Below are 72,089 nucleotides of genomic sequence, written 5' to 3'. Positions count from 1 at the left end.
GGATTACTCGTCATTTACTCTTACAATTTGTCAATTCTTGCATACTACCTATTATTCTTTACTGTTCTCCATTATTCTTTCCCGGGCTTTTGAGGAAAGACTTTGCTGTATTGCGGAGAGTGCTGAAAGCAGTTAGCAAGATATGTGGTGAATCTTTCGAGGTCATAATTAACATGGTTGTGTATAGACATCTAAAGTCATGCCAACTCCTGGCAGGTGTTATTTTATCAGATACTAACCACCCCCTTCACTTATATCTTTCTCCTTGTATATCTTCTGATAGAACGAGACGTAGTTACATTAAAATCCATGCACTCAAGCAAAAGTATAAAAGTTCTATAATACCTTACCTAGGAAATATACTCTGTGACGAACAGGTTGTTAGAGTTAACCTAGTCAATAACCTGCATTCGTAACATGTCTCTAATTTAAAAAGTTGTACAGTTTTTTTTCAGATTCTTTAAAATCGTTTCCTTTTTTGTCTTTGTTACTGTTTTTTTGCGCAAGTAACTTGTTGAAATACCCTGTGCTGAGAATTCTATATTGTACCAAAATATAATATTGAATAAAGCCATTAATAATAATAATAATGATAATAATAATAATAATATTTATATGCATATATGAAATTGTTAAGCCAATCAAGGTAGTTTATGAGTCAATGTTAACAATGAAAACGATTACATAATAAGTGAAAAGTGAAAAGTACAAATTGATGGTGTGATAACAGGTGCATTAGTTGTGATAAGAATAATAAAGGCTCAAATCAATGTTACATAATCGGAAATAGGTCAATGATCAGAATAATATAGACAGTGAGATAACATTTATAAAATTATGAGATGATGTAATAAGGAATGTTCAAATAATTGGACTGTGAAACGTATATTTGAGAGAAAATAAAATAAAATGGTAGGAGGGGGTGAAGAAAAATAATAAACGAAGAGAAAGTTTGAAAAATTAATAAACAAATTCATTTATTAAGACCAAGGGAGAGATAAGGGTGTTACAAATTTCTTATGAATACTCGGATTGTTGGCTCGAATTCCTATAGCTTCTGCTATGTGTAGGAGACGAGATGGAACACCATAAGGGAAACTAGTGGGAATACGATAAATAACTTTAAATGACTTGTTTCTGTCCACCACATGACAGCTATCGATCAAGTGTGGTAGAACCGCGCTGCATATTGTCTTGACGTTACCTTTTCCAAACCACGAAGGGAGGTGTTCACTAACTCTTTGGTTCAGTTGCCTGGTAGTGCGCCCAATATAGCTTTCTCCACAGGAGCAGCTGAATTCGTAGATACACATAGAAGTGGCATAACCAGGTAACTTATCCTTCAGTTGTGGAATCACCATAGATCGGGTCGAATACGATAGACAGAAGTTGGCAGCATTAAACGTTCTCTTTACTGCTCTAGTCAGTCTATCACGCAATACATCACCCTTGAATTGCGGCTTCAAGAAAAGAGATTTCTTATTAGCCGTCAGTGTCAATATTTTCTTACTTGTTACACGCAAGTGTTTCTTCAGGAAACCCTGTGGATATCCCAATTCAACCAACATATTATGAATATGCTCTAGCTTCTTATCAATTGTGTCGACTGAACATATCTTAATCGCTCTACTTGCCAGACATTTGACTATGTTTCCTTTATAATGAAGAGGCACAAAGCTTTAAAAATGTGTGTATTGGCTTGGAGAAGGACTTTTTCTATACATACCTCTGCTGATAGAACCATTTTCTTTTCTATTTAACAAAACGTCAAGGAAATGGAGTTTATTATCTATTTCCTCTTCATATGTAAATTTAATTGCAAGATGTTCGTTATTAAATAGTTCTAGTAGTTGTTCTTTTCTAATGTTCTGATCGGCAATGAAGAACGTGTCATCAACGTAACGACAGTAGAAATCAAGCTTATTGATAACCTTTTTGAGAGGTCCGTTTTCTAGTTTCGCCAGAAAAAAATCCGCAAGGATGGGACCTAGAGGCGAACCCATCGCTATACGATCAATTCGTCTATGATATGTGTTATTAAAGACAAAATGGACTTTCACTGTGCATTTCAAAAGTAATTCTTTAAAACTAACCTCAGGAATTCCAATATTGATTTGTTTTTCCTTTAGTCGTTTGCACACAAAATCAATAGTCTCCGTTAACGGTATATTGGTGAATAGGGAAGCAACATCTAAAGATATCATCCGTTTCCCATTTAAATTTATGAAATCGAACACGTCTTTCACGCTTCTATTGACGACTAATTTGTGTAAGGGGTTTAGGATACGAACTAGACACTTTGCAGTTTTATGATAAGGCGAATTATACATATCTAAAACTAGGCGATGAGGAAGACCTGTCTTGTGAACTTTAGGTAAACCATATAGTCGCGGTGTGTTCGATCCAGTAGGCTTACTTGAGTCATGTATATCAGAAGTAAGAATATCTTTGTTTTTAATTCCTTTGGTGAGTTAGTCAGCAATTTTTCTGCCTTCATATTTAAGTCCTTAACGTCGTTGAGTTTCTGAAATTTTGTCGGATCATTCAAAATCACGTTCATTTTATTAATGTAATCAGCTTTGTTCATAAGAACTAGCCCACCTCCTTTTCCGGCTTGCTTATGATTAGTGTTTTCTTTTCTAAGCAAATGTAAAGCATCTCGGTGATCTTCGGTAAGTGAAGTTTTCACTGTACATTTACTATTTTTGTATTGTTTGCAGATGTCCACCAACGTGGTCTTAAACCTAGTGACTTCATCGGGAGAAGTAGGCACCAAATCTGTTGTTTGTGTAAATAGATTTTCAAACTGTACATCTGTATCGAGTTGGTTTATTTTATTCCTATAGTCACAAAATCTAGGGCCGAGCGACAAAGCCTCTACTTGCACTGTATCTAACGTAACACTAGAGAAATTATGAATTTGACAATGTTATGTGTTAAAAATCGTGCACGTTTGCATCTGTTACGATATATATACTTCAAAATTGTATTACTCGCAAATTAGAAAGGTTGTTCAATAAAGGTCAGTATGATTTGTATTAGTGTTCAGTCACAATAAGTATAACAGTATTATAGCAAAAATGAAAATGCAAAAAATTGTGTGAATAAAATGCATATCAAAAGGGGTTTGTAGAGATTTTAGAAATTTCACAGATTGAAATCATGAGTCAGTTGAAGCTATACCACCGTGGAAAACCTGGAAGCACTGGATGACCGTTTCGTCCTAGTGTGGAACTCAGCGGCGCGCATCCACGATCCCGCACCCCGTGAGATCTGAACTCAGGACCTATCGTGGATTGGTTGAAGTTAGATGTTAACACCATTGGATGTCGGCTCAGTGGTCTAGTTGTTTAAGCGCTTGGTGCGGGATTGATAGGTCCTGGGTTCGAATATCGCGTGGGGTGGGATCGTGGATGCGCGCCGCTGAGGAGTCCCACACTAGGACGAAACGGTCATCCAGTGCTTCCAGGTTTTCCATGATGGTCTAGCTTCAATTGACTCATTTCAACTTTTGAAATTACTAAAATCTCCACAAAACCCCTACTGGAAAAAATGTGTGCTTGTATGGTGGTTGGTGTATTGTAAGTGACAAACTTTAAATCATAATTTATATATTTATCATCAGAAGATGGCGTATTTATCTTATTATTTTTCATACTGTGAATCACTTGTAAGTACTAATTCTTGATTTTTACAATTTTTGCTTGATTCATTGCTGCAAGCAACATTTTCCCATACATTTTACTTAGAAGTGAAAAATCAATTATCAGACCTTAGTGTATTTGATATGTGAATAACAGTTGAGTTTGAGACGTGGGTTTCGTCCTGTTCGGGATTCGTCAGCTCGAAATATCTACGTACCAGTGTTGGTGTTTACATTGTATGTTATATTACGCGCCTATTGCTTCAAGCATCAATAGTTTATCCAGTAAGCTTTCGAGTACCGTTAGACTCTGATCAATTACTGTCCTAAATAATAACGGTGAGAATTTATAGACCTAAAATTATATTGTAAGGGTTTACATTTTTTAATTGTAGATTACTTTTCATAGACATATGTACATATTGAGTGGATCACTCATACATTGCTATTCAGTGGCTATCTTTACCTGGTAAAGCCATTAATAATAATAATAATAATAATAACAATAATAATAATAATAATAATAGTAACTCAGTGGATTATACGTTGCCATTTGAATTGGAAGACACTGGGTACAGGTCTCATTGTGAACGTCTACTCCAGAACACACGTACATTGAGCTGAAATATTCTAAATAAATAAAAACACATAACCTAGTTCTCGCTGTTAGACACTATCCAACTTTAACAAAAACTTCATATGAGTTATCTAAATTTAGTTTATTGTTTTAAATAGCCTCAATATGTTTGCAATTATTTCATTCGCGTTTGTTAGTTCTTTAAGATAACTGATACTTATGTTAATACAGCAACAATATATCCATATAAATGATACGCCCAAATAAATACTCAGCCTGATGAACTTGTTGACGTATTTATGAATCGAGTAAATCCTAAATGTTCATTCTATTATTCGTCTTTAGTGAAGTTATTCGCAATAAACTCATCTGGGTCATCATGATCACATGTCACTTATTTCTATTGTATATGATTTGTTAGAAGAACGATAAACTGAGATTATTATTCATTTACTGAAATCTCATTTTAAATAAATGAACTGTAAAGCAGAACTGTTAGGGTGACCAAATTATGAGGGTGTAAATAGCTTTAATATTGTGACGGATATATTGAAACAACATATGATATATCAATGATTAAATAGACTATCAAAATCATGAGTTGTTGTCCACTAGCTGTATTATAAATTATTTTCCTCAGAGTCTCAAAGTCTTTAAAAGTCAGTGAATTTTTAGGACTACGATTTAGATCATGAGGTTAAGAGGTTTGTCAATGTTCAGGAGGACATTTTATTATCAACTTATATTGGAAAAAGTAATAATGAGTGTCAAACATTTTTATATTCCAACTTTATATATTACTGAATGATTCTTGAAAAAAACGTTTTACAATTTATGCTTTAAACTGAATCAGTATTTATGACGTCTTTACCAAACTAATATTTGTTTCATATTATACTATATTTTGTTTATTTTGAAAACATTGTAAGTGTTTTCAGCCAATTTTTTTAGTTTTCTATCGTAATGTAAAATGAAAGATTTTATTTAGGATTAATAATTTTATGAATACATTGTTCAATATTACATGGAAACAGTTGTGTTTGTCGTTATGGCAATGTTCTTCCTAATTTGAAACAATTCATGCTAATTATTATCAATATTATCACAACCACTGGTTTCATTAACAATGACAACACCTAAAGGTTAATGATATTTTTTGAAAATTCAATCATTCCTTACTAATCACAGAGACGTAGTGATTTCGTCAAGTAATAAACCAATTGTCATGTTGTATTTCAGTGTACAATACGTATGTACCTGTTAAATGTCATCCTATTCACTAATCAATACATTTTATCAATTTAATTTAATTAATTAATGTATAATTCCTTTAAATTATTCATGTTCTAGTGTGTACAGTCGATGAATGAACTTACTGTGAATAAAATAAACATTTGATTTAGCTCTGTGGATTTGAACATTAATTAATCTTAAATTATTAAAATAATGTTATTCCAAATACAAATTAGTAAATGTTAGAAGGTTGGAGATAGTCGACAAAAAACTATGAAACTAGGTTTCATGCTATTTGGTGATCGACGCAGAACATTCAAGCTAAAGGTCACAGTGCAACTTCATTAGTAGAATTCGATAAGTATTATAAGACTGAGCAAAAAATGACTTTAGCCACAACCCAGTTAGTCAGAAATATCTCAGTCTTGCAGTAAGTTATTTGCGGTCTAAATAGCTTAGAGGTAACCTCTCTGAATGTGAAGCTAGTTGACGCTAGGTCAAATCTCACTGGCAGCACCAGTTCTCTCAGAATTACAAGTAATGGTTACTTACAAGTAGTAAAAAACCTATGTCCAGAGTTTGCTGTCGAAAACGTTCAATCACCCAATATATTAGCATAGTGTACGTTATACAAAGTCACTTAGAGTGGTGGTCACATCGTAACTTGATCGATAGGATTGAATCAACACTGAAGGACTAGATAAAGAGGGCATTAATCGCTATTGTTTGACCTGTCAATTACTGTTCGGTCAATTTCATATGACTTCCTATACTTTTTTGTCTGATTTTTGAAACTGTCAAACCTATATTAGTCCCATTGGATAAATATTATTGTTAATAAGTTGATAGAAGAAACCACGGCATATTGTACTGGTTTATTTTTATTTTGACCAAGTTTTATAATGCAGGATATACGTAATCGCTCGAAAAAAATGTATATAAACTGACTGATATAACTGGTAAGTTAGAATTTAAGAAATTCGCCTTTGAACTATTAGGTTCCGGGCTAAAATCCTCTGTACCTACTTCGACCTAAGCGATCAAGTGGTATGCATCACCAAATATCAAAAAACTAAATTATGGTTAAGAACAGGGTTCATAATTCTACACCTGGTAGATGAGTTAAATACATAGGTCAATTCAATCCTTAACTATTTTTAGGCAGCTTGAATCTAAATTTTAAGATCAGTTTTAGCTATTAAAATAACGAATCGCTTACGAACATAAAAGAGTTGATGAAAGTTTTGGATATTTGAAGAGTGACTAAAGTCGGATATACTGCCGAGTCCTATGCCACAAGTAGCAACACATTTATGCAGTCAGTAATCTTAAATTCAATGATCTGATGTCTATCCAACTTACCAAGCAGTTTCAAAAGTATCTATTTACGTGATATATCAATCGAGATAACATGAATTGGTTTAGTTATTTTCTAAATATATAATTTTCTTAAATAAGAAACAAGTTTTCTGGAAAGATCACCATAACGAACATCAAAGAATCAATGTAGAAAGATGAATGGTTAAGCTGTCAGCAGGATTCTCTGTCAGATGAAATGAAAAGATCTACAAAAGTTAAAAAGATTTAGAAGTAAAAAAGAATAAGGTATACAAATAGACATAAAAAAGACATTTGGACTTATAATTTTCAATGCTTCATTGAAGTTATGAAATCTGTATATCTACCTTATTGAGACTAAATATTAGTTATTACTTTGCAAGAAATTAACATCCCACAATTAACTACTACAATTTATGGCGTCATATTCATACCAAAACGATCCATACTTTAATTTTGGAAGGGATTTTGATTATGAGTACTGTTTAGAACCTATAAAATGGTGTTGAAACAGGATATTCAAGTGAAACCATAAATATGTTGAACATTTCCTTCTGATTACATAGACCCCGTAAATTGACCTTGATGTTTAGCCTAACTGATTTTGTATGATTTTCGGTAGTCTACATAATTAAATGCCTTATTGAAGTAAAATAGTATTTTATCGGTAAATTTGGAGATTGAAATTGCACTCTAAATTCTGGTATTATTAAAATTCATGTACAGAGCCTATGATATGTAGTTTCAACGTAGAAATGTTACTTAAAGAAACACATTTGACTTAAAAGAAAAGGGACAATGTTTCAGCAATAAAATTATGTAAAGGGTGCACAAAGTGCAAACATTTGGTTGATGTTTAACGACTGCAAGTGTTGTAAGTGATTTACATGATCAATGTGCAAAATACTCGCTACAAGATTCATTTTAAACTTCCCTCACTTGAGTTGTTGATGATAATCAAATTATTTTAAAAAAAAATAAAACTGCGAAAACACTGGTGTCATATGTCTATCGTGATCATTTATATAATTTCTCTAAAGCATAATAAATATGCTAAATGATGCATTGAAGAGTTATCGAGTTTCTCTTTGCAATGATTGGTTATAATACATTTCCACCTTAATATGGAATAATTAAAATGCAGTTAGCGATGAGGTCTATGATCAGCGTTTCGTCTTATTCGAGACTTGTTAAAAACATGTATCTGAATCCCAGAGGTTCACTCAGGGATTCAAACGCAGTACCTTAAGCTTCAAACACCCGGAGCGTTATCCAATTGTTGATGAGTTCAAATACCCATTCACTTGTGTAACGGGTATGAATATTAATTTATTTAGGTCTCGTTCTGTCAGTCGATGGATGGAGGTCTTTAATAATAGTAATAATATCAGCAGATTTCCATCAAATTTAAAAGACAAAACTTATTGCTACTGGCTAAAAGCTGACAATAATAATTTGAGGGCTAAATGAGTCTTATGAACAGCTCACTTCACACTTCAGTGAGTTAATTTTCATTATAAGCCTAATCGAATGAAGGTTCATAAAATGTTTCCAAGTCATAACCTTTAGTTAGAAGGTTGGAATAAGTCAGTCTCAGCATTTATGTGTTTGTGAAGACTAAAAATCCCTTTTTCGTCGTTGAAAATTCCGAAGATATCTATTTTAGCATTACGGCGGCTGAGATAAACTTACTTATCTCATATTAGCGACCTACTTATGAAAAAAATAGGTGTGATGTAATGGAATGCATGTACTTTTAAATGAACAGCCTCAATACAATATCTGTTCATTTGGTGGTGTGAATGACATATGATATAGTCGACAGAGTTTAAACTCGTTACTGTTTGTATGACTGTAAGATTTAGAGCTATATAAGAATGATGAAAGCTATCATATGAGATCACACACCTACTGAGTACTTAGTCATTGGTTTTTAAGTTTTATAATTTACAAGTGAAGTGTACTACCATAGCTATATTGACATCTACATCATATTTGTGCTAAAGTTATGGTAGTGTGTTTAGTTTTTGAGTGACGGATTATTTACTGTTAGAGATCAGATCAGGTCAGTGAAAGTAGAACCTGAGAAAGACGTTCATTGGCATAAGTTATTTATTGTATTGCAATATCATTTTAACAGAATATTAGAGTTAAACAATTCAAAACGGATGAAACTTTTGATGAGATTATGGTAATATGAAATTGATGAAACAACTGTCAGATTAGTCAGGTTTAAAATTTATCTGATCGTTTCTAGTCTATATCAATTGATCACTGAGTAGGAATCCAAAGGTGTTACTGTCCAACGTTAATAAACACATGATATTGAGTGATTATTTTCCACTGTATTTGGTGGATAACTTCCTCACACCTACCACGGTCAAACGCCACGGCTCATGGTTTGGTGGCTTAACACTGACCGGTTCTTGAATTTAAGTCAATAATCTCCACAACCATATACTTACAATCTAGTAATCTGTTGCATGATGATTATACACATTCTGTAATATGGTTGGAATCGATCTTAGTTACACTTTTTGTTGGTGAAAATTGCACGCCAGTTCCTTCTACTCAGATGATATTGGTTCCCAAATGCTGAATCTTATGCAAAGCTTATTATTCCCAAAATCTCATAACACTGTCTCCATGCCGCTTAATTTTAGTACTCTTATGTTATTCTAACACTACTTATCAAACAGTATTGAGTACTTTCAAGACCAACGTCTAATTCATTGTAGGCACAGATAAAAATGGTGTACTCTGAAGTGCTGTAAAATATGATTATGCCTTTTACTTGCCTAAAATTGTCAAAATCTAATGTTTAATTACAATAATTAATGACTCGTCTTTTCAAATAATAAACAATTTTTCAGACTTTAGATTTCTATTCGTATCAACCTGATCATGACCTTGAATTTGTGTGGATTTCGTGTTTATTTTCAGTATATATATACCATATTATTGTTATTGAAGAGGGTTTATTTTAAAACATTCAGTTTAGTGGACATCCATAATTCGACAAGTCGGAGTTCTAGTGAGAAGCTGTGACCAGTGGAGCTAGTCCATTTCGGGTAGAGATAGGTACCCACCTCAGTACAATGGAATATGGTGGCGCAATTTCGTGGGTTGGTTGAGTTTAGACATTGGATGCCGGCTCAGTGATCTAGAGGTTAAGCATTCATGTGCGAGAGTGAAGGCCCTGAGTTCCAGTCCCGTAAGCGGGATCGTAGATTCGCAATGTTGGAGTCCCACAATAGGACGAAACGGCCGTCCAGTGCTTCCAGGTTACCCATGGTGGTCTAACATTGATCGGTTTATGATCTCAATCGAAAAAATGTCGACATTATTTCACAAATCATGTTAAGTTGGCTTTTCTATTAAACCGAAATAAAATTTCAAATTTTAACCGCCAAGGAATACCAAGTCTTAACTACAAACATTTACATTCATCCTATTAAATGTTCAACTACCTGATGCAGTCATGGTGATCGACCCATTTATTGCTTTCCCTCAGTTTTGTAAAATATTTAAAATTTGGTTTCATTGTTTAAATTAAAACATATACACACATTTATCATGTTTCTATCCAAGTCTCAGTGAAACACAATGATATTTTCATTGTTCATCTGAGTCAAGTGTTCGTTTCTAATTTATGTTTATTACATGTTATACATTAAGTTTTATTTCTAAAACATGTTTTCGTTGTACCAACCCGATTGTTTATATGTGATTTAAGGCACAAAAAATGAAGTGATTTCACTTTATTCCACTATGTTTATTGTTTTTCTTCACAATAAGTTATCTGTGGATAGAAAGGATGTACTAATGTTTACTCCGCTTATTTACTGTAGATACTGTGAAACTAATTTTATGAATTATCTTAATGTGTTTCTCATAGCAAACTATTTTTAAATATAAACAGACACTGTAGTAAACTAAAAGCAATCAACTGTTAAATCCAAATTAATTAGCTGATAGGTGAAAAAATTCAAATGATGCCTGTTAAGTATTCACGTGGACAGTTTATGAACACTTGTAGTGAGTTGAAGATCTTCGAATTTTTTTTAAAAGTAATACTCTATTTGTGGCATTGTAAGGTCGATAAGAACTTTGTATCTTGTATCGGCAAATGAGAAGTGGTCAGTTAAAGGATGTATTACTCAGTTTTAATGTCCTTGATTTTGAAAATTGATAACACAGCTTCGAATCCCATGAGAAGTATCCGTCATTTAAGATTTGTAAATATACACTGCTGATGAATGTTAAGTACCATGTAGATCCAAATGTTCATGTTAATTGGCCTCAGTGACTTGTAATTCAGTTTAAGTGTTTAAATTTTACTGTTCTTAGTGTTCAGGACTGTGATTGATCAGCTTCATTTGGTAGTTGTGCATTATAAGTGAAGTGCTTTATTATTACTATTAATCACAAGTATTTTTAAAGCGCAGATAGGTAATGACTAGAAGTGGAATCCAGGACATGTAATTCGTTCTGTATGTTGATGTTAAAGCCTGAACTCGATCATTCTTTTCGGTGTGAACAATAAACCATGGGATATAGGGACATCCGGCTGACAAGTCACAAATATAATCAAATATCTTAGATTCCATTGTTAACCCATATCCATCTATGCTTGGAAAAAACCCTGTGACTAATGGTAATACTGATACACTCCTTCTATGATTCACGTCAGCCAAATGAGATTGATGAATTTCAGTTCTTAATATCAAGAACAAAAAGGTTCGAACTCTTACAACCGAATTACATTTCATCCGTTTACGATGATTAATAACACTTAACATAAACAAAAAGTGAAATAAAGTTGTTGTTTTCTTAAAAAAATAAGTTTCTAACACTAAATTGATGATATACAATAAGGTAATGAAGATAATTAAAAAAATAAACATGTGACGTAATATAGTAATGTATCCTATGAAAACTGACCACCTATAAACTTGTCCAAATGTTTTATGTGAAAATGAAAAAAAATTCACTAATAATACAATAATTAAGAATAACAAGATCTATTTTTTTTAAAAAAAAACAACCCATTAGTGTTAAAACCATTTGTTTAAAAATACATAAAAGAAGATACTGGCGTCATTTTCAATCTAAATCCATTTTAATCAAACGACCGAATGTTACGTTGACAATTATTTAATAATACTAAATCACTTATATTAATATTTATGTTTAGCTCAGACCTGAATTCCTTTATTATTATTATTATTATTATTATTATTATTATTATTATTATTATGACCCCGATTATGACACAGTTCTTACAGTGTAAATTTAATAATTTGACATTTTCAAATGTTTTGAAAAGTTAATATGTAATAACCCTTTTCAAATCCATTCAGAATAGTAAATACATTGTGTGTTTCAATTACATTTGATCTGTTAATCATGGAATAATTATAAATATTCAAACTAACACATTTATTATATTCGTCGTGAAGTAAATTGTGTTTACTGAATTATTCTATACATTATTCATTTGATTTATCGATTAATTTTCCAGTGCATGATAAGTAAACATATAAATATTGGTACAAAGGAGCACCGAATACATATGCGCCATACAAATCACTTGATTTGTGTGTGGGTTGTGATACTGCCCGGATACTCAGACCGAAGCAGGTGATCTTCTTAGTGGGCCACACATGGAGCCCTTGACTTAAATGCCTAATCCACTTGGCAGTGGAGTAACATCAAGAGATGCGGTTCCATAGTAACCGGTGACCAACAATTGGTTCATACGACATTTTTTCTCTCAGGATCCTGGAGCCCGTGTGCACCATTGGTTTGGGACCAGGGATTTCCAACTCCTCTTGGTGGACTCTCCATGTCCACCAACCCAGTTAAAGCGCCGGACATACGCTTTTCGTCATCTTGATTTCGTAAACAACACCCCCGCCACGGGAAAGCAGTGATTGGGACTTCCCTGGCAGTGGCTGTATACGCGTAGTCATGTGAGAGCTGACTCTCCTTGCCCTCGGCCGCACCAGGACAGTTGGGGCAAAACTATATTTCAGTAGAAATTCAGTATATTAGTCATTTAGCTTTTTGAAAATGTGATTTGTATTGGATTCATTAGTATTGAGACACAAGTTTATAATGGTTTATGAGATTTTCCAGTTATCTTTTTTGTATTTTTGTGTTTAATCTTAAAATGAATAAATGATTTATTGTGCACTTTCAATGTATCATTATTAATTGTTCCCATCCGGCCTATTTTAGATTCTAATAATTCGTGTTTTGGTGTAAGTTTAATTTTGAAATTAAGAATTTTGAATGCAGTTCACGTATTGCACGAGGTGTTGAGGGAATTTGCAAATGTGAGTAACTCTTACAAGATGATTATTAATGGATTTCTGTTAATTTCTGCTTTATACTATCTGAAATGATTTAATTACCTACTTACTTATTTACGCCCGTTACTCCCAGTGAACAATAGGCCACCGAGAAATGATTTAATGCATAGTGTTTATTAAAAATTCTGGAAGACGATAAAATATTTATTAACGTGATCATTTTTTTTGTCTTTAGTTGATTAAGTAATGGAATTTGTTAAGTGGGATGAAAATAGAGACCATAAGTTGAACAATACTATTCACTTCTATCCATCAAATCACTTATATTTTCATGAACATGGTTACTACGATTTTGTAAATGTGAAAAGTTAATTGAATTGTTTAAACCTTGGTTTCAAGTTTATTAGGAATATATATTCAGACGTTTAGTGTTCAACAAACTGTTCAAACAAATTATTCATGGAAACTATATTTGAATTAATCTCAGTGACTGACGTTTAATTAATTCCAATGTTTCGTCCAATAAACTTGTTTGGACTTCTTCAGGATAATAATCAAAATAAAAACTATCAAAGAATATACAATATTTGATAATCTAGTCATATCTATGCAGTGCTTATCCAATCATATTCAGATGTTGACTTCGGTAAGTAGGATAACATGTCATGAGCTAATTATATGTGAATCATGTGAAAAGTTCACAATGTGATGATAAATAAATGGATGATTGTGTATGAGTTTGAGTTGTTAATAGGTCATGTTAGATTTTAATTTGTTTTTATAGAAAGTAAAATAAAAGTGCAAATTGAAAATGTTTTTTTGAACCTCGATGTACATGTAAAATGTGAACCATCCTTGGCATAAATGCATTGCTAAAATATTTGAGTTAATTTCTTCCAGAATAATGATACATGTAGAATAAACAGGTGTGATAGAGATAAGGTCCAATCACTTGGTAATGAACATTTGCCAGGTGGTAGCTAGTTAAATACCATCTTTTCTGTTCAGATTGTCCTTATTGCCCTATATAAGCAGCGCTTCAGATGTTAATCGTTATGTGTTCCAAACTCCTTCTGAAGTATTTCTGTCCTTTCGAAATTAATATGGTACCACATTTATAGTGCATTTAACTCTATTCCCGATCTATTTTCAAGTTTCTTCAGATCAACTGAGGATTTAGGAACATATCTCAAAAGAAATTTTGTGTTCCTTCAACCTCACATTCAATTGTCGAGATATTTATCACACATAAGCTGCATTGTAATCATGACAGTTGATCTCATAGATAACATTCTGTTGCTCTTCTTTTGGAAACCTATCCTTACCTTTCACTAATGATGATCTTATAGTGTCACTAGCCCGAAAACACACTTATATTATGTCTGCTCAAAAACCTAATTTCTTCCTATATCTTTACGATCACTATAGGCTTTCGTTCTTTCGGTATACACTAATTTAGTTTTTATTTCATTTTTAACTATCTTCTTCAAAAACTTTTTAGAATAATTTTCTATCCCAAGTGTAGACAACGTTCCCTTCAATTCACTCCGCTGGTCTTCCTTCCATGTAATAAGGTTATTGCTGCCGTTAATTGATTTTTTACAACTGTGACTTTTGTAAAACACCCATGAGCCGAACCATAATCTAAGTGTCTCTCGGAATGTGTTGATTTTCTGAATACATTAATACATTGACACATTAATTTTATCATCTGTTCTTCTTTCAATTAGACGATCGAGAAACATAAGTCAGTGGACTGCATTTCCTTAGTTAGCTTAATGATCTCTGACATGTTTACACTTGCAAACATTTCTTCTAAACCATTTTGTTTAATGACGATACAAACCTCATTTACCTACCGTAACGAGATTTTTGGTGAATTTACGCAATCTGTTATCGCACTGGTTTCTAAGGAATGCATGAATAAATTGCCTACAATCGGAGGAAGTGGTGAACCCATTGCTACACCTTTCTGCCTGTAGAGATCTAAGCGGAATAAAAACATCGTGAATCGTGAATAAAATTACAAACACTAAATAACCACAGAAGGATCAAACGGGCACCACAAATTCAAAATTGGGGCTGATGGTTACAGTAGTAAATATCGAAGAAATATTAAAACTAGCCATCATTTCATTTTCTTTCAAATGAATGGTATCGATATTATCCTTGAATTTAGTAGTTTTAATTCCATGATTAACCAATTTTTCATGTAGTTTGAGTACACCAGCTAAGTATTTCGCTAGTTCATATGTCGGTGAATTTGTGAAATCAAACACTGGTCTCAGTGACCGATTATTCTTGTGAATCTTTCGTAGTCTATGGAATCTACGAGGATTACGACATTCTGGATATAATGTGATCCATAATGACGGTCCTAGTTTTATTTTAATTGACTGTAAGATTTTACTAGTTTCAGCCCTAATTTTATTAATTATAGTCCAACATGTCGTTTATTTAATTATTTGAAAGGGCCATCTTGGGGATATTCTCTTACAATTTACTCGTAGTCATATTTGTTCATTATGACAGTCGTGTTTCCTATATCTGCTCTCGTAATGATTATTGTGTTATCGTCCCTCAGCAATTTTAATGCATTTAAAAACAAATATTTGTTCATTTTAAACCAAATGCAAACATCTATATTAGGAATCAACCAATACGTCACAACAGTAACCAATGGTTCGTTAATCACACAAATATATCTGTCACGCATTATATAACAGATTATTGTTCACTAATGTTATATGATGTTAAAACGTATATTGTGACAAATACTGGAGTATCATCATCAGTAATATCTCCAACGTTTTCACCGATTTGTTTGTGTTTTTCGTTATGGATACTACGATATTATTGTCATGATCACTTTTATAGGTAATAGAAACCTGACACTTGAAATATTGAAGCTTAATAAAATGTACTGTAAAAACTAATGTGAGATGGAAAACATATCCGTGCCTATGTACTCCTTAAAAAGCTAAATCATGTTGGGTTTGTAAATGTTTATGTGTTCTAAAGCATATCGCATTTAATGTTCAATCCGGTTATTTTAGTTATGAACGAAAAATGATACAGAATGGTATAGAAAAGAAACATTTGAAATATTTTCTAACATTTTATAACTAAAACAGCTTTACAAACTGCCATTGGATGCCCAGTAAATTAGCGATAACTGTTGAAGAAATATTGCTTATTTGAGAAACGTTAGACTCTCACAATTCAATCGGATTGAATTTCAACATGTTCTCAATGTTCATTATCATGACTATAACATCTCGATATACAGTAGTGAGTTCAACTCGATGGATTTACAAAATGTTCATTGGCCAATAGACTTATACTCATTCTGTGATCAAATGAATACGTTTCTCTTGAGTTTAAAGTGACTGATGATGAATTTGATCAGCGCCAATAATCAAATAACACATTTACCATTATTCTACTAAACTGCTAGTAAGCGAATGAGTAAACTGATGTACCGAATGACATAATTAACGCTTTGTATAACTGTGATAGTTGGACTGAACTCTCTGATAATGTGCTTTCCGGACATGTTGAGTAGGATATTCAAGTCACATATAGATGAAGATAAATATTCTCATGGAATAAATGGAAAAAATATATACATAAATATATGGGTAACTGAATGATAATTTAATGAGATCAGGTTAGAAATAAATATCTGAGTTTTAACAGGTAATGCAATATTCGCCAAAGCAATCTTGCACTAACGCGCAAATGTAACAATCACAATGGTATAAATATAACTTGAGTGGTTTTCGAGTAGATGGTCGGTATTTTGTCGAAATTCGATGTTCTGTTTGGACATAAATCATGAACTATATCGAAAGTATTTCATAATTGATGATATTGGTGATAGGTAGTGCATAGAAACCGTTCATTCTGTTGACAATTGCAACTCTACAAATTATTTGGTTTTATCTAGACTTCCACATTATCACGAAATGAAGTGATGTCGAGACAATCTGCACACGACACCGGTATATGGATAGAGGTTGACCAAATGTAGTTGTGAATACTAGTGATAGGAGGTCGTCAACTATTACACATATAACTTCAGATCGTTTGACATGTTTGTGGGTTGTTGAACTCATTGGTTCAATGAATAAGCAGTCGTTGTTTGCTGTGAGAGATACTGGTCAGTGCTTCTGTATGAATGTCAACACTAGGGTGTATATTGAACCAGTTGAGGGGTGCGTTCTAGGTTCCACTACTAATCACAATCGAACTTTCAAGACGATGCTCAATTGTGTGTTTGAATCTTTGATTTTTAACTAGTTGATTGGCTTTTTTATCTTGAAGTTGTTCAGACGTACAAATTAAGATGACTACCATTATTTTTATGTTGAATATTTCAGTGAATATGTTGATCGGCACTACATTTGTCTCGAATCTCTTCACCTAAAATCAACGGTTGGATATAGATTATTTCATCTGTCTAGTACATCTCGGAGAACAGTGTGTTCTGAATTCCATAATTCTACTTGATTCAATACGCATATTGAAATGTTTAATTTGAAAATTTTGTTTTCATTTTTATCTTGTTAGTTGATTTGGTGTACATACTAGAGAAAGTGCGGTCATATTTGCTATAAATATTTTCATGAGTTTTTTCATGGTGATTAACTTAGGGATCCTCATAGTTCTACATAATTGAGTGTGATGATGTATGACGTTTTAAGTTGAGCATAAATTTGTTTGTGTGGATCAATGTTACTGTTTTCTATCATCATGACGGCTTTCAATTTTTGACGCTTATATAGTGTATAAATGAAATAAATGGTGTCTACACCGATCGGATTTATTTTAGTAAGATGTGATTCAACGGTAAGCCTTTGCAAAGTGTAGAGTTTTTAAACTGATACACCATATTAAATTATCCGTTTTTCTGTCATGCAACTATACGAATAATTAGTTTCTGATGTTGCTAACAAAGGAATTATACAATACATATGAGTATAATAAATCGTTTTATGAGGTAACGAATCTTCACCAGCTTATGTAATTCGTATATATTTTATATACGATCAACCATCGCCTTTATTGATAGGCAATATTTGCTGGTCAAAATTTATGGACGAAACCAAGATTTGTTTTAAAATGCTCATACTTCTTGTTCGATGAGTTCACTTATTCTCACGAAACATTTTGTTTTTGTCCAGTTTCTTTTAATATTGTTATGGCTTCTACTACTCGACAATTTCATGTAGCTGTGTTAATACGGTGTAATAACGTGACCAGAAGCATAGTTTATTGGTGACTAGAAAGCACACAATTACAGGCTTTAATCTTGATAGTTACTGAGTTCATCAGTAATTTTCAGAGTCAATTACATTGTAAATTACCATACTAAAATGACCAAATAATAATAGTATACTTTTATAACTCTTGACAGACTAATGATTCTATGAACACAACTGGCGGCGATTTACATTTCTAATTTGTGGGAATGATAATCTCTTAAACTACAAACCCAAATAAATTAATCTTGAACCACACGCTTTATGAAATCGGAGACTTAAATCTAATATTTCTTCTTGTAAATACTAAATAAACTTTTAAATTTACTAAGGAAGAACACAAATTAGAGCATTCGTAACTCTATCAAAAGTCGAACTCACTCTAGATCTTGTCTCTATATGAATTACTTTACAAGTAAATTTCCGAGACTTTGAATTAGTTTGCCGAAATCTGCCTGTGAAATAAAATCCTTATCATCGTTTTATCGCTATATAGATAAGCACATACTCTTTGACACTGGTTTAAAGTTATATTCGATATCACTAGCGAAATTATAGGGACGTTAATTATTTGGTCATTGTTGCTACTGAATAAACGGCAGATCGACCACAACATCATGATGTATAATATGTATATTTGATTAAAAACATCAGTTATTTAATTATTCTGTCATTCATAAATCTAGTCAGATTGTTAGTTCAGGACAAAATTATTTCAGTGTTCAACCTTATTGATGTTGATATACATATGAACGAATGTGATGTTCATCATCAGATGCCGGATTATCTGAAAATGAGCATACAATTTTATTTTACCACAAAACTTCGAAAATTCTGTTTCCCCTCAAATGGGTTTATAACGATGCATTGTTGGAGATTTACAAACAAACAAACTAATTCATTCTCTCTAGTTGTTGATTATTTCAGTGTGACGATAACCATAAGTAAAAACGGATTGTTTATAGTTAATGTTCAAAGTTTTACTTTGATTTTTTAAAACTTTCGAATGGCGTTTCTAAAGTCATAGGTAGACAATTTTTTATTAAAAAGTTACTTAGTAAAAGTTAAGTATGTGTTATTTAGTAAGTGATAATCAGAACGCTTGAAGGAGACTAGATGTCATATCGCAAACTTCGGTCTAAATATTTTTTATCCATTTCAACTAATTAATTTTACGTCAACTAGCATTGGTCTATTCATTGTTTCTTGATTAAAACTCCTTAGAAATCCTCGAGCGAGATTGTGAGGTCCCGTATCGTAACAAGAAATATACAGCATATGTGAAAATTTCAAGCCGATGTTATTATCTTACTCATGCGATAGTAGGATATTCGGAAACTGAAAGAAATCTAGTGTTTTTTTGTTATATGTACACTTCATACCTGCAGTTTACTATTCAGTAACCCTATCAATGACTCACATTTTCCAGAAAATATCATCTATCTCTTTACTATAATTATTTATTAACAATAATAAAACATGCTATATCCAATGCTGTTCGCTTGACTACTATAAATGAAATCTCAGCATAAAATATTCAATGGTTCAACAAAATTCCCGTTTAATGAGCATTTAACTTTTGAATATTCTAAAATAAACGTAGGAACGCAATAAACAGTAATTAGCAGGTATTCACTCTTGTCTGTAAACGTTTATGATCAGTCCTGTTGCTCATATGACACTACTTTCCGACCCCTAATGCATTTGATGTATGAATTTTAAAGTTATTGTCAGTCGTTTCTCAAAGGATCAGAGAAGGAAGACGAAAATATACAAACCATTGAGTTGATACTCCTTAAGTTTTACAGGAATTAGATTTAGGTTACGTCATAAACGCTATACGTACAGTTATAAAACGCAATCTGTAAATTAAAATAAGTATGAAACTGAAAAACTTATGGTAATAACAGAAGTGTAAATAAACTAACAGTTATATCTTAAAACTAATAGATTTTATTTAAATTTAAAAAAAAGAATCATTCACTAAATGGGTTTTTTGTTTAATGTGAAATGCTATATCTAAATTTTACTATTCCATTATACGACATGATTATGGTACGGAATTTTCTATATTTATTTATTTCAGTCAGTCAGTCAGTAACAACGTAGAACTTCGTACGTAAGTACATCAGTTCGAGTTGCCATACCACATTAGCACAGAGATGCAGTTGTCGATTCGAATACCGTAGTGGTAGAGGTAGTAAGAGTATAAGCAGTAATCGGGAAGATTAGGGTTTGGAGATGTTATATAAAGAGTATAATCCAGTGAAATAAATTTGGGAATAGAAAAAAAAGACACAAGGAGGAATCCGGAGATTAAAATTTGGGAAAACACAAAGAGTGTATGCACCTGCGTCATTGCAAACGATTTTGAGCCATGTCATTCAAAGTCTCTAACCAACGGTTGCTATCATCTCGCAGTCCCCAACCAGGTAGTCTACACCTACCAATATGACTCAGTCCACTTGTCAGTGACTTCATGGACTTGTACCATGTTTTGGTCTGGCCGCCCCTAGCTTCCTTCCAACCTACTCCTATACCACTGAACATCGCACGTCGAGGCAGTCGGTCGTTGGGCATACGTAACACGTGTCCCAGCCATCTCAACTGATCAAGTTTCACTACTTCATCAATGGATTTGCCATCCTTACCTACTACCCGTTTCGTAACAACTGCGTTACTTACTCGATGGTCCCGATGGCACCGAATACATATGCGCCACACTAGTCACCTGAATTGTGTGTGGGGTTATACTCCCCGGGCCGAAGCAGGTGGTTTTATTAGAGGGCTACACCAGGAGCCTTCGATTTAAGGGTCTGATGGACAAGGCAATGGTAGTTGGTGACCAACAATAGGTTCACACGCCATTCGCTCCCCCAGGATCCTGGAGTTTGTGTACACCATCGGTTTGGAATCAGAGTTTTCCAACTCCCCTAAGTGGACTTTCCGTGTCCACCAATCCGGTATGGCATGGAAACATTTATTTGATAATCAACAATAATGTGTGATGGAAAATAGCTCGATATAGGTTTACAACTGATTGAAAATTGCCAAAGTTTCAATGTAAAAAAAGTCTAGGTAAATCTACATAGAGACAAACCCTTTTTGTTCATGTGTTAGCAAACTAACAGTAAATAAATGGATAGAAACAGGAATGCTTAATATTTTAAATCACTTTTGTTAACTAGATTGGTAATGTTGTGATTATTTTAACTAGTCAATGAAAGAAAAGTATAAATATTACTCTCGATTGCCAACATATTATTTGCTTTTATTACTCAAAAATAATAACTTGACAGTTTTAAAACTTTAAATAATAAAAATGTTGCTTAAGATTGAAAATAATTTTTTTCAACACACAAACAAAACTATATTCCGATTGAATTGATTTATCACTGATTAATTTTAATACCGAAAATAACGCTTACACTAATTAGGTAAATGAAAGCCACAGAAAACAATAAACTAATAGAAAAAACAGTTGTGTTTTTCATCAAGATAACAAGTACACAAAACAATTATACTAATATTAATCTAAGTAACAAAAAAACCGAGTATTTTCAAAGTTATATTAGTTGTCAAACTTCTCACATGTATGTAATAAAAGAATTACCCATTAATGATATTAATAATGATGCCTAAATGAGTCTACAAACTGTATTGGGTGAACGTATATATATATATATATATATATATATATATATATATATATATATATATATATATATATATATATATATATATATATATATATATATATATATATATATATATATATATATATATATATATGCATATATAAATATTAGTCAAATGATTTAAAAAAATACTGCTCATTTGTTTACATTCAAATACCATTTGTCAAGTAACTTCTATAACAACATTCCAGTGTATAAATAATATTATTTGTAATAATGATAATAATAATTATTATTATAAAACAACGGTATTATTAGTGTTATCTTATTGGCAGTAGTGACATTATTATTAATAATAACAATAGCAAAGATACAAATAAAAGATTTTTTAAAAAACAGTTGTAGAGAAAAGAAAGACAAAATAAGCATGAAAGTTCATAAAGAAAACAAAATACAGATAGCATTCATAGAGTAATAATAATCAATATATTCACAGTGAGCAAATTATATATATATATATATATATATATATATATATATATATATATATATATATATATATATATATATATGAAGTGATCTCTGTATGATCGAAGATAACCTAGTCAACAGAGAATAAACAGGAAATTAAAGAACGACTATTTGATGAACTGTTTCTAATATCAGTACTCAAAATAAATCACTACAATAACTAATCCCAATATTCTACTAAAGAATCTGAATGGACATTCATATGTTTAATAATAGTAATTTCAATGGTAATAAGAGCGACAAAGGTAACAACGGATTACAAGATAATACAAGAATGAATTGACTAGAAATTATATATATAATGTTTATGTGGTTATGTACTTATCTAGATGTTTATGCCTATTGCAATCAAAACGTAATAACAAAATGAACTTCTGATACACACACACACACACACAAAATACAGTTACTTTTTATTGATAATAAAAAAATATAAGTGAAACGTTAGTGAACAAGATTGATCATTATGATTTTTAAAGTAGAACTGATAAATTATCCAATAGCGTTTTTTTGTTTTTCTTTGTCTCTAAATTAAAATAGGAAACAATTAATTAATTGATGGAAAAATGGGAGAAAAAGATAGTGAGGATAGATTTCAGACTGCATAATAATCAATTTGAAGTAAACAAAAAGTATAATTTTAAAAATAAAAACAAACAAACAAATGATTTTACATTTAAACAATTGAAACAATTATGTATATAGTTAGATTAAAATTGAATAAAAGTTATTCATTTTAAAAATAATGAAAGATTCAATAGACAGATAAAGAGTAAACAATAAATGGAAAAGTATAAAGACGAATAAAATGGTAAATAGAAAAAAAATAATAAATCACAATGAAAATCATTGGATTGACAAATTCTTAGTTTATTGTTTCATTATATTTTATAAGTTACGAAAGAATAATAATAATAATAATCAAATATTTATATATTGACTAGTCAATGTAATTGTCACAATACATCCAAAACCGAATAGAAGACCAATAAGATTTGTGAGAAACATTGCCCAACAATTACCGTTCTCTGTTCGTTTTGCATCTTCCATAGCACGCATTTCTGGAAGCTACAATATATACATTGTAAGTGTGAGAAAAAAAACAGAACAATAATACTGTTGTAAGAAAAAGAAAAGATATTTTAGTGAGCTTTTATTGAACACTAAATACTACATAGACCAAGTAGAACTGAACACTAAATAAATATCTTAAATGTTTCATAATACTTAATCATATGGATACACTTGATTCAATGATCCAATCAACGATAGAGAACCAGATATGATAGGTCAGAAAGAGAGTTTATTAATAGCACACAACATAAAGTAGTCGACAAGTGAATATAACATTATTGATTATACTAAGTGTAGATGGATATGTTTGTCATTGTTTACTAAGTGATCATAGGCTTAATTTTACTTGAAACATCAAACATTGTCACGCATCATGAAGGGAGTTATATAGGCTGAATATTGGTCATTAGACGTTTGATTTTCTGCTGTGTAGGGTTAACACGCTTTCCAGTCAAGTATTCAATAAATTGTGGAAAAAAGCGAGCATCAATATGCGATATTGTAGTACAACGATCATAAAATGAAATTAGGTACCGGTAATAAGCGAAATAAGAAGTGTAAGTATCTTACAATTAACTAGGCTTATTTACTAGCTAGATGATGTAAAACTTCATTGTCACTATGTGTATGACAGTTTTATGATAATGAAAAACGAAGAAGCTTGGAGCCTACTAGAAATTTTTACCGAAGTCGACAGAGAAATCATTTTAATAAAGGAAGAAGAAAACTGAGAAATCATCTGCTCACTAGACGTCTTATTGACGAGAAGAACAACCATAGAAAATGTTTATCGTGGGTCGACTAAACAAAGTTAACATAAACACCGACTGCTTAGATCACAGAGCCAAAATTATTTGTTCCGATAACACTCTTGAAGAAGAACTAAAATTTATTCAAAATTTGCTAGGTCAACACGGATACCCATCACAGTACCTAACGAAGTATACGTTTGGAACCAAGCCTATATAGAGACCATCAACGGTACTAAAATAGCCTCTATTCCTGAAAATACAGTTCAAATGTGATATAGCCGGTGAAATAGTAATTCAACGTGTACGAAAAGCTGTAGAGCGTAGATTTAATACACTAAGATTATGCTCTTTTTTAGTCAGCCAACAGTGAGTTCATAAAATAAAGATAAACTACCTAGTTCCCCCAACTACATGTATATTTACCATTCCAAAAGCTCTTACATACAACACAAGCCATAGGAATACATATCAATAAATTTAACCCTTTTTAAAGTGAACCATTTTATGTTATAACTCCACCAAAGGTGTAAATAAATTAGTATAAATGAAAATGTCAAATGTTGATTCACAAGCATGTACGGTTTAACTGACAAACATTTGATAAACAGAGTGATGTGCATTATCGTCATTACTACAAAAGTAATGATGGTAAGTTATTTGAGTTAAAAATTTAATTCCTTTTTTCATACTTCTAATTAATTCATTTCAATGACACTTTGTTATTTAGGTGCTTTTTTACAACAAGAAACCCTTATTCGCCAATTTCTCGAAGTAAATAATAGAAACATATACTACCAATATAGGGTTTCGTGAAGATTATAAAATCTTCGTGCCTTTTATATCACGAACTTATTTAGGTTAGATAACCATTAAAAACCTGAAGTCACTAAACGTCCGTTTCGTTCAAGTATGGGACACCTCAGCAGTGCGCAGTTATGAGCGCGCATCCAGGAAGTGGCGTTCAATCACGTCAAGTGGGAAACAGCTATCCACCCAAGACAATAGAGGATGGTTGCGCAAGACTATGAGTCAATTGAAGTTATACATAAACACTGTTGGATGCCGGATCAGTAGCCTACAGGTCACACGTTCCCTTGCGAGACCTGATAAAGTCCTGGGTTCGGTTCCCGGATGCAGGGTCGTGGATAAGTACTCTTCATGAGTCCAAAACTAGGGCGAAGCGGCCGTCCAATGCTTTCAGGTTTTCAATGATGATCTTACTAAGACCAATTCGTGATACAAAATCTATGAATATATTAGTATATTTACGTCGACAAGCCGAATGAACATTAAAAGCTACTCTACCATAAATTTCTTAACTAATTACTACCACTTACCATATCTGCAAGAGCAATATACATAAAGAAGCCACCGGTTAAAGCAAACACATACGGTGCTACATCATTTAGATCACCAACAGATAAACCAACAAACAATCCTATATATGCTGAACACGCAGAAATAAAATTAAATAACATAGCCATTGGTACAGTTAGTCCAGAACGTAGAAGTACAGCAATATCACCTTGAAAATGAAACATAAAACAGGAAGGAAGAGTTATATATTTTTTAAATACTGTTTTTCGGCATGTTTCAACAAACAAATACACATTATGGATAATGATTAATGGTGAAATTATGGTATTCATGTTCCATGCTATTTGATAAAGCTGGTCAGATAGATGTTTCATAACAAAGCCAGTCAGTCATGTACTGATCAGATAATTAGCTTGATAAAACTACTTTAGCAACTTTTGCTTTAATCGGTATCTACTTAGAAGTTGTCTATCGAAACATTTATACTTAAAATTACGATTACTACAAACAAATATATATTGAAACGACTGTAATTATGAAACACAAATATGAAGTAGTTACATATTAGCATATTGTGGATAGCCATGATATAAGTGACTGAATATGTTCATTTTAACAGTATTTAGGGATTTCGACAATTACCTAACAACACGTCTACTTACTCAACCTTAGCTGCTACCCTGACGCGGTGGTCGGGTTTGCTTATCACGATGACTCAACTGAGCTATATTGGCTGGTAAACATGTTCTTTTAGGTCCCACCATGCAAAGCAGGTAGGTTAGGCCCCAAGGACAAAGTCGTACTGCTGACTGTAGAGGGTTGTGACAACAGGTAAGATGTTTTCCTCGGATAACCAGCAGCTAATCAATGCCGACTCCTCATAACAGGAGGAAGAAGCTAGAAAAGGTCTGCCCAAAAATATCACACTTCACCTCATCCCACGGATTTCTTTCTTCGGCAGTAAGGCCGTATGAAGTGCGGAGTTAATACATTTAAAGCTCTCAATAAAAAGGCTGTGAGCGACCGGCCTAAAACATTTATCTCTTAAGCTCTGCGGTCACACTCATAGATCGCCAAGACCACCACTAATTCAGCTTTTTTTTTCAGTCCCTCAAGAAGAAATATTCTTCCACAGTGTGGGCAACCGGGAAGTGACAACCGCCCTCATACATCCACTGATAGCACTCGAGATCAAATCCCTGCTTAATTCTGAATAATCCTTCCATCCCCACAACTATCTGTTCTCATAAATCTTTATCCACACGCGCCCCCGATGCTAATGCTTTGAGTTCACGAAATGTCATTCCTAGTCTCCTGAAACCACGCTCTAAACTACATGTTGAAGTTTTTAATGTTCAGACCTTGTGTCAGATAGGAAAACAAGCTTCTTTAGCTGCGACTCTAGAGTCTTGCGCCATCGATGTATGCTGTGTATGTTCTGAAACGACCAAACGGGATCCAAGTACGGTAATTTATTCGACCTCACCATGTCAGTAGAAACAACCAGCACAATTTACCCATCGAGTATCTGGAGACCCCAATACTGCTTCCAGCGGCCTCACTCGTGCAGGCATAGTCTTAAGTTCTAAACCAGAATAGCCTCTGTAAGACCAAATTCAAATAGAGAGTTGCTTTTGTGCTGTCCAACTAAACGGGATAGTAAAAACTCAAAAAGATAGGGACATATCGTTGCCCTGCTTACGCTCTTATTGCTTGTAGCTTGGATGAAATTAAAGATTAATTTTTATAGGAAGATATCCAATCTCATTCGAAAAGTTAGATGTCCTGATGTAGTAATAGTGATGGGTTATTTTAGTGCCCAATCAGGTAAACAAAACCAAACCGGAAGGCATTCAGGTGGATCTTATGATGCTGCAGCTGTGTAATCAGATAATGGCGACCGTCTGCTGCAACTATGATCAAATAACCATTTATTTCTAGCAAACACCAGCCTTAAACATAAGGAAAAGCATCTTATGACGTGACGACTTGCACAATAAATTCAGCGATTGACTGAAATAAACCACACTGCCATCATCTATCGTCGGAGAGGCTCAATAGAAGACTGTCGCTCATTCTGGAGCACATGCTTAATCTCAGATCATGCTCTAGCTCGAGCACGTACTTGTCTGAGTCTTACTGGACGTAGAAAAGCCACAGCAAGAAAATCACTTAGAGTTCAACTTAATGATGAAAATGTTAAGAATATATTTCAGGAACAACTAGAAGAGTTAGTCAACCATGGTATGATAGCCGAAAAGCTGTGGAAACAACAGTGATATCTACTAACAACTTAAACCAAATGGTAAGGAAAAGTCAGTGGATTTCAGCAGTTCCTAATGAACCAACTGACAAATGATCAGAAACATCCCATCTGGCTCCGAACACGATGAAGAGCGGCGGAAGCTTAAACGTGGGCTGATAAAAAGCTTACGTAATGATCGTGAACAATGGTGGATAGCGAAAGCAGAAGAGATGGAAAAGGCGGCAGGGATAGGTAACGGTAGACAAGTGTTCAAACTTATCAAGGTAACGCGTATTGAAAATCTGGCTATTAGTGAAACTATCTCGGAAAAAGACGAGAGTATTATTCACTCTCAATCCAGGAGATTGGACCAGTTGGTACTTTAGAGAATAGCTCAACTGACCTCCAGCCTGAATGGCGAATTTGTGTAAGTCCTCCAACTTTTAATGAGGCTGAAAAGGCTATAAGTGGTCTAAAGCGTACGAGAACAATAGGGCCTGATGGACTAACCTCTGAGATTTTTAAGGATGGTGGTCTAGCGCTAGCGTGAATAGAATTTTCGGTAAATATCATCCAGCGCTAGCAGTCATCATCAACTGAAATCTTAGCAAAAACCTGGAAACTGGATGTAACCGCATTTGATTGGTCTCGATCGCTGATCGTTCCAGTTTATAATACAGAATAAAAATCTTTTTGTGGCAATCACAAGCGAATCAGTTCGACTAATAGTGTAGTGTAGTATTATCCTCAATAATACATCGGTCTAACTAGAGCTCGCGAACAACGAACCCGAGAAAACCTGGCTGGGTTCAGACCTGGATGTGGATGTACAGACCAAATATTCACCCTTCGGCAGATCATAGAACATAGACATACTTTTCGATGTCCGTCAATAGTTGTAACCCTTGACCTTAGGGCGGCATCCCACTCCTTTGATTTTATGGCAGTGTCTATCATTGAAAGGCGTACCAAAAACGAACATTCACCTTGTCCAGGTTCTCTATTCAAACACTAATGGTCAAGTTAGGGCTTATGGCGAACTGTCATCAGAACTAAATACTTCAATTGGTGTCCGTCAGGGTCGTCCGCTTTCCCCATTATTATTTAACGTTGTCATACACGAGGTTCTAGAGATAGCATTTTCATCCTCTGACTTTCCAGGAGTTGATCCTCTACAAGGCGATACATTAGTTGATTTAAAATACACAGATGACATAGTTCTGTTTGGAGAGAACGCTGACAAAATGCAGTCTTCTGACCACCTAAAGTAACAATGTAAGCATATTCCGGAAGCAGCTCGCTTTCTCTAAATGTAAAATGTTACACCAAGACTGGCTTACGTCATCGCCTGAATCAGTGATAGTGAGTGGAAAAATTGAAGTCACGGACCACCTCACTTATCTTGGGAGTCTCACCAGTCCTGATGCCCTGGTATCTGATGAGGTCTCGGTACGGATTCATAGACGTCTTCGAAACATTGCTCGTGTATTTTGGGAACACGGAGCAAGCAATCTCTGGACTAGGCATAGAGTACTAGGTAAATACGATAAATCGATTGATGAGGTACTCAGTCTCCACCAATTGAGGTGGCTGGAGCATGTGTTATGTATGCCTAATCACCACCTACCTCAACGGGAGAAGTCTGGTGTAACAGCAGATTGAAAGAAAGCTAGGTAAACCAAAACATGGAATGAATCCATGGAGTCATTGAGAATTGGACTGAGCCATGCTAACAGGTGTGAACTACTTGGTTGGGGTCCGCACGATCATCGTAACCAATAGTTACAGACTTTGATGGACATGGCTTAGAACCACTTGCCATGGCGCAGGCGCATCCATTATTTGTCTTTCCCCAAATTCTGAGCTTCTGAATTCCTCATAACGTTTTTTTCATTTCACTAATTCGCATTGTCTTTTATTTGTGAAACTTGAGTTAAATGTATATGCAGATAATCGGTCTAGAATAAGATTGTCATGGAAACTTTGAGTGTGATGAGATCAAGGACGAATGTTTGATGGGCGTTTCCTATTTATTCCCTTACTATCTACCTAACCTGACCAGATCCTTAAATTTTTCCGGAATATTGGTAATATGAAACGGAGTTTGCCAATTCTACCTTAATTAATCAACTACAGAGATAAATAGTTAAGCGTTACACGTAAAGAATATAAGGGGCCTTGTAATGTTTTTTGATTTCACGTGAGCCAGAATGTGATGCGTTAGACTTTGTATAGAACATATTTCGTAACAAAAAGAAGAAAACATGGAAAAATAATTTTACCTAATTCATGTGGGAGTTCTTCACACAAAACAGCCAATGTTAAACTTATTCCTAAACCGATACTTTGAGTAAATCCAACACCTATTGAAAGTCCATCCATAAAATTATGGGCACCATCACCAATGAAAATCATCCAAGCAACAGGTTCTAAATCACGTAGTCTATTTTGCCAACTTTTATGCTTTTTCAGTGTATGGGTTGACTGGATTATTGGTTGTGTATTTATTTGTTTATTATTACTAGGTTTTTGAAGTTCCGTAGAAAGTTCCTAAAACAAATATGAGTGCATAAAAGTTTAAAGAGAGGGTGAGGAAATCATAAAACTTCAGTCATTTTCCAAAATAACCCTTCATATGATGTAATGTATTATTGTGGAGATAGATAAAAAACTTGAAGACTTTATTCTCAATCATAACACTGAATAGAGCGATAATTTCAACCCATGTACTATGATCCAATTCGTCAAGTTCATTTTATCATATCAGAGAGGATTTGAGAAAATTTGCACTCTCAGAGCTATCGTACTGGGAATTATTATTTATAGTTTTATTTTATAATTGTTAAATACATGAGCTATTATATTTACACAATGTTTTATGTATCAGCGTTCATTTAGTTTATTAACTGTTGATACACGTTTTGTCATTCGTAAATTAAGGTTAATTAATGATTCCTCTACTTCTCCAGTTTTGCATTAGTTCTAACTCATGTTGTGTACACAATGTAAACTCATTTTGCGTTGATGTATGGTTAATTATTTATCATATATTATCGTACGTTTTTGAGTTATTATGAAAGTACATAGAAAATTAGACGGATCTGCTTGCTAACTCTGTCTCTTTACTGGACACTGGATTAGGAGCTCGCTGTCCCATAATTATTAAAATTCCTTGGTCGTTACTCATGATCATTAAGTTCCTAATAAAATAGGTCATTGATTCAGTTAGGTATGAAGTTGAACTAATCACTTAGCGGACTCAATAAATACAACTACTGTTCATTACTAACGACCCGACCAAGCACGATCCAACAAGAAAAAATTCGTGATTTTGGGAAGTAATATCGCATCCTCTAGCTCCAACATGATGAATATAGCTTAAAATCATGTGTGATACATTAAATGGTTTATTGTCCTAAACAGAGTTTACACTGATAAGACTTGATGGAAATATATATATAATACAATCAACGGATATACCGATTTGTCATGAATGCAGGATAATCGATATGTCACGGAGATTCATCAATCAGAGCCCCGGTTATAACTTTCCTACCCCGCAAGTACTGTTTCACCTTTACCCTAATCCTAGCGTTGTAAGTTTTGGCCAATGGTAAACTTTAACTGGTACAATCAACCTTGAGTTGAGGCCAAGATAATCTATATTCTTATTGGTCCGCTGATACGCAAGCGTTCTATTTTCAGTATCGATTCTGATAAGAAGGAATACAGCATACAAGTTTTTACTGCTCTATTCTAGGCATCTAGTACTTTAATCTCAAACAAGCGTTAAGTTATTTACATGAATCATTAGATTTTAGTGCACCCCAACAACAGCCAATAAGTTCAAGGGAAGCCTACAACACAAGGAACATAGAAATACAAAAATCCAACTATCTAACAATTATTTAATAATATAATATACAATAGTCCAAACCATTTCAATATTCCCAATACTTGTTTCGTTACAACACAAAAAGTATCTGATTTTTTTTCATATTCCACAACAAATATTCACAGTTTCATGAGTAATCATGATAGTACATCTTAAAAGAAAATAATTTAACCATATAATTTGTTTTTTCTCTAATTTATAAAAAAATATCTTTATTGGGAAAGACAGAAGCATAATTATTCTTAACGAAATAGAATATTGAATTATCCATTAAATATACTTTAAATTATCACAACCATACGGTTAAGAGATAAATGTTTATTTGTACTATGAAAAATCGTATCATTCAACGTTGATCCCTTGATTCGTTGGCACGCGTTAATTAGAACGATAATAATAATAATAATCTTAATAACAATAATAACTATCACTATGAATCATCCACGACTACTATATTTACACATGTCATTTTTATTTAGGAAAAACAAAAAATGATCTCATTCCTTAATATCATAATAATGATATTCGACTGTGAACATCCATCTTTACTGTTTGCTTATTTAAACACAATGTATATCTATATGTGTAAATTACTAATGAAATACACATATATTACTGTCGCCTCTTTTTTATTCTTCAGAAAAATAGCTAATACTTTGTTCAATGATAATAAACTCTATGTAAACTAATCAATATCTGATAATATTATCAATGTAAAGACACTAAAGAAATAGAAAAACTCCAGAAATTTCAAAAATTCGCAATTTTCAAGACAATCAAGTAACTATTTGTAGTGATTCATTTATCTGAAAGCTTATAACGAAAAAAAATGATGATTCAAAGTATTTCTTTTTATTACATTAAATTACAGATAAAAACAATGTAATATATGTAGTTAGGATAATCTTGTGCTATTTAACTGTTTTGTGGTGTTGTGTAACGAGAACTGTGAATACAACTTTTTTTTCTCTAAATCATGTTACCACAATGGCCTCAGTTGTTATTTGATTGGTTGGTTTCATGAGAAGTTTGTTAATTTCCCTATCACAAGGCCATTCTGTTATTATTACATATAGAGTTATTCCATTTCAATTTCAACTGTAGAGATATCAAGCGTTTTTTTTGCACTCTTATCTTTTTCCTATCTTCCACTAAGTTAGAGATTATTATCGGAGTGTTCTGTGTCAGTAGTCGGTCGTATCCAATTAGAAATTACCTTATTTGCAATCCTAAACGTAACATATATATATGCTGTTTCTTGTTTTAAGTGAAATAAACTTTGTAAAAATAAAATGAAAAGACCTTGGTAACAATTATTTAATAATATAATATACAATAGTTCAAACCATTTCAATATTCCCAATACTTGTTTCGTTACAACACAAAAAGCATCTGATTATTTTTCTTCATATTCCACAACAAATATTCACAGTTTCATAAGTAATCATGATAGTACATGATAGTACATTCACAATGGTTTACAAAAAAATTTGAGCATGTGAAACCACTAAAATCATACAGGTTGTCGATGAAATGTATTAATAACAGATGTCCTTAAAAGATGGCCTTAAAAGTATAAAATGATAAAAGCTAAGAAAAAATATTAAGTAAATTTAAAATTCGCCTAAACTATTTCACGGATTTCAGCGATGATTATAAACGAGTTTATCTATACAAAAATAACCTGTAGCCCATATATCGAAAATTGAAAACTTGGATTTCATTGTGTTTTTAAGACTCAGTGATAGTGGCGAGACCATAATTTATGGATGAACCAATCAGATTTATGATTACAGGTCTTATATTTTGGCGCAAAATTCATTCATTCATTTTAGCTTATGTCAGTTCATGATGAAAACCCTAAATCTTATTCCTAACCCTAACCATCAACTGAAAATCATAATCTTAATTCCTCGCACTGGTTTATAACCATCATTCAGCCCTAGTAAGTAGATGAATATTCGCAAGATCACTTTAGTGTTGCTCAAAAGCAGTATATAAGTTATAGATTTACCGTGTTAGTTACTGAAACAAAAAAAATCATAGTGAAAAAAACAATTTCGAATTCTGTAAATTGAATCAGTCAGTCTATTATAAGAGTAACAAGGTAAAATGAAAAGATGTGTTGGTTGTTTTGATATTCAGTATGGGTATATGTTTTGGAAGTAGTACGTGATTTGAAAATTTTCAGACTAAAATTATTTTGATCTAATAAAGATCTAGTTACATTGACATTGATAAAACATAATATCAGATATTTTGATTTATTACATTATAAATTGATTTGTTTCTTTAAATAATATCTTATTTGCTAAAATCACAAAAAACTTGATGTTGTGGTGTACAAACACAGATAGCCATTGTGAATGAGAAAACTATGATCAGATAGGTTTAAAATACCTAAAGACTAAAAGGTTATAACAATTATGTAACACACTGACTGAGAAACGAGTGATTTCATAAACAATAAACTCATAAGTAGTATGTGGTGCAAAAATACTACTAAATTAAACAAAATATAGTTTGCGTAGGATTCTTATGAAATAAGGAAACAAATATTTAATGTTTGTTAACCTCTTTGTTCGACTTGAAAAGTAAGGTCAGTCAGTCAGCTACAACGTTGGACCAGGCACATATATGCATCGGTCCAAGTTGCCATACCTCATTAGCACGACAAGGTGAACACCAAATTCATGGAACTAATTATTTAAATGGTAGTAATATATAAAATAAAAAGGTTGTGTATAAGGATATAGTACAGGAAGAAAGAAGTAGTTCGTGGAAAGAAAGACCTACATTTCGTGCTATTTGGCACTCTTCAGTAAGGTGTACCTGTAATCTTGAGGTAACTAATGCTCTCTCTCCCGTATCACCCGGTTTCACACTCAGAGACGGTACCAGTGAGTTATCCGTTCCGGATGATGACGATAAAATTTGAAGGACCTGACATACATTAAATTGGTCACTATTCAGTGGTCAACCAATTGGAAATAAACAATCGAGAACGAAACAGCGATAAATTCAGAACAGAAAACTTATGCCTTTATTGGGGAACTATGATATGCTTTATCCCTTTTCACTTCCCAATAATATTGAACAAAAAACTAGAGTGTCGTTCAGCCGATGTACAGCAATCTGCAAGAATTCTTATGGAAACTATGAAGTCAGAGTTGTGAAGGATAACAGTAAAATCCAAAAATTAGAACACACTGCTCTTTATCAGTCGTTGTCAAACGAGAAACAAGGTAGCCTAGTCAATTAAAAAGCGTTAAACATTGACACACAAGTGTATATTAACCGATATATTAGTCAGTCAGTATTATTTATTGATAGCTAGCCTAAACAATCATTTGAGTCTTAGTTACAAAGAAAAATATTTTTAATGATGATGACCGACTGGAGAATTAGATTTCTTTTAGCTGTAAAAGTTAATGGTAATTTTATCTTACTGGTATGGGTTCCTAATTCTTTTAAGTTGAATCAAGAGACAGAAATACGTTTACGATGACTAAAACTTTAGACCTCTATCATGTAACTGAAAACAATACAACACTTATGGTTGATTGACACATGATTATGAAAGTTAGAAATATAAACAGAATAGGAATGAGACAGTTTCTGTATAAAATGTAACTTTGCTGACTCAGTATTTTCCGATTCGGCACAATGGCGTACAGTAGTAGTATAATATAATACTGGCACTGTGTATGATAACACTAGTTGTCACCATTGTCCTGATATAAATTAATGAAATAGTAAATAATAATGATAACAGTGATCGGTTAAAGTAAACAAGTTATTCACCTCGTATGATGGCAGATGATTCATTACGTCTTCAGTTGGAGGCGATTCACACTGTAAATCTGTCTCACCACCTACTAGAGACCTGTTCATTGTTTTCGACTGATTAGAACGGTTAGGTGTGAATTCAACAATAGGCCCATCTTTATCACCATCTGCTACTGGTTCGACAGGTATTACCAGTGAAGGTCTTCCTTGTTGATGATAAGAAAGTTGATGGTGATGATGATTAAATTGATCTATATGAAACCCATTTTGACTTTTGTCATTCGAATGTGTTTTCTTTTTCTAGATATGTGAGAACACAGAAGAAATATTCAAAAAAGTGAACAACTGAAATCAAGATGGCAATTTAACATATTTTATAAAATAGTAGTCAGTATTATTATTTTTTATTCCAAAAACTATGATTAACATTGTCGGAAGGGTAAATACATTTTTTCACTTCTTCAGATAATTTCATTACAAATGTTTCATTAAGATCGAGGATGATTTATAATAAATGTTATCATGTGTTCATTTTATTTACTGCCTTAACGTAATAAATATGTAAAACGGATAAGTTAAAAGTGCTTTAATTAGTAGAGAGCAAGGTCTATGTCTGATGACTGCCGAAGCCGTTCGAATTCATTCGAGTCACCAACAACAAGGGGCTTGGTGTTAACAACATACATTGAGTGAGGTTGATGTCACCTCTGAAAATGTCTTGAACACTGAGTGGAACAGTTCGAAGGACACTGTGACTGGTCCATCGCTGCTGAAGCTCCAAACAGACGGTCATTTATTCGTTATGTGGTGATTAATAATGCAACTAGGTGACGGTCCAAGAGAAACTATGCCTCAAATGACCTACTCACAGTCTTTATGGACGAAGAAGAAATTATAGTCAGAAAAATAGAGGTGGGATTGTTAAGAAATTGGTAACAAGCTAAGGTTATTCCATCTTCTTATTCATGTATTTAAAAATCCCTACGTAATGGACATAATAAAAATCGGAGTTTATATTTATCGTTGATCGTTTTCAAAATATTGGCTTCCATTACGCTCCATATATTGCGTGTAGTTTCTAAAAGACTGACTCGAAAGAATTGGAGTGCTTTTGGTTCACGTATTGGATACGTAAATAACATATTCATCCCCACCAAATATTTGGATGTTGTCACATGTTTTGCAGGACAACAAGCATAGTGTTTTTTGGTATCAGGGTTCGTTTTTGCTTGATGGAGAGAATTATCCTCTGATATTATATACTGAAGTGTCCAGAGTTTGATAAAATTTCTAAGTCCTAATACAAATTACTTTCAGAAGAGTATGAGTGTTTAATCACTTATTTCTAGATCGCTCCAAACTAACGATGGGGCTAAACGAAGTTTAACAATCTCGCCATTCTTCTTTAGTTTTTCCACCGATGGTACCTCCAAGATAATACTAAAGAAATCATATGGTAGTATAAACTTGGGACCTGAAAACAGACTGTTCAACCTGGAGTATACGGAGCAATGTTTTTGTTAGCTTAGATATATCTTACCCAAGTTATTCCAGCCTACATAGTTTTTATCAATTAGTGATAAGTGTACTAGAATTTACAGATTTCTATAAGAACGAAAATTGCTAATAATCTGTATAAGTTTGCAACATGAAGTTAGTATCAAACGACAGAAGATATACAAATAAATTGAGAGTTAAATTTCTGATCAGTTTTAAGCCATGATAAAGAAACATTTAGGTGAAACATAATCAACTAATCTATCACTAATGTAACTTCAAATACACTCTGAATCGAAATATTGTGAAAGAAAATTTGGTTGAAAAAAACAGTGAATATTCAGTAGTAAGAATTATTATTATTGTTTACGTACCTGAAAACACTGTGGAATAAGACGTAGGAGGAATTCCAAAATATAGAAGAAAAATACACCAATACATACGGTAATCGACTTAATAACATACGAGTCGGAATCTTTTGTATTGTTATTACCTGTTGGTTGAATGATTTGTAATGCCTAAAACAAGAAAGTAAATCCATTGAAGACATATTCTGGTATACACATTAAAAGTAAACAAGAATGAGAAAATAATTTAGCATATCTGAAATATTATTTTTATCCACAAATCAGAAAAATGTTTCCTAGATAGAAATCAACACAATTATAGAAATCTAATTATTGCAGTTATCACAGACTTTCTAATTAAGTAAACTACAAAACAAACTAGATATAATTATTGTCTTTAACAATAAAGCAGTTAAATAAAGGCTGATTTTAATCCGAATACAAATTATCGTACAACTTTGTATTCTTATGAAGTAAATTACAATATAATTGAAAAATGTAACTATGCTATTTAGAAAAACAATGTAATCTAGGAAACATTTAAATGTTCATTTAAATTAAACAAATAAGCCACAAGACAAGCCACTAAATAGACTAATAGAGCTTTGAAATAAGTTGAAATTCAGGTAGTTATCAATACGGAGATTTGATTAGGCTTGAAAAAAGTGAGCTTCACTTCTAGTAGGCATTTGTGACTTAATGAAATAGCAAGATGAGGTTCTAATATAACACTGAGACATTGAATGAGTACCATCCTTTATCACAAATTGACTGAAACGGAAGAAAGATAGTTCAGTGAAGAAAATATTTTTCGTTATAACGATGTCATTTATTTATGCTTTTCAATCTCCACAATCCTGTTCTGATATTTATTATTAGTTTTATTTGCTAAAAAACAGTAGTCTATAATAAAATAGGATGGTGTTTGATGAATAAAGAAAACCTGAAGTGGTGCCTTGTTATGAAGAGTCCAAGAGGAATGGAAATGGAAAACTTATGTACACCAGAGATTAAAGATATCCACTAATTCAAACCTAATCTTTGTGTACAAAAACAGTATGTTCATTCCCTTCCATCGTCTTAACCTTCCTTTCCATACTCCATAATCCTTCGATTTTTATATTCCTACTCCTTTCCAATGAATTTCACAACTATTAATTAGACATTATTACAACTATTAATTATTCTGTCCTTAACAAGCATCAAGTGGACAATTATCTTCACCCTAACACCATCCACTAGTCGATTATTACATAACTTCTTTTCAAGATTTGATTTCCGTAAATAATTCAAGTCTTTTCTTTTTAAATTATTCAACACTATTGTATTTTACTATAAACTAACATTTTTAGAAAATAAAATCAACTATAAATATGATTTTATAGCTTAAATAAATAAAATCTTTAAAAAGAAATAATTTTCTTTCTGGGACTATATTTATTCTTTTTCAACGATTCAATGGGTCTCTTTAGTTATTTTAAATGGAATATATGAATTAACAGATTATAAATCAATGATCTATAGATATTTTGCACATTCCAAGACTTGAAAATCCTGGATTCAATCACATGTATGCATAATTAAACAGTTTTAAATTAGAAAAGAAACAGAAATATTTACCTCAGGTATAAGTACAATAATGGAAGTTGATAATAATGAACCAACAGCAGTAGCCACCATAAATGAAAGTATTGTTGGGAAGAAACGATATTTTTTAAGCAACGTAAATACAATTCCTACAAGAGCACATAAATTAGTTAGAGTGACACAAAGAAATCCATAGCCCAAGCCTAAAAAACAAAATAACAGGATATTTAATAAATTTATAATTCATCAATTAAAATATTTCTAAAAAAATGCTGAACAAAACTTCTAGTACAAGACGACAATATGTATTTGTCATTTGTGTTATTTAATTTGTGTTCACTTCTCTCTTTGCTATACTCAATCAGAAAGTAATGATACGATTGTTTATAAGTGAAGGGGAAACATTTAAACAACCAAACTTTACACTGAAATTACAATATTTATAAACTATGTACATAAAAAACTTATTTCAAATTGATTGATCACTGACTGAGTAGTGACCAATGTCATATTTATCTAGTCTTTTGATATTCATCAACTAGACAGGAGGTCAGCCACGAGTCCGAATAGCTTAATGATAACGTTTCCCGACCGTTGTTGCTACCTTGACGTGGTGGTCGGGCTTGCCTATCGTGATGAAGCAACCGAGCTATACTGGCTGGAACAACCGTTCCTCAAGGTCCTACCATGTCAGACAGGTCGGTTGATGAGCGGTAAGACTAAAAGCAACAAACCCAAGGTCCGAAGGCGAAGTCGTACTGCTGACTGTACAGAGGTGTGACAGCAGTAAGCTGTTTCCTTCAGACAACCAGCATGACAGCGATGCTGCCTTCCCACAAGGAGGGGTGGGGTTAGAAAAGGTCGACCCTAAAAATGCGCACCTCACCTTACCTCACGGATTTCCGTCTCCGGCGGTAAGGCCCTTTGAAGAACGGAGCTAACACGTCAAAAACCTCCCACGAAAAGGCCGTGCGCGACCGGCCTCAAGCAGTTGTCCCTCGGGCACTGCGGTCACGCTCTCAGGTCACTGAGACCGCCTCTAATCCAATTTCCTTTTCAGGTACCTCCAGAAGAACCCTTCCACGGTGTGGGCAACCGGGAAGTGATAACCGCCCTCATACCTCTAACAGCACCCAAGACCACTGTATTCATAATCAACCTTCCTCTGCAATTCCTATTATTCCTCCTACATCGACTTTCAACCCTAAACTTCCTCCTTCGGCTTCCCCCTCAAGTGTCACCATAGCCAACGATTCTAGTGCTCAAAACTTTGTCCCAGGTCTACTGAAACCTCGCTCCAAACTACACACTGGAGCTTTCAACGTACGCACTCTATGTCAAAACGGTCAGCAGGCTTCCTTGGCTAAAACCCTAGAGTCTCTTTCCATTGATGTATGCTGTGTCTCCGAAACACGCCTACAGGATTCCAGTGTGGTCATTCACTTGACCTCACCTCGGCAAAACGGAGAGCCAATGAGATACACCCTACGTGTATCTGGTGACCCGATGGCCAGTTCTCGTGGACTGGCAGGTGTAGGCATAGCACTAAGCATGAGGGCGGAACAAGCACTGCTAGAGTGGATCCCCATCAACAGTCGTCTATGTGCTGTTCGGCTAAACGGCTCCGTAAGAACTCGGAAGGATAGGGACACACGTCGTTGCCTTTTCGTCGTTTCTGCCTACGCTCCCACTGACTGCAGCTCAGATGATGTGAAAGATGAATTTTACAGAAAGCTGTCCGAACTTCTTCAGAAAGCTAAACGCTCAGACATAGTACTCGTAGGGGGTGACTTTAATGCTCAGATAGGTAGCTTAAACCAAACAGAAAGGCATTTAGGTGGATATTTTAGCATTCCGGCACAGCGAACAGATAATGGTGACCGTCTGCTGCAACTGTGCTCAGACAATCGCTTATTTTTAGCAAACACAAATTTTAAGCATAAGGAGAGACATCGTCTAACATGGCGACCCCCTACACCAAACCAACGATGGACTCAAATAGACCATATTGCCATCAGTCATCGTTGAAGAGGGTCGGTAGAAGATTGTCGCTCATTCTGGAGTACCTGCTTGGACTCCGACCACGCCCTAATACGGGCACGCATCTGCTTGCGCCTCACTGGACGCAAAAAAGCCACAGTAAAAAGACCTATTAGAACCGAACTGAGTAGCGAGGAAACCAAAAGTAGGTTCCAGGAACAACTGAGGTCACGATTAGGTAGTTCTGAAGACGAGGCTGACCCAGATGTTGCTTGGAATGAAATACAAGCAGCAGTGACATCTATTAGCGACTTAAACCACAGAGTTTCAAAGAACCAGTGGATTTCTTCAAAGTCTATCACACTGATGGATTCTCGCAAACTCGTCCCATCACGCTCTGAACATGATGAAGAGCGACAACAAATCAGATCTAGGTTAAGAAAAAGTCTAAGAAACGACCGTGAGCAGTGGTGGGCAACGAAAGCAAAAGAGATGGAAAAGGCGGCGACTATAGGGAACACAAGACAGCTTTACAGACTAATAAAAGAAACTGGAATTAATAAGTCAAGTGTAAGTGAGATTATATCGGAAAAAGACGATACTCTCATCTGCTCCCAGTCCAGACGTTTAGAACGATGGGCGGAACATTTTAGGGAACAGTTCAGCTGGCCTTCAGCTGCTCTACAACTACCCTCCATTCCCAGACAGTGTGAATGGAACATTGAAGTAGGTCCCCCAACTCTTGCTGAAGTTCAAAAGGCTATAGTTAATCTGAAACGAGGAAGGGCAGATGGTCCAGATGGATTGGCTCCAGAGGTCTTTAAGGATGGTCGTCCAATTTTATCGATTAGGTTGACTAATATTTTAGCTAAAATCTGGGAGTTAGACGTTATTCCATCTAACTGGTCACAATCACTTATCGTCCCAATATATAAGAAAGGGTCAAAATCATCCTGTGACAACCACAGAGGGATTAGTTTAACTAATATAATATCTAAAATACTAGCCTCGATAATTATCAGACGCCTAACTAAGACTCGCGAACTGCAAACACGAGAGAACCAAGCTGGCTTTAGACCTGGTCGTGGCTGCATCGACCACATATTCACCATTCGTCAGATTCTAGAACACAGGCATACTTATCGACGTCCGACAATGGTGGTCTTTCTCGACTTAAAAGCAGCATTTGACTCGGTAGACCGCGAGATTCTGTGGCAGTGTCTGTCATTGAAAGGCGTACCCCAGAAGTACATAGACCTTGTAAAGGCTCTTTACTCGAACACTACCAGTCGACTCAGAGCTTATGGCGAACTGTCATCTGCTTTTGCAACCTCAAGTGGTGTCCGTTAAGGCTGTCCACTTTCCCCATTTTTGTTTAACTTCATCAAAGATCTACTGATGGAAATAACTTTCTCGTCGACTGAGTTCTCGGGTATTGATCTCCTACCAGGAGGTCCACTTATCGACTTAGAATACGCAGATGACATAGTCCTGTTTGGTGAAGACGCTGACAAAATGCAGAGTCTTCTGGTAGCACTGAGCAACAATGCCAGGATGTTTGGAATGCGCTTCTCTCCCTCTAAATGCAAGCTGCTGCTTCAGGACTGGTCTGCGTCAACACCTGAACTAAGGATAGGGAATGAAGTAGTCGAACGCGTTGACAACACTTATCTTGGAAGTCTGATCAGCCCAAATGGGTTGGTGTCTGACGAAATCTCAGCACGGATTCGAAAAGCTCGATTGGCTTTTGCCAACTTACGTCACCTATGGCGAAGGCGAGATATCCGTCTATAAAAAATACGACGAGTATACTGCGCGGCAGTCCGTTCTGTTTTAATTTACGGCAGCGTAACATGGCCATTAAGAGTAGAAGACACTCGTAAGCTATTAGTATTTGACCACAGATGCCTTAGAAATATTGCTGGCGTCTGCTGGGATCACCGGGTAAGTAATAGCGAGGTTAGACGCAGGGTATTAGGGAATGATGGTAAATCAGTTGATGAGGTTATGAATCTTCATCGACTGAGATGGTTGGGCCACGTGTTACGTATGCCTGAACACCGATTACCACGACGTGCAATGCTATCCGGTATTGGAGATGGTTGGAAGAAAGTTAGGGGCGGCCAAACCAAAACGTGGCATCAGTGCTTGAAGTCACTAACCTCTAGTCTGAGCCATGTTGGTAGATGCAGACTACTTGGTTGGGGTCCGCGTGACTATCGTAACAATGGTTGGAGACTCTTGGTGACATGGCTCAGAATCGATCACAATGGCGTAGGTGTATACACTCCCTGTCTTCCCTTAAACTATGAGATTAAAATCGCTTCATATCTTTCTTTCTACTAACTAATTCTTTCTTCTTGTAATATATCTCTATATGTAATCTTTCTCTTACATATTACTACCTTTGACCTAACCACTGCTATGAATCCGGTGTTCATCTTGTTGTGCTGATGCGGTATGGCAACCTGGACCGATGCATATATGTGCCTGGTCTTACGTTGTAGCTGACTGACTGACTGAATGAATGATAAGGTTTTACACTGAAACTGCATGATATGGGTTCGAAACCACCAACGATTATTAGTTTCTTCAAGATTACACGTACAAGTTGCTGATGAATACCGAATTGCATGAAACCTATGTATAGAGTTTCCTGTCAACTCCTTCCAAAAATCTAACGTGATAATTGATAAGATGTGATGCAGATTAACTTACCGAAGGAGTCAGTATACATTTGGTAAATTTACCAGATTACTTAGACGTATAACACTTTAGTTATGAAATTATGTACATTACAGAAAAAATTAGTGTATTTAATTTACAGATCACAATAACATAAGACATAGGCATTAATTCACTACAGCAATTATCTAACAACTAATCACAATTAAATAATTTTCGAATCCAAGTCGCCTACATTCACACAAACAGCTAAACAGTACTATTGAGAATACACAATAAAGTCTACTAAATTTGGAATTTGGATTCATGTAACTCAGTGTTGCACTACATAGTTTGAATAATTAACAACAAATAGAATAAATCAACATGATTAGCAAAATGGATAAGCCTAATCGAAAGGATGCGAAAACAACTATCAGTTAGTATCCTTAAAAATTGTGAGTTCACGAAAAGTATTTTTGATATTACTTGAAATCCTGATTGATTATGACAAGCATTATTGGACAATATTAGCTACAGTGAAATTTCTTATTGAATTTCAATTCTGTTATTGCAGAATGTAAAATTTAACAAATAAAATAGCCTGAAATTATCAAAACATCCTAACCCATTTAGTTTATGATATGATCACTTGTAAACGCTATTGAAATCCTCGTTTGTATATTCGATGTGTTCGCACCTAAGGGCATGCTTTACATCACAAGTAACTTTTTAGACTGACAAATATTAAATATTTCGAAGCTTAGTTTTTTTTCAGAGAATGCTCTGTAATTCAAATCAATGACCATAACGATAACCCTGTCACTAATAATAATAATATTGATTAGTCAAGGACCGCCATTTTATCGGGTCAACATCGAACTCTCATGAAGTATTTTTACTCTAATATATGTTTATGACAAAAAATTACACAATAACTTTCTGATTGATAAGTGAATTATTAGTTTTTCTTTCCTAATATTTAAGGTTGAACATGAAATGATATTTAATTAATTAGGGTTTAATTATAATGGTAAAGCTTACTCTCTGTAAACGATGGAGCGTTCGGGTTTGCCTTGGAACTATTGTTAATTAGCGACTGATTACTGTTGGACTTTAGTTAGAACAAAAAAATAAAAATTACTTCACTACAGAGAAAATTTACAGATTTCAATTAGAAAATAAGTAATGAGATTAACGATAAGAATATTAACTTATGGGTATATGTCTGTGTACGTTTCCTACTTATACATTAATGTAATAATTTTCACAGTTAACTCTTGAAGCAAAAGCCTGCTGAAAAATAAGCTAAACGTTAGTCGATGTTTGGCTACAAGGCAACACACATCAAAGTCAATGATTTATATGAACGTTTATGTACCAGTCAGTAATTGACAATTTACACTTTCAATGTTGATATTGAAATAGAACATGAAGAAGACTGTACAACATAAGCAAATTATATACCGAGAAGGATAAAAAATGGGCTAATAAAACATGATTTAGTTTTAATCTTTTTACTTGATAAATCCCCTTATACCTGAACATCACGTTTTTTCTACATCGTAACAACACAAATAATTTCTAGATAACTGATGACGTTCAAAAGTGAAAATTATGGTATTCATGAAAGTTAGTATACTTAATTCTAGTGAATATTAATGATTTATTAAGACAGTTTTCTTAAGTGCTTTTGTGAAACAGAATCTGTAGGAAAAAATGAGCTAACTCATTTAGAAGATCCTGTAATTAGTTTAAAATGTTTAGTACACACTATTTTAAAAGTAGAGCCAAATTTATTAAATTTTCATCAAAATTTATTGAAAACCTCCTATATTAAACCATGGACTCAACACAAAAATGACTGCATCTTCTCTTATATTTATCAGATGAAACTTGATTCAGTGTATCCTCAGATAATCTCTTAAACTAGGCGGACTGTTTGAATTAATTAGGTAAATTCAAGGCCGTTAACTAGGACTTCTATTCCTCCTTTCACTGATGACAGACTGCTACTTCAAAAAATCGACAGAACAGTATTTGTTATGCTATTAAAAAATTCATCTTAGCTTTTAGCCAACACCTAGTTAAACTCGTCAATTGAATGGCATTTGTGTCATTTGATCAGGTACCTAAATGATCTACTGCCTTGTGAAGACAATAATTTAGAGACGCCCACAGTAAACCATCAAGAATGCTTGTACTCACACTTACTCCTACACATATATAGTTGTCAAAACTTAAACGATTTTGAAGCGTGTATGGAAGACCAAATTGCTTACACCACTTGTAGCAGAAACTATTTCAATTATTGTTAAGGCAACTTCATATCATAAAATAGCGGAACAAAAAAATATATGACAGAAAAGTGAGGGATACAGTAGATAAATGAATTTAACCTTCTCGAATAACGCATTATTCATTCTACATAACCTTAATTATTAGTCTACGTTATACATGAAAAGTGTCCAAACAAAAAGAGAAATCGATCAAAAGTGCAAAAAAGATTAGTGAAACACACACTTAAATATGTGTGCTGTTGAAATTGTGGTTATTATAAGAAAAACTACTGCTTTTTTGTAAACAGAAATTCGAACGATATTTGTAGCCCAAAGTACGGATCTTTTCAACAATGATACTGTGTGTAAAAGTGCAGCAGTTTAAACTTATCATAAATCTTGTAGTAAGTAATAATATTTAAAGTCAGATAATCACAACACAGTAAATAAAGATTTGTTTGAGAATAAATACCATAGCATACAAGTATGTCGACAAGTAGTACTGCTACAACAAAAATAAGCTTACTTGACTGGCTATGACCTCCTGACATTTAATTCTACTCACTAGAATGATAAAATAGATCGTTACGGAGAAAGCTCCAGATAACTTGTTGATCTGTTTCATGTTCTACAAAATCAGAAGTGACATTTTTTTATTTATTTCAATGAGGATATCAAATTCATTTTAAAATAGATTATTTTGTTTAATAGAAACGAAAAACGTTAGGAAAAATATCCTAAAAATACTTTTAAGCTCGTTGAAATGAAATTAGTATGAAACGACAGCTCATAACGGTAACGAAATACAATGGGAATGAAATAACGATATGAAAACTAGAGACTAATTTCACAAACCTGGCTGTATTAGTTCCCATTTACATTTTGGCGGGTATCTAAGTTCCTGCACTTAAACGTCTCATACTAATCAACCGTATAATCGTTATGACAGTAATTCTCAACGGTGTATAAACCAAAGTAGTCAGAAAAACTTATTTCAGACACACGATTTATATGATATAACAGATAATTAGAAAACGAGAGAAGAGAATGGATGAAGTGGTATTTACGAAGGGATAAGTATACAAATGGATGTGTGTGTATGTGTATATAGTTTAAACAACTTAAGTTTCAGTAAGCGGAGTAAATATGTAGACAAATGCATGATAAATCTGTACATAGTCATTTACATGTAAATTCAGAGAAATTATTAAAAATTAAAATAATCCTACTTATCTGTCGAATATATTGACCTAAATGCTAAGTTGGTTTGAACCTGTGTGTAAGGGCATTATAACGGATCTTAAAATGTAATTACTATTTTCTTTTGTTTTCTTACTTTCTTTGTTGTAATGAGAACCACAAATTCCGTCTAGCCAAAAAGTAAGATGACGAAATCATAGATATCAATCTTTTGTAAATTTGACGGTACATCTTTTCATTATTTGTGGCACAATCAATAAGAAAAATGGACAATATAGTCCAGTAAATGAAGTTTGGTATATTTAAACAAATTTAAGTATCATCAAAAAGTGTACGGACTATTCATGAAGTGTCTATGTTCACGTAAAAGGTGCCTCCAAATTTGTAAATACTCTTATTCATTGGTGATCAAATGACTTCCCACAGACTTGCAGATGCAATAAAATAGTACGCTTAATAAAGCCTGTTTCATAATCGGCTTACATAAATTTCATTTTCCAATAGGTTTACTAGTAAATAAAGGCAAGGAATATACAGACATTATGGGCCATTGTTATTAATTAATAACATTTATTTATTATTTATTTGAACACATAAATATTGGTACAAAGGGGCACCGAATACATATGCGCCATACAAGTCACTTGATTTGTGTGTGGGCTGTGATACTGCCCGGGTTTGCAGACTGGAGCAGGAATTAATAAAATGAAAATCAACCACTGTCAAAAGATAACGGTTGTTTTTATGATGGATGAAGAAAGGTTTCTCTCGATATGCTTCAAGAAATCCACTGTACAATGTGCAGTTTTCAATTATATAAGTCCATATAGTTTTTCAACTTTATTCAGATTATTACGATGACTGTTCCTTGAGTAAAGGACGGTAAAACGGTGAGCTTGTGGGATATCTGATAAAAGGTGAGTACACGAAGGTTAAACTGTGCGGACTAGTTGTTTACCCTAATTGAAATTGCCAAACCGTGAGAAAAATATTTTAAGCACATAAGCTAGGTGATAAATAGTTCAGAAGTAGGCTTGGCCAAACCAAAACGTGGCATCAGTGCTTGAAGTCACTAACCTCTAGTCTGAGCCATGTTGGTAGATGCAGACTACTTGGTTGGGGTCCGCGTGACTGTCGTAACAATGGTTGGAGACTCTTGGTGACATGGCTCAGAATCGATCACAATGGCGTAGGTGTATACACTCCCTGTCTTCCCTTAAACTATGAGATTAAAATCGCTTCATATCTTTCTTTCTACTAACTAATTCTTTCTTCTTGTAATATATCTCTATATGTAATCTTTCTCTTACATATTACTACCTTTGACCTAACCACTGCTATGAATCCGGTGTTCATCTTGTTGTGCTGATGCGGTATGGCAACCTGGACCGATGCATATATGTGCCTGGTCTTACGTTGTAGCTGACTGACTGACTGACTTTTCAATATGAAAACTGATAACAGATGTTGAAGTAAGACTAAGATTTAAAGGTTAAATTTTTCTGCATTCATTCAATGTTTAGAACTTTACTTTCACGAAAATGATCCTCTGGTTAATCAGCAATATTGAGGGTCTATTGTTTAAAAAAGGTTAAGTATCACAATTACATAAAAAATTCACCAAACGGTCTCTCCGATTGACTGGATATTATTTACTTGGTAAGCCCAAAGTGAAAAGTGAAATCCACTCAAGATGACCTAGGCGTTTATATTATTACAAGTTTTTAATAATTAAGTGATCGTTATATCTTTCTATAATAGTGCTCATGCGTTCGTATACGACAGCTAATAAGATGGAATTTACAAATAGGCATAAATGTCGTGCAAACCCTCCGTCCTTAAATCTAGAAAGCATTAGAATGCAGAAAGTCTATTTAGTTCGTTTAAAAACTTGTTACCTAAATGTGTCTGGATTCTAGAGTTGGTTTTCACACCATTTTGACGTTTGGAGTTATAGATACTAGATTCAAGTGTGAACATTAACTCTGAGTTCTACGGACACCCAAAGGACTGGAAACCAATGTGATGAAACACAAGTACTGACCAACTGTCTCAACTGCTGTTGAAGAAGTAATCAATCAAAGCAAACAGCAGCAAGGCATTCTTTTTAGGAGCTCTACGAGATTCATTCCATGTTTTGGTTCACCTAACTTTCTTTCAATCTGCTGTTACACCAGACTTCTCCCGTTGAGGTAGGTGGTAATTAGGCATACGTAACACATGCTCCAGCCACCTCAATTGATGGAGACTGAGTACCTCATCGACCGATTTATCGTATTTACCTAGTACTCTATGCCTAGTCCAGAGATTGCTTGATCCGTGTTCCCAAAATACACGAGCAATGTTTCGAAGACATCTATGATTGGATAGTAGTAACCTTCGAATATCCTCTACTCTTAATGACCATGTTTCACATCCATAAAATAGAACGGAACGAACTCGCCATTTGGTTGGAAGACGGATATCTGGCCTGTGCCACATGTAACTAATGTGCAAACAAACCCAATAAACTTAACCCTAACAGGAGAAGTGATTGATGGAGTTAATAATTTAAAGACAAAAGAAGACTCGATGTAATTTCCACAAGTAGTGACACTATTCTTATAGACATCCTTTGTGAAACACTAAAGTGACCTTGAAGGTGCACCTGATAACTAGGACTACGTGAGGGTTATAAATCGGTGTGAAAAATTAGTATTATGATTATCGGCTGATGGTTAAGGTTAGGAATTAGATTAAGGGTTATGACGACAAAACGCTATTTAGCCAAACGGGTAAATGAAATCCGCGCTAAAATGACTGGTTTGTCCATAAATTATAGTATTGCCGCCTGACAATCAATATTATTATATGACGTAAGAAATAGGAAATGCACTAAATGTCACTGAGTCAAATGGATTTTTGAAAAATATTTTGCGGAATAGAGTAGTTTACTATATAGGCATTGTGCAATCCGTACTTAACGCGAACAATCTCAATAATTCCCAGCTCATTTCCAGAAGGATTAGGTCTTAGTTGTGCTGAAGGGACATTATTACTTGCAAAGACTATATAGAAATGTAAAACGAGACCTCAAAACGTTCTAATGGCATGTTTTTAGAAATAAAATTTACGTTCCGATCTGCAATAGATTTTAACTTACTTACAAATTGTGACTATAACTGCCAATTACTGTGGGAAACACTCCAATGGCAACAGCTACAGGTTTATAATCTAAGCGAGTAACCTTGAACTTTGAACGGTGTGCAAGCACATTGGGGAATGAATCGAAAGGTGAAGCAATGTTCAATGAATATTGTTTATTTAGTGAATAGAGTGTATTAGACAATGTTCATGCCTTCAAATTTTTCCACGAAATTGCGCTTGAATCATTCGGTATATGTATTCATTCACGTACACTTTTCAGTTGTCAGGGCTAATGATAATATTTCAAGCGCTTTGTGAAAACCCTCGTACTGCGTACTATCGTAAAGATACTATCTCCCTTCGGCTTTTTCAACAAAGGTTCTCAGACTGTGTGTTTTGGCAGGGGATCCCAGCAATCGACCACTTGATGAGTGAATCTAAACTCTGGGTGCAAATTATTCAATATCACACTTTGTACCATCTCCAGCCTCCAGAAATTATGATATTGGGCCAGTCAGTCTGTGCTAATCCTTGGATCATTTTTTCCACTTCAGATCCATCTCATCGTTCGGATTATTCACTATTAAAGTTTTTCCAGTCTCTGACAACCACATAAGAATAACGGAACCACACTTAGTGTTTTTGACAGTCGTTTTTGAACTATTTTGCTAAAATCTTGGCGATGATTAATCCAAGCCGACAAAACAACCTGGAATCCAGTCTGTTAATCTTATAAGCCACACCGCACGTCTACACTCCGTAATACAACTATCCATATTCATGTGAACACGTCACTACCAAGTGCCTTTCTATTCGATTGTGCGTGAGAGTGACCTTCATCAAATGACATCATCCCCATTCCCTTACGATTCATAACTCTTTCACTTATATTATGGATCCACTCAGTGTAATTAGGCAAAATTCTAAATTTAGGATGAGTCACGTTTTAGTGACGGCATTCACATCAGATCTTGATCCCCTCACTATTACGCTTAGCTCAAACATTTCATTTCGAAGGCTTTGAAGGCTTATGTAGTACAAATTTATTGGGATGATCACCAGCCCTATCCAAACAGGTCTTGTAAGCGTTAACTTTTAAGATCTTATCACTCGATAACGTTAAACCTTGAGGAGGAATCGACCATTTTTCTTTCAAGTTTGTAACTGTGTTTGGGCACCCCTTCAGCTTGATACGAGCCCCAAGTGACAAATCTCACTTTATAAGAATAGTGAACTCACGACGTCTATGTGAGCAATTTAATGTAAGGTCCTTATCGATTTGCATCCACTTACTAACTTTGAGATCATTCTTGATTAGGTCTCGTACTAAACCCACTTGTTGTCTTGTTATCATGGTAACGTATACTAACCGAGCATCTGCTGCATTACTTTCCTAATAGATGACTACAAGAACTATGGACCAAGCACATTCAGTATAACAGACTCATTATCTTCCGACTCATCCATACTCCAAATGAACGAAGTTAAAACTGGACCTAACTCCCTTAAAAGTCTTGTCAATGGCGTTCGAAAGTCTCTCTGTTTTTTCTTTCTAATAAACCCATTCTTTCTTGATGTCAAATTTGTCGGAGAGAGTTTCTCTCTCTTCACATCGTATGGCTGGAATCACCCTGGTCAGCTGTGTTTAGTAGAAATGCACTTTCTATGGGTGGCATTGTTCTTATCTTGATAGCATACGTGTGTATATTACTTACTTACGCCTGTTACTCCTCGTGAAGGAGCATAGGCCGCTCATCCAAGCCTGTCCTGGAGTTACTTTTTCACCCTGTGGGCATGTCGAAAGTGGGATTCTCGATCCGCATCGAGAGCTTCGCTGACAGCGCTAGCCAATAGACTGATAAACATTTATTCTTCGGGCTTCAAACTCATCGTAGACGACACAGTCCTTTTATTGATTTTTTAACCATAGTGAGAAGTTATGCGGCATTCTCTACATGACCAGGATGAGACTGGTATGCAGCAACGTTTATACAAGGTCGGCTATAGATTGGTAGGTATTCTACGGAACTATGTTATACAGCTGTCACACTGCATACCACCTCTGGCAAGAAGAACGCACAGCAAGGGTCCATTACAGTTAATAGAAGCAAAACTTTTGACCAGCATTGTGTGGATTAGATAAGAAGAAGTTCGAAAGACAAAACATATAATGTTTAAAGTGGAAATCATAAATGGAATATTTATACAGCGAGTTCAGCTGCAGAAGGCGGCCTAATAAATCAGTGTTAGTCCGGATGTGCAAAGTCGCTCTCGTTTAGTGTTCAAGCTCTTTTGAGTCGCTTGTGTTTTGCGATTATATAAAAGTCCTAGTTTCGCACTGAATTACACTTTTAATCTAACGAAATTATATTATGAAAAACGCAAAATATCTTTCAAGCATACCCCTGTCTGTATAGTCAAATGTTTATCCAGCACAGAATGGCATCCTTCACATTAACTTCTAGATATCTCTCTGAGGTCAGAGAGATCTGCAGATCACCACGGTAGATGATCAGTATCGAATGATCAAAGGCTTACTCGAATTAGACGACGATGATGTGATCGATCAGCTGACGTTGAAGTCTCACCTCACAGTTAGTAACTAAAATGGATTACCTTTTCGTCGTACCCGGGTACTATAGCTCCTTTGATGATCGTACAACACAAACAGCATCATTACAAAAATGTATTAGTAAGAGCAGGCGGGACCACTAGTTCAGTTAGCTGATGTGCGTCGGTTGTCCTTGACAAGGTCAGTGAGCTGTTCAGTATTCATTGACCCGACTACTGGAATGATGTGACTAGAATCTATTGACATTTCATTAAAGCTACATGCCTTTCATTATTTTGATCTTCGTTCATTTAAACTTTCTTAGGATAGAAAATTAATATTTCAAACTAAGGCTTGTTGCTTTGAATTAATACCTCGACTGCAACCGGTTCCAAATACCTGTCTTAATAATACTCCCTAACACATAAATTTAAACTAGGTTGACAATGTGAGTTGGCCCATTCGAGGTTTCTTGGACGCTAAGTGTTCTGAAAATCCTCTAGGTCACTTGATTTCATCAATGTCCTGAAGTTTTTGTATCGCCAAAATGTACTCAATATATCATATAATTTCAGAATAAATATTAGAACAACCTTTGGTTTTCTTAAACAAAATCTTTTTTGAACGTTTGCTTTTATAGTGACTCACAATCCACTATTCGATAATGCCATTATTATTAAACTTTGTTAGGCATGAATATCATACTACTTCCTTCTTCTGATATGTCAATAATCTCACTTTGCTCCCTCAGGTAGCTTTTCCCTAGCTGTTTGGCCTAACCTTTATTGAAAAGCAACTTTTATCTTAATCAACTTGCTGCTTTCAACATAGTTTGCAATATATTCTATACCTTACGCTTGCGTTATTTCTGACTGCATTCAGGTGCATTCGTTATTAAACGTAGGTGCGTGTTTTATGCTCACTGAATCATCTGCTCACTTTTTCTTTTATTTATTTCGCTTTCGGACCTTCTCACATACTGCTCCTCGCACCTTAGCGTTAGACAGTTATATCATGACAAATCTATAAGATCTTACGTGGAAGTCACACCATCGACTACACCAACTCACTGTATCGTATCAATTACCAATACATGATGGAGAACAAGGTTAGGCTAGAGATAGAACAATATATTTAATATGAATAAAAGATATAAGATAACATTCAACAAGGACCACGCCTGCATGGCCGAGCCAAGCCATTCAACCAACTCCAGTTCATTCAATTCATTGCTCGCGCCTTCCCCATTGTTAGGTATTTCTCCGTGTTAAATATTGAATATCTATTTTCTGAGTAGTCTTGTGTTCAGCTTTGGAGATTGTGTGGTTATGGTCCAATGCCACTACAAAACTTACTGAAAACGAAAAGTTACAGATTGGTAAGGTTTGATCACTCCAAGATTAGTCAGTGAACTTTTTAATGTGTATTATTTCAGACATCCGGTACCTCATCATCCTCTTCGCCTATCATGGTCCATTATTATTAATAACTCCACTTCCGAGGTTACCATGCTGCAACACAATAATTAGGATTTAGGACACAGCTTTACAAAGATTTTTCCAACTCCTAAGATTAAAGTTTGACGAACATTCAAAAATACAAACCTTTCGACAAAAGTAACAAGCGTCGGTAACTTCCACATAATAACAGTTGTTTTCAGAAGTTGAACGTTGTACAAAAATGTATGAAAACTGAACATGGGTTCAAACGGGTAAAAATAGCAGTTCCAAGAATATAGACCCTTGAAAACCGTTGTAGCGGTAAATAAATCCCCAAAATAAATAGCTCTGTAAGTTTTCGACATTGGATGCTGACCACATTAGTTTTAATGGACTCACCTAGCTGGAGGCGCTCGGTCATGCATCCGCACCAGATCACGAGTGGGAACACCGTGCTCAACATCTACTGCAATCGCTGGCCAGATTAGATCAGTCGGTTCACGATATATTGATAGCCTATCAAATATATCTTCAAACCTTTTCGCTTCTGTCTTTTGATTTCACTTGATGGGTACGCTTCATAATAGAAGGTGTTACTGGTTAAAGCGTTAGTATGATTAGTACGATACAGTTTTTGGCGATCCACATAACTTACTGCACTGTTTACCCTAATAACAAAAATTCGCATGCGCTTATCCAACATCATAGTCTCCCACTCATTACGTCCTGCCATAAAATTCAACGTGAAGAAATATAAATTTTATTAGTAATTATTTGACACTGGTGAACTGAATACATATTACACACCCGGTAACATCAAACAATGTTCATTAAGTTCTGAGGATCAATGTGTGTATGGAGGGTTTGGAGCGCAAGAAAATGAAATGAAGTCTCTTCATCTCACAGAATTCATTGTTTCTGGTCTACAAGGGATTTTAAGCGGGACTGATTGGGTGATGCTAAAATGCCAGAAAGGGATATTTGAAGATATAATGCATAACAGTCTTGCCCTTCGTTGTTTAATGCTGTGCAAATTGCAAATGTATTCTTAAAATAAAAGTTAACAAGTTGAGTTTGGGTAAAGAAGTTGTTAAGAATGGTCTAAAAAATCAAGAAATGCCAGTTATTAACAGTAAGGTTTACCTATTTGTTGCTTTTCACGAACGCGGCTTGAAATCAATCTTTGTCGATTTTTTAAAATTTCGTCTATATTATAGCACTTAAATTAATACACTTCAATTCCTCGAGATTCGATATAAGCCACATTAAGCGTTTAAGTAAATGAATTACCACTTTTACAGACGTAAAATATGCCGTAACGTATGACGGCACCACCTGATGGCCAGAGTATTGTTAGGCTGTGGTGGTCGGTATCCGATATAATCCTTAATTTCGTATGCAGTTCGTCTTGATAACCGTTCTATATAACGCCCCAACGGTATATTAATCAGAAGGTAAATACGAAGTGTTGATTACGTTTATTGCGAGACCACACATATATATCCAAATGTACAGATGCGTTAAACAAGCATAGAAGAGTTGTGCCGAAAGGCAAGCAAGCGAGCGAGAGCCAGAGCAAGAGTGAGACGAGAGTGTGTGAATGAGTGAGTGAGTGTTGAATATGAATAACATGGACATATATATATCATGTGAAATGAATGAGTAATCGAATCAAATAATCAGTTAGTAGTAAGACTAGCAGAGTGAACAAATGCGTAGGCCGTAAGCAATATTCAAGCATACGTATTTCCTACATGCACAAAATAATAGGGGTACAATAAGTTGTTATAGTGGGGATGACTTTGTCCGCTAAATAAGTTAGCAAAAGGGCTTAACCGTGTTAGATGAGACTAAACTCATGTGCACGTGAGTCGCTATAAGGCCTGTTTCAGTGTATGGCATCTTCTTTAGTAATCATGTAGTAGGTCGAATAAGTGTTAAGGCGATCGCAGACGTCTAATGGCAACAATCGATTTCAGATTCCATGCGTTCAGTAACAGTAGTCGCATTAACGCGAATTTCATGTAGACTGCGTATTGGTGCATATTGGCGATGCGCTCTGATTGGTAAAAAGACCGGGAAATTTCAACTTGATGCCTTCGTTTGCCCTGAATGTCATACATTAGAAAGGTCCTACCAGATATACTACATTCAGGCTTTAGAACTAATTTGCACTTGAATTCGTCGTTGCCACTTATGTTCAATATACATATAGCATCGATATGTCTCTAAATGTGACGAAAATCTAATCAAGTTACTTATAACAAGTTTGGACCTTGTCCTGTCTACTTCTAATTAGCCTTAAACTTAATATCGTTTTACTACTGAATAATTTCTATTACTCCCCTTTCTAGAAGTAAATGCGTTTTATGAGTTTGTGAAGTTGTCAACCCGTCTTTTTATTTTCCAGGTTTATCATGTACGCTACTCCCCATGCCTCTCAAGGACTTAAAGTTCCTTCAGGACAGACGTAGGGCTCTAGATTTCTCAATCATAATCTACTTTAGTCGTCATTTCTGATACAAACACAAGATATCGGTGTTTTCTAACGGCATAGATGAAACAAAGTGAAAACTAGTTAATTGTATTCGGAAGTGCATAAGTTCAAACGTGGAATATCAGTAAGCGTACAAGCCTTTGTAACTTATCCTAGAGAAACGAAGTATTCATCAATAAGAAGCTAATGTTTGACAATATACAGTATGGGCATCTTAGTTATCTGTATCGTGACATTTTTTTACCGACATCTTTTCTTTCAAAAACCAATTATTTGGCCGAACTATTCAATCCTCAGACGTTTCCCCATCTGAATTAACGACAAATTGTACGACAACTAGCAATGAAATTCCTTTAGTCTTCGAAAATGTATTATAGTAGCTATGAATGGATGAGTGCTGAAATACAAAACAGACGACCAGAAACGCAAGTGATGTATTACATCGAAAATGAAACAAGGCGTGCATTATTAACAATGTCTTTAAATGAAGCGTATACCTGATATGCCAGAAACGTATTATTATTGATGTATAAAGCAATGTAGATAGGACACACATTGAAGAAAGCACCCAATTGCGTCACAAGACAAACCCCTGCTTCGATTCCCTAGGGTCAAAGGAGAAGAACACATTACGCCGAGAAACGGAGACAAACATGAGAAGAATGAACAACAGTTTGATAGAACTAGAAAAGAAGGCTCAGGACAGAGTGGGTTGGAGAATGCTGGTCGGCGGCCTATGCTCCATTAGTAGTAACAGGCGTAAGTAAGTAAGTAATAAAGCAATTATTATTTTGAGCAATCACCAAGGCATCATGGCACTGAGATAGACCTTCATTTAGTAATAAGTGCTGACACATATTCATGTCACATTCTGTGGGTACCAGGCCGGTGAACCGGTTGGCATTAGATGAATTCAAACTTAAAGTCATTAAAAATGGAAAAACAGACCTTGTAAAGTTAGTTAACGTCAAACAAGATTGACAAACCAGACTACTTTAAATAATATCGAATATTTTGCTTCCCAGTTAGATAAAGGCCAACACTAAGTTTTTCAGCTGAAAGCATCAACCAAAGCGGTTGCTGTTTCTATAAGACATACATGAAGATGAAGGCTAGATTTACATACATTGATTATTCGTCGAAAAAATCATATATTCTAATACAAATAAAATATCACAAGGAATCGACGTGACACAGAATGTCAAGATTGATTGATGCAACTGAAGGCTCATATTGATTTGATACGAAATAAAATTTTACTCAAAATGATGTTGAACTTAACAAAAACGGATTGTTGAATTGTTAACTGACCTTGGTTAGAGGTCTTCACATTATTACCACAAGTAATAAGCTAGGTTTATATTTTTTTAAAGTTTCTCCTTCTACATACCACGTTCGATGTTCACCGATAATCTCAAGGATAAGTAGACTCACTTGACCAACTCTGCGTTTACCAATTTACCTGTTCATGTGAGGCCAGGTATTAAGGTCGTTTGATGCGTATTTTTCCAAAACATTTCGAGAACATCATCCGGCTTAACTGAAGAGAGGCGTAAATAGCTCCATAAGAGGTTCAACAATCGAACACCATGCGAACACAGGTCACTTAATAAATCATCTACAAAGTAAGTAGAAAGCTGATAAATACAGTGATATTCCATCTGACCACTGCTAAAACATCTAATATACATCTTGAAAAACCACAATAACATGTCCAAAAGAAACGTGTACATCGTGTTTCACTATGGTCATAATCTCCCGTAACTTTTTATTTCCTCGTTATTCGTTTCTTCTTTCACAGCCATCTGCTTTCCTTCTATATTCCTTATAGATACTTTACACCCAACTGATATGTCTCGGTTTCCATGATTCTCCTGATTATAGTGCATCTGAATTTCGACATTTATCTTATCACTCTAAGCCTTCCCTCATCTACCCTCATGATGAATATTCAAGCTCTCAACAACAAAATTATCATTTGTTTCCTTGATAAAAATAACATCTTCAAGACCTTGTTTATTCTACTTCACTGTTGCCATGTTTAGCAGGATTTTATCATTGTTTTTATTGTAATTATTATCATTTTGAAAGATAAGTATATATTTTTGACTGCACAGTTGCGAAAATGAATTCGCCGAAAAGAGAACTCTTCCTTGATTCAATCCTTCTTATTTTATATTAGATAAACTCTAGAACGTTTCTGTGATATGATTGATGTGCTACATCAGTCTTCTACAATATTTTATGGTCAGTTAAGTCAACTAAGAACTATAAAATCTAAAAGCATCGTCTTGTAATGTTAGCATACTTGACTTACCGGATATATTTTCATGGAAAACTCTAATACTATTGATGATTCATTTTTTGGTGTTAAATACAACAAAAAGAAGGTTGAGAGTTGTATTCGGTAATGCACATACATAGGATTTACCGTGTAAACGATAATACACATTGGCGGAAGATATGTCTCATTAACTTATTTACAGAACATAGATTTGTGAGTCTAAAATAGTGCTAAATATTGAATTTATAGTGACTGAGACTGTTATCAAAAGAGTCTCTCCATTTCTGAAGTATCAGATGATTCAGTCATGATTTTAATAGTTGTTATTTGCCTCGTTGAACTTATGTTTAGTAAGAATATTCACCACGTGAAACCAAGTACTTCTTTAAACTATCTGTATCGCAAAACAATTAAAAATTTCACTTGAATCATGAAGTGATCTAAGTAAGAACACCATTGTAAATCTGGAAGTACTGGACGGCCATTTCTTCCTAGTATGGGACTCCCAAGCAGTGAGCATTTACTGCCCAGCACTCGGGAATCAAACACAGAACCTTCATTCTCACGCGTGCACTCTTAATATCCAAACCACCGAGCCGGCATTCAACAGCACAGATGTCTAACCTCAGTCGATACAGGTTTTCAATGGTGGTCTAACTTAGATCAGCTCATGATTTCAATGAAACTCAACAATCTCTAAAACTTTTTACTGACAATTAAACTTGTCTAACACCAATCAAATTCCTCAAGAAAGTTTAAAACTGGGACAAAAGAGCTATATGATAATCTCTGGTTCTCGTCATTTGTAAAAATGATGATAAGCACACAATTATTGAGGTAAAAAAGTAACCAGTCATAATCGTCCGATAAGCCTATTTAAGATATCTTCAATTATCTATACCAATAATCTGTCGTTAAGATTATCATACTATTGCTGCGAAAGCTTGAATGATGTAAACATAATGTTTTTAGACATTTGAAAATAAATACAAAGTGAATCACAAACAAACAGTATGGCATTTCCATCTTAGAGTACATATAAAAACCACTTATTAAACAAACAAAATGTCTTTAGATACTTTCAATACATCGGTGCCTAATATGAATAAATTATCTCCGTAGAAATGTTCAATAAACGTGAAAACTGTAAAATATACTGAAGGATTTCTTCGAGGTTATATTAGTTCAGTTGTTGTCATTTTTTAGTGTATTCGGTAATATGACAGCATTATATTTGTTTCCAACACATGAAATATAGTGGGAAGAAAGGAGAAGGAGAGTATAGTAATATTATACTATGATATGTTACAATATTTATATTTCAAGTTAATTCAATTAGAACTGATATTATAACAAACTTTAGTAGTTAATACACTTACATTTGACACAAATTTCAATACATACTGTTAGCCGTATTGTTAATATAATGATAATTTATTATTTTGAATAAATTCTCCTCATAGTTCCTACTCAAAATTTACTAGTCATGAACAAATTAAGATTTTGAACACTGTCTATCAACTTATATTGCTACATTTAAAATTTGTATACCAAAATGAATAGAACAAATTGATTAGTGAATGTAACTAAAATAATATTATTCTCAGATATATGAAGAAAAATTAAATATGATTGAATACAGCTGAGTTGGAAACAATATGTTGAAGAAATAAAGTATTAAGAAATACTGTTAAGACGGATGATCTAAAAGGAAACAATGAATAAATGAAACCGGAAAACTGTAATCAATGTTATTCCATGTCACCTGACAGTTAATTACAGTTGTATTTGATTTTCTCATACTTATTCGTTGAATAGTACAGTTGATTTATTATTTATTGTGTTATTCTAGTAAGAACCATATTGTTTTTTCAAACTATTTCTGTAGAATCATTACATTATTTGGTTGATTTCGGTCACAAATGAACTATGGCAAACATTACCTTTGATGTTATCAACAAAATGAACTGGCAAGATGTATTCAGATAACAGAATGATACATTCAGAAAAATCAGTAAAATTGTTTATTTTAATGTTTAAAAGTGACTAACAGAGAGCTTAGAGTGATTTTTTCGTGATATCAATGCTTAACGTGAATCTTTATCTAAGTTGATAACGCATAATCGAATTTTAGAATAAGTCAAAGAGATCAGCTTATTTTCACTGGCTAATGCACTGTTGCTCAGAATTCATATAAATTTCAGTCAACAAAGAAAAATGAGTTTCACCAGTGTATCGAAAATGCGAAACACAAACTGTTTTCTGTGTTCAAAGTAGGGCTCACCGGCTTCGTGCCGGTGTGTACCCCTCATTCTATCGACAGAAAAATCCAGACTAACAGGGAATAAATCTTTAAATAAAGCACTGATGTTGAAGTTTTGAACATCATGTACGATGTAGAAAGTAGCTCCTCTCAGAAAAAAAGGCATGACGAATATATAGGTTATTCTTACCAGAGACGGAAGAGTAAGGGTTTCCATTCAAACTGCACAACGTCAGAAAACCTGGAACAAGACAGCGCAACCATAAATATATTATCAGGACACTGTCGTGACAACCCTCCCCCCCCCAAAAAAAATGTAGATATTGATAGCACCTTTAATAAACTGAGTATTGATGCCACCTCATCAAGTCGTATGGCAAACAACCAAAACATAGTAGATAGTGTCCACCTTTCTACCAAGAAGGCTACTAAAAGAGAGGCAAAAGCACGAACAACGATTACAAAACCTAGGGGTGTCACGGGCTTAAAACCAGAGAGCAGAGAACTCTTCATCACCATACATCCTATCCACATACATTTGTATCACCCCTCATCAAAGGTACTAAATCATCGTTTAACTTATGATAAAAGACACGATTTCGGTCACATAGCACCCCGCGGTAGCAAACCTTGCTTGAATCAAAGCACTATGTCCCCTTACCTAAGGAATCAAGGAAATAATCACCCAAAATTGGCACCAAGTAATAATGACTGGAGATATAAAATGTGAACTAAACCCACCTACGAAATGCCTTTACACTCTGAACACAGTGGCTATCAGACCGTCAATAGTCGTGGCACAATTCTGTTCAGCTGCTCTTTGATGCATTAGCACTATTCTTTTCGCGAGGTACTGTGTGGAATGGTCGGACGCCTGAACAAAGTACACCACTGTTTGTCAATGTCACAGAGGTGGAGACAATCAGACGTCTTAATGAAAATAAACCAGATAACACCACACCATCCGATGGGGTGAGAAATCTAGGTAACCGGGACATGATTTGTAACACTGATTAAATGCACGACGAATTAGTTCCGTCACCTTTACAAGAAACAAATAAGTGCTCATCTAGCCGTTTTATCAACCAGGATGGATTTCTGCCTGAACTAGGCACCCGGACCACGTGTACTCAAACAGGTGAAGACAGCGTAGTGGACTGCTTATTGAGTAACTATCGTCTGTCCAATTTTATGCTCATCAGTGCGCGTCCTTTAAATAATAAAATAACTGAACATAGAATGACTGCCTTTATTGCTAGGCCGTAAACCATCCTAATAACAGAAATGTGGTGTCCATCTACAATACACGTTGGCAGATAGTTTTCCACTAGTGATCCTAAGATAGTCTATTGTTCCCTGCCAATTCACACACCAAACGCAAAGTGTTAAGAGTATGCACACTGAGCTAAAACGCGATATTTTAAGCTTGCAAACTTGGACTTCTTAGTTAAACCTATGAATTGTTATGACTGGGATGGTTATTTTACCATCAACTCAATGATAATCCTCTATAGGATTATGTCATCGTGATTGAGTATTATAGCCTCTGAATAAATGCACAAGATTCACAGCAACAAGTTATCCTCTTCAACGAGTAAATACCGCGCGAAAATCAGAAGAATTTCTGCACAACTAAACACTCTTCATCCTTATACTCGATAGGTAAAACTTGAGAGTCTGTCAGCGTATCGCTTGATCGAAATGACAGTGAAAAAGAGCTTGACGCCCTAAGAAGCAGATCTGAGATAAATAGCCTGACTTCTCTTCTGAGTAAACACATGCGTACACCAAAAAGTACCCCATTTCTTGTACAGAATAACACAAGCTACAATAATTCGACGGATATACGTGAAATATTGAGTAATTCTCCTGCAACCATTAGCGAAAAGAAGCCTGTTAACTTCGACAATATGCCACTAACATCCAGTGACTATACAAATGTATGTTTTAGTGCTAAAAGTACATCTAAAGCTATAAAGTCTTAAGACCGTAACAGGTATAGGAACTAACATTATCTCCTCTATATCCATTCAAAGATGTAGTGAAAATATTCCACATGTATTTCGTAAGATATTCGCCATATCATTAGGTACAGGCGTTCAGTGGAATGATTGAAAGACTAGTTACATTATCCCAGAATATAAGACTAAGGACAGAGTGAATGCTGCTGATTACAGACCCATAAATATCACTCCAGTTACGTCACTAGTCATAGAGAAGGTTGTAAAACATGGTATCTCAGATAAATTACTGACTCCAATCTTATGTTTAAACCTCAACATAATTTCCTGAGCAGATAGATTGTGCATGACCTGCCGTTTCGAGTTCTTTGATCTCATAACACAATGCCAGGAACTATGAAAAATACCTAAAATTCTTCATCCTGACATATCTAAGGCATTTGCCGAAATTTCCACCAGTATATTATACGATAAACAATGTTTTGTTTGAATCGACGACCACTATCTACGCTTAAGTCATTCTTGGATAATCAGTGCAAACTACCGAAGTCAACTCAAACATGTAACCACCTAAGAGGGTAACTAAGGGATTGTACTAGAGCGTGTGATAGAGTCTCTGTTAGTCGTAACATACATCTATAGTACTTGTAGCTGCCTTAACCTGGGAAAGACTTTCCAGTATTTGTATGATTTGAAAACAGTTTACTCATGCCGCGAGGACCGGTTACGAATTACTCTGATCGGTTCAAATTTATTTACTTAATTGGTGCTGTTTCTTTGGGGACGTGTTGAGGTTCCACATTATGTGTATCAAGAAGTTGGACTTCATAAATCTAACTCGTAATTTGGTCAGATCATGGTAACGATATATCTCCTGATGTCTGTTATTTTTTCATGTTCTTCACCACAATATCTGTATGAAGTAGTTATGGTCTGCTTCAACGAATGACACATCAGCTTTTATAATGGTGAGGATACCGAGTAAGTTAGTGGTTAATCAGTGTCAAGTGTTGTTCAGTAAACACAGCTTACAAACATTGTGAAACTCATTTGCTACAAACAACACATACTTCCTGTTTCCTACATCTTGTGCCTATCAAATTCCCATTATACAAAAGGGGTTGAAACCGATCGGTTTGCATATCGCAACATGCATCAACCTATTGCGCTAATGTATGAATGTTACTACAAGTGAGAGAGAAATGGTTTTGTTAACACGGAAACCTAAAGGCAGGAAACGTCGAGTTAGTAACTAACGCCCTTACTGTTCGCTACTCATGGTCAATGGGAAAACCACATCAACTACAGTAACAACTGCTACTACTGATACGATCATCACCACCACCACAATAACCTCCACCTCATTTTCATCTTGTATGAGTTAAACAGTTGTTTATTAGTCGTCTGAGTTCATACCAGAATAACAGGTTGACTTTGAATTCTGCTCTAATGAAAATAAGATTAGATTACTACTTACAAAGATTTCTATACATAAAATCATCTTAGAATGATCTATATACGAATTTCCATATCTGAGTCCAACTAAGTGAAAAGAGAAACTTTATTCACTTTCTGTTCTTCAGATTAAATCATAATTTTTTTTATTGTACAGCTTTAGTAAACAATATGATCGAAGCAAAAAAAAAACTTTTTTGAATTGTCTTTGTTTCTTCAAAAAGGAATTGTTTTATCAAGTTACACGTATTTTCATCATTTATTGTATTGAGACTGAGCCATTTTTTTATATTAATGGATTAGAAAAAGTTGTTGATTGAATCTATCAAATTACATAAAAATAGCCTGATAAAAAAATAAGATTCAATGTGTAAAATAATATTAGAATGAGTTTAATACTTCACTCAAATATAAATATGATAGTTCCAGGCTATTCAATGGAACAATTTTCTTATCTTAATTTTATTATGATCGTTGGGCTTTTGTATCCAATTGAATATAATTGTGGTGTTTGAATGAACTAATGATTCCTTTGTACTTGTTGAATGCTTGATTTCGAATTCTAAATGCAGTACATTCGTTTGTGGTTATCTAGTACTTCTTGATCCGATTACTTTATTTCTGGGATTCTTAGTTTATACTATAATTCAAATACTCCTGAATATCACAATAATCCATATCAAATGACACATACATGAAAGTAATCACTTGAATTAAAAAATTTTTTCTAAAAATAACTTTATTCATTTATTCTATATTATTAATAAATATGAAAATAGAACATAAACGAATTTTATGTATAAATACATAATAGGACATTATTTCTATGTTACACAAAATGAAATCCACTGAACTCATTGATGAATAATATAATTAATGTAACAGTATGTCATATCACTTATAAACTTAACCTTTATATGAAGCTATAAAAATTATTTGTGGATATATGAAACATTACTAAGACTAGTTGCATATTATTTTGATTAAAAACCATCTGATCAAATTCACAAAACCTTATGGTCATAATGTGGTGTGTGCTGCTGATATCGACAGATATAAGTAGTATGTGTCATAAATCGAAAGTGAAATCCTTTATGGTAGAAGGTTAAGAAGATTGAAGAGAAGAGAAGAGAATAAGAACAGAGAATGATTGGTGTGGAAACGAAAGAATGATCAAGTCTGAGACAACTGATTGACATTTTCCAAATGAAGTATTTATTGTATGGTTCTTAGATTTTAAGAAGACATTCTGTAATTTTGTATTCAAATAAATTTGGTTATCCTCACTTGTATGTTCTCGTTCATTACATTAGTATTTATCAATGAGTATAGTTTTATAATTATTCTTTTATGACTGATTATTCACACGAGTGTTTATGGAGTATAAATATTTACTGTCCGATGTCATCGAAGTAAACCTTGATTATTTTTGTCGAAATGTAATTCTGAAATATGTGAACATTTAGAAACCAGTTAAATTTTTCTTTGTAGATGAATATCAACTTTAGGTCCATTCTTAAGTTTGAAATTTAAACTAGCTGCTTTTGATGACAATTTTTTTCTATACAACAGCTGACTAAAAACCTAACCAGCCTAGTGAGAATATTGACCATATGATAATAATAATAATGATAGTCTATCAATAATTTTGCAAATCGACAGTCTAATTCATACAGTTTCACAGTGGGTTTCCTTTTACGTGCTTGAGTATTTGGTCTACCTGTTCCTGCCATCTAGATATTTCAATAAGCTATCTGTTTTCTTGTTTGTTTCAACAGTTCATTATGTCAATTAATTGCATAACTTATTCAGGTGACTTTGTGAAATGTTTACGACATTTCGCCGTATAACTTACAAAACTTTGCAATCCAAGACATCATGACAGCTGGCAATGTGCATTGAAAAGAATGAATATTAATCAGATATCGATTTCTGAAATACTAATATCTAACTGGTGATCACTCAATATTTATTGTCAATGTCGATCAAGAAATAGGAGACGGAAACTCACTGAAATACTTTGTACTGAGAATTCTATTTTGTACCAAAAATATAATATAATAATGAAGCTGATAACAATAATGATAGTAATAAATTATAATTATAATTCCACCAAATGTATAATATAAGATGATTGCTTTATTTTCATAATTATACCATTCTCTTTGGTATCTCATTGGTTAAAGTAGTCTATTTCTGACTACGGATTTCATTTGAAAGTCATATACTTGATTTTAGAAAAAAATTTATTTGTTTTATTCTCACAAATTTATTTTCAATATCAACTGAATATTACATTACAGAAATTTGATTCAATATTATATTAACAAGTAGTCACAAAAAATATGAGTTTGGTTTCGAAAGCCATCATAGTAAAACCATTAAATCGAATAAGTTGCATGACCCCGTCTTCTAGAAAATTCATCGTATGCTAACTGGTCACTAACTTGGAGAGGCGATTTTCTAAACTCGAATGTGAATCCATGGGTAGTTGAGTTTGACAAATGTTGAGTTTTGAGACAAATATCATTAACGGCAACAAATGATGGTTGTGCAGTATGGTAAAATAAATGAAGTTGAATAATATAAACCAATTGTCATCAAATTAGTAGTTCGAAGATTAATCGTTTGTCCAAGAACTGTAGGTTCTAAGTGGGATTCCTGAAAGGGTGTTGTATGATAAATATCAAGGAGTCCCATACTAAAAAAACAACTTTTTATCACTTCTTAGCTTTCGGTAATTGTCTAACTAAAATTATCCCTTGACATAGAACCACGAAATTATGACAATTTTCCCGTAATACTTACAAATTATCAGAGAAAGGACAATTGTTAGAATACTCCTCATAAATCATTTCCCTAGTCATTAGATATAAAAGCATAAAGATTTCGTTTTTGTTTTTCAGTCATTTCAAAGTGGATTAGCATTTAATTAGTGAAAGATAATTCAATCTCTACCAGTTGTAATTATGATATATCTCTGACATTTAAAATAAATGGAACTTAAAACTTATGGATGAATTTTATACCACAGTAATGTTCAGAGTATCATTGAAAAGATAATTTCTTGAATATATTTAAATGAGAGACATCACTTTATTAATTCATCTTCATCTCTCTACTATTTAAAACATGAAAATGCTACATCTATTGCAGAATATTGGGGATATGTTAAAATACTTGAAGAAATATATGTAATACATAAAATCACTGATAACCAAGTCAGAATACTGTTGCATATTGTGAAGTGTAAAACATGTACATTATTTACAAAGTAAAATGTATTTTGAAGTTGGTTATATTTTATGAACTCGAGTTTAATTAAAACACCATTGAAAATAAAACTAACTAATAACATACAGTGTCATCTTATATTGAATAGTTACTTTCTGAATTACTAAATGTTGTCTGTTTGTTTGGAATAAGCAAAATTGGAGAATAGTATATCGGCTAGATTTTATCTTTAAAACCAGCTCAACAATGTTTAAAATGTCAAATAAATTTTGTTGATCACAGAGTTTTCATTGTTAACAAAAGTCACTCTCGGTATGAAACTAACCATTTCCGTTTAGAATGAAGCTTATATATACAAACTTTGATACACAATTACACTGCTAACTTTATGAATAAAGAAGAACCAATCATACTAATGTCCTATATCTGTTTTCTTCTCTATATACTGTATCCAATGGATTTTTATTGGTTTTTGCTTATTTTAAGGCAAAACTATTCTATTGGTCAAAAGCATCCTATTACATAGAAATAGAAATATTCCCTGACTTGATGTGTTGTTCAGTGTAATTGTATTCTGTTGTTCTATTTGTTTGATTTTTTATTAAATATTTATGTACACGTAAAATAATTGGATATATGCATATGTTTCTAAGCAAATAGTCAATTTTAGACAAACAAAAAGAAAATGTGTAGAGACAGTGGAAAAAAGAATCAAAAACACCACCACCACCAACAACAACAACAGTAATGATACTTTAAACGGAAGCTAATTTATCTAAAGAAAAACTGTGGTCTAAAAATAGTTTGCTTCAATAGTTATAATTAGAAATTGCTTATTCTGTAGATAGTTCTCTCTCTTATCTTGCTTTTTATAAGTGTTCAATAACAATGAGAATACTTCAATGGAAGTATGGACTGTCTTAGAGACAAAGGAAGCAAGAAAGTAGTAATATTGAAATTATCTTCTTTGAATGTAATAAGATTGGATTAAAAAATTATATATATATATATATATATATATATATATATATAAACAAAGGGAGTAGAAATAGGCACTTATAACTATCATACATACACACATATATTTAAAGTGTTAACTTTAAGGTAGTTTATGATTTCCTACTTTCTTATATATTACATTTTTCTGTAGACATCGTTTATTAATGTTTACACAATCGTATAAATATGAACATTAACATAAATAAATACATACACATTCATAGTTTAATGTACAATTTTTTTCATCTGTAATAAACTTAAAAAAGTAGACTTCTAAACTTTGAATTAGATATAACATCAGGAAGTGAATAGTGTTATGAACGACAAATAATTTCTTATTTTATTTGATCTAATATATAGTTATCAAAGAAATAAACTTACACAATTTTAGCTATTTTGTGTTCATATCATGTTTTGTAAAAGTAATGTAACTTAAAATATCATTTATTTGACATATGAAAAATATCATAACATCTTTTAATTTAGTTCTTTCAAGATGGTAATCAACTAGAAATCAATACTTCTAGGTATATATATATATGGCCCAAATTGAAAATTTGTCTAGTTTTATAATTGAGTTACATTGTTTAAATGATTTTTTAAAGTGGTCATTTACATGAAATTTTATTTAACGTACAATATTGATGCAGTACATTTAGATGAACATTGTGTATAAATTTAGGAAATGCAATCAGAAATGAAACAGATTTTGTTAAATGCAAATTCTAGTAAATACTATGTTCATTGTGTTTAAGTTCATTGAAAGAGACTTTCCAAAGCATTTAAATTCATAGTAATGAAAGTTGGAGTGTTACATAAATTATATTACTCAATAATTAATTACATCTTTAAACAGTCTAACTTACTGATTAAAATGTTTAACAGTAGAGACCAAATAATTTATTGGGTAGCAGAATTCTAAGGATGGTTTATCTACTATATGACGTGTGGTCAAACCTATTGATGAGGCTCAAATCTCTAAAGACTAAAGATAAAAACGAATGAGAACACAACACATTAAAAGTTTTCTACAATTGTATATCGGTCATGTTCTTCACAGATTGTATGATCCATTCATCGAAATGAAGGTAGCTGAAGTTTTTAATGCATTTAACAACACAAAATTATCTATGTCTCACTCATTACATGACAATGTGTCCAATAGATTGATAATTGACCACTATGAAACTTGATCGCCATAATTCGATCAACTGTAAAGGATTAAACAAATATGATGTCGGTCCTTAAACAGTAACCAATCAATCTGTAAAAGGTCATTGAAGGCTTGTATAGCTCAACCACAACGTCACAAACTGTAAAGCTAGGTGACACAGAATCAAACCTATCAGAAAACATTAGTCCCCTTAAGAGAACAAGTAAAGATAGTTGATGAATCCTAAAGAATATGAAACCTAGGTCAATCTGTATTTCCTGTCGACTATCTCCAAATGCCTTTCTTGAGATTTCTATTCATTACTAGATATTATTAGATATAAAATTGAAATCAATATTATGACAAAATGTAACATTCATTTTTAGTTTAGTCTTATTCTTCTGAAAGTAAACAAATACATTTTATTATTAATTAATAAAAACAATGTGTTATTACAAACAAACAAAAAATATTGTTCCATTCTTCTGATACAAGTGTACCTAAATACTTTCATTCAGTTTACATTAACTTCAAAACTTATTATTTTTACACGGATAAGTGTTTGTTTCCTACAAAACTAATTAATGACCATTTTTTAAGGGTTCACAATAAAACTATAGTTAATGTTTTATTCTAAACTCCATTGAATGGAAAAATCCGATTCCCTATTTTGTCTATTGTATGCTAACGATTTAAACAATATCCAATATTTACAAAACTATATACCAAAACAATAATTGAACATAAACCCCTTATAAATTATGTTCTATTATGTTAGCAACATGTTTTTGATTTATCTAATCAATATTATTAGTTGAAATCATTTTTTTCTCTTTTTCTCGAATAAGATAAAGTTAACTAGCAGAATAATTGAAAATATAAACCATGGTGATAAACCCAATTTTGATTTTTTTTCTTCTTAAATGTATTCAAATTTCTAATGAATTATTTCATGTTATTTGAATTTTCTTTTCAGACTAAATATCAAATGGAGTTACGCAATAATCAAGGGGTAAACAAACAAGATAAAGATGAAAATAATTTACAGATCAGATAACTGTCCAATTGACAGATAAGAATTTTGTTTTTTGAAGTAAATTTTCAAATTATTATGTTAATGATATAATTTTCATGTATTAAAGTATTATAAAGAGGGAAAATTTTTACATTTTGATCTTCGAATTTGTTATAATTTGTGAATCTGTGTGCCCCGTATATTGGATAACGCAACGATACCGCCAATCAGAGAGCAGCGAATTATCGATTGAACCAGTGACGCATAAAACACGTGGGAGCAGACTAGAGTCATGATTAGTCTCGCTTCCTATCTAGCCCAGTCGGTTGAGTCCAGAACACCAATCTCAGCCTCTGCAATATGAAACATTTATTTCAAACATACGGGGTTTATATACCAATCAAACCGGCTACAACGTACCATAAAATAGGAAATAACATTTGTACAATATTTGGCCAAAAGTGGCTGTGAATGAGGGAGGTAGTGATTAACAGACAGGGAATAATTCAAGAATGGTAAATCGTATAATAATAGTTCATAGGTCCAAATAAAACTCATAATAAGAGGGACGTGAATATGAACAGCTTAGTTACATAACAATTACACGATAAAAATATACTCATAGTATTGGTCCATAAATGGATCCCAAAAATTACCATTCATTATTCTTATCGGGATATAACAGAATTTATTTAGTTTACATAGAAAAATTATTGAAAACATTATCGATCACATCTAACTGAAATATTTAATATTCATTTTGATACAATTGAATAAATAAAAGTATTCGAATAAGATGTTTGAGTAAATCTTTAGACAAGTTAGAAATGCTTTTTTTCATGATTTCGGAAATGATAAAGTAGTGATAAATGACCTGTGTAGTGGCTTAGATTCGTTAATCAATCACCTTGATAACCGTTTATATATAAATCTCAACAGTGTTTG

At 33.7% G+C, this 72,089-nt stretch overlaps 2 protein-coding genes across 2 annotated transcripts; both read right to left on the bottom strand.

The window, feature by feature from the left end:
* Positions 1–19,975: 19,975 nt before the first annotated feature.
* Positions 19,976–50,432, bottom strand: MS3_00005223 (uncharacterized protein). The gene is made up of 10 exons (XM_012943948.2): positions 50,314–50,432; positions 46,494–46,595; positions 44,733–44,802; positions 39,078–39,247; positions 37,485–37,628; positions 35,629–35,913; positions 30,212–30,479; positions 25,705–25,892; positions 21,473–23,609; positions 19,976–20,234 (listed from the first exon to the last, which is right to left on the bottom strand). The coding sequence occupies exons 2-9, from the start codon at positions 46,590–46,592 to the stop codon at positions 23,463–23,465; spliced, it is 1,371 nt and encodes a 456-aa protein (XP_012799402.1). The 5' UTR covers positions 46,593–46,595; positions 50,314–50,432; the 3' UTR covers positions 19,976–20,234; positions 21,473–23,462.
* On the bottom strand, positions 43,325–50,258 carry MS3_00005224 (uncharacterized protein). The gene is made up of 2 exons (XM_051213251.1): positions 48,551–50,258; positions 43,325–43,492 (listed from the first exon to the last, which is right to left on the bottom strand). The coding sequence occupies exon 1, from the start codon at positions 49,646–49,648 to the stop codon at positions 49,325–49,327; it is 324 nt and encodes a 107-aa protein (XP_051069215.1). The 5' UTR covers positions 49,649–50,258; the 3' UTR covers positions 43,325–43,492; positions 48,551–49,324.
* Positions 50,433–72,089: the final 21,657 nt, after the last annotated feature.

Source organism: Schistosoma haematobium, chromosome 3 (assembly GCF_000699445.3).
Source record: "Schistosoma haematobium chromosome 3, whole genome shotgun sequence".
NCBI lineage: Eukaryota > Metazoa > Platyhelminthes > Trematoda > Strigeidida > Schistosomatidae > Schistosoma > Schistosoma haematobium.
Note: the sequence above shows the minus strand (reverse complement) of the source record. Positions and strands in the feature narration are given on the sequence as shown.

Coding starts and splice junctions, on each gene's coding strand:
- MS3_00005224 (XM_051213251.1), bottom strand. CDS start 49,648: ATGTGGCACAGGCCAGATATCCGTCTTCCAACCAAATGGCGAGTTCGT.
- MS3_00005223 (XM_012943948.2), bottom strand. CDS start 46,592: ATGAAACAGATCAACAAGTTATCTGGAGCTTTCTCCGTAACGATCTAT. Junction 37,629..39,077: donor TTATTGTACTTATACCTGAG/GTAAATATTTCT, acceptor TTCTTGTTTTAG/GCATTACAAATCATTCAACC. Junction 25,893..30,211: donor AGAACTCCCACATGAATTAG/GTAAAATTATTT, acceptor TTCATTTTCAAG/GTGATATTGCTGTACTTCTA.